The 71,547-nt window shown below is 47.9% G+C and overlaps 1 protein-coding gene and 1 long non-coding RNA gene across 2 annotated transcripts; one reads left to right on the top strand and one right to left on the bottom strand.

Moving 5' to 3' along the window:
- The first annotated feature begins 15,098 nt into the window (after positions 1–15,098).
- Positions 15,099–16,769, top strand: LOC142819947 (uncharacterized). Its single transcript, XR_012897632.1, has 3 exons — positions 15,099–15,290; positions 16,292–16,458; positions 16,577–16,769. It is a non-coding gene; the product is annotated as an uncharacterized LOC142819947 (long non-coding RNA).
- A 7,976-nt stretch (positions 16,770–24,745) lies between these two features.
- SPOCD1 (SPOC domain containing 1) lies at positions 24,746–58,520 on the bottom strand. Its single transcript, XM_075908518.1, has 17 exons — positions 58,139–58,520; positions 56,218–57,094; positions 52,429–54,121; positions 48,941–48,994; positions 46,297–46,428; positions 44,817–44,939; positions 42,746–42,851; positions 38,470–38,608; positions 36,577–36,736; positions 35,849–35,965; positions 33,309–33,434; positions 32,039–32,156; positions 30,993–31,134; positions 30,153–30,306; positions 29,163–29,252; positions 27,998–28,184; positions 24,746–25,794 (listed from the first exon to the last, which is right to left on the bottom strand). The coding sequence occupies exons 2-17, from the start codon at positions 56,883–56,885 to the stop codon at positions 24,746–24,748; spliced, it is 5,058 nt and encodes a 1,685-aa protein (XP_075764633.1). The 5' UTR covers positions 56,886–57,094; positions 58,139–58,520.
- Positions 58,521–71,547: the final 13,027 nt, after the last annotated feature.

Here is a 71,547-nt window from a genome sequence, read left to right as displayed (position 1 = left end):
CCTCACCAGCCTGACTCTGTGGCTCAGGGGCGAGCGCCTTGTAAACCAGAGTGGAGGGTTCAAATCTTGCTGGAGCCTTGCTCCAGAAGCAGGTTTCCAAAACTGTTCACCCCTCGCCTCTGAGGACAGGACAAGAAGCAAGGGGCTTAAATTGCAGCAGGGGAGGTTTGGGTGGCACATTAGGGAAAACTTCCTGTCTGAGTGGTGGAGCACAGGGATAAATTGCCCAGGGAGGTTGTGGAATCTCCATCTCTGGAGACATGTCAGAGCAGGCTGGACAGACACCTGTGAAGGATGCTCTAAAGCAGCACTACTCAACTTTGGAAGCTCCGGGGGCCACAATGATACAGCGCATGCCGAGGGCCGCAAATTAAGTGTGGTTGCATGTACATGCAAATATATGCAAATAGCTTCTTTCACACTGACGGGCATGAATACTAAGCACTTCCCACAATGCCCTGGCACTCCCGGCACCTCCTCCCTGGGGGCTAGAGATGCCAACACCCTGTACCCGCCTGTTCTAGCCAGCCTGTCTGACGCCTCCCCGTTGTGGAGCGTGTTCCCAGGGGCGGCCATGTTCAAAGGATTCCACCTACAGGCTGGATATGGAGCCCTGTGTAAACCCAAACTGCAGCGCAGGCTGCAAACAAACGGGCCATGGGCCCTGGTCTAAATGGTGCTTGGTCCTACTGTTAAGGTCAGGGGACTGGACTTGAGGACATTGCAAGGTCCCTTCTAGGTCTATGCTCTCACTAGGACCCTGGGGCTTATGGAATCAAGGGGCTGGAGGGTTGAGCTAATGGGAAAGGGAGGAAGTAGCATGGGGGGCCAGTATGCTAAGGTAGGGGCAGGGTCTCAGCAGAAGGGGCGGAGCCTCCCCCAGCCCTATCATCACAGCCCATGGGATGTCGGCTATCGGAAAGCTGAAGTGATTGCTCCATCCCAGACACCCATCAAGCCTGGAAAACCTTCTGCACTCCGGGCCGACACCACGTGCAGCCTGCACCCCAGGAGTGTGCCGAAATTTCATCTCCCCGACAGCTCAATTATCAGCATTCCATTCCTGTTTGCCCCGCAGATCCTGTAATCACCGTCTGCACGTGTATTCTGGCAAAATTAATCATAATTGCTGAAAGCAAGACGCGGCGCACTTGTAACTTTGGTCCTTTAATTAGGATTCTGTAATTGGATCCAGCACTCCCTTGTAAATCCAATTACTCGGGTTTAGAACAGCAGCAGGCCAGCAGCTGTCTGGGGAGGGGGAGGCAGAGGTAGGGGCGTGTGTGCAGGGAGCTCCTGAAGGCCAGCGGACAAGTTTGGGTGGCAATACGGACCCGTCCCACAAGCCTGACTCCCCCATTTACTCTCTTGGGCTACGTCTAGACTGGCATGATTTTCCGGAAATGCTTTTAACGGAAAAGTTTTCCGTTAAAAGCATTTTCGGAAAAGAACATCTAGATTGGCACGGATGCTTTTCCGCAAAAGCACTTTTTGTGGAAAAGCGTCTGTGGCCAATCTAGACGCGCTTTTCCACAAAAAAGCCCCGATCGCCATTTTCGCAATCGGGGCTTTTTTGCAGAAAACAAATCTCAGTTGTCTACACTGGCCCTTTTGTGCAAAAGGGACTTTTGCCTGAACGGGAGCAGCATAGTATTTCTGCAAAAAGCACTGATTTCTTACAGGAGGAAGTCAGTGCTTTTGTGGAAATTCAAGCGGCCAGTGTAGACAGCTGGCAAGTTTTTCCGGAAAAGCAGCCGATTTTCCAGAAAAACCGGCCAGTCTAGACACAGCCTTGGAGCATTCCAGGATTTGGAATGATTTGGACAGTGGGTCGGTGGAGGATGACAGCATGAGCAAACCGACTCCTTTTGCCCTTCCCCCATCTACTCAGAATCTAGCAGCTAGGGAGGCAGGGAGAGAGGGCGGACTGGATGGATGACCCTGGGGATCTGGAATGGGCTAGGCAGTAGTTCTGTAGTAGCTGGCAGTTGGGAACAAGGTTCCTTCTAATCGCTTCCAACAACGTGCAGAATAATTTTATGTGCACCAAAGCATGTGCAAAAGGGCACCACCAACCTAGTTGTGGGCGCTCTGCTAATCAGCTGGGTGGTCACACCAGCTGTTTGTGAATGTTCAGATGCCCGAGTCATCATGTAACTGACAAGCTACTCCCTTTAGCAGAGGGGTCAAAGCATTAACCCAGAAACCCACACCCCACTGCTCCCAGAGGGCAGAGAAGAGCAACAAGAATGATTAAAGGTCTGGAGAACATGACCTATGAAGGAAGGCTGAAAGAACTGGGTTTGTTTAGTTTAGAAAAGAGAAGATCGAGGGGGGACATGAGAGCTGTTTTCAGGTATCTAAAAGGGTGTCACAAGGAGGAGGGAGAAAACTTGTTCTCCTTGGCCTCTGAGGACAGGACAAGAAGCAATGGGCTTAAACTGCAGCAAGGGCGGTTTAGGTTGGACATTAGGAAAAAGTTCCTAACTGTCAGCAGGAGCGGTCTGAGGCCGGCTGCAGCAGCTGGCACCCCAGGCGGGTGGCACAATCAGTGTCCTCACCTGCACGGCCATCAATAGCTGTGACATCATCACGGGACGCCCCGGTGCCCCGTGACTTCATCATCAGGTGCCCGGGCCAGCGGTGCTCTAGGCAACTGCCAAGTTCGCCTAGGCTCATGGACCGCCCCGACTGTCAGGGCAGTCAAACACGGGAATAAAATGCCCAGGGAGGTTGTGGAATCCCCCTCTCTGGAGATATTTAAGAGCAGGGTGGATAAATGTCTATTTGGTCCTGCCATGAGGGCAGGGGACTGGACTCAATGACCTCTCCAGGTCCCTTCCAGTCCTAGTGTTCTATGATTACATCACAATCTACATTACATCTTCGTTAAAATAGAAATGTCCAGTATTTTCTCTCAACTTGTTTCCCGAACAGAAAGCTCAAATACTGGACTGTCCGGTTCAAAACCGGACATCTGGCCACCCTACCTAGCGTATTACCAGCCCTCCCGTCAGTCTATACAAACTAGATGACAAAAAAGCCTCACTCACTTTAAAAAAAAAAACAACCCACCAAGAACAATCTTTTTTTAATAACACAAGATACAAAGTGTAATTGTTTCAAATGAGCATTTGGTAATTTGGACTTCACTTTATGGTGTTTGGGACTATAAAGTCCTTTTGCCGAAAGCTCTTGGCAGCCTGGTATAAAAGGCTTCTGTGTGTGAATCTTTTTTTTTTTTTTTAGTTAAAGTTATGCTGGGAAATATGGAACAATTCCAGCCTTAATTTATAAGCTCCTGAGGGTTCATTTTTCTCTCTCTAAACGACGTCGGGCTCATCTGAAGAGCGGAGGGAGATCTAGGCCTGCTAATGCCACCGTCTAGAAAACTCAGCCTCTCTCTTCCTGAGGGATTTGATGCTGTGGACCAGGAACCCTGATCCTCCGACCAGGACCAGGGCAGAGGAGGGGAGAGGGGGCACAGATGGGAGCTTCCCAAGCATTTCATCCTGCCTGCCTCAGATTCCCTGGCACTAACACTCAGGGATTGGCAGCAGACAGCCGTTTGTGCCGGCTATATGCTTAGGGCTGCCACATGGTTTAACCAAAAACATCGAACACACACCCCCCCCCCACCCCAAAAAAAAACACCAGGAAAAAAATTCCGTTGAGAGAAAAAAAGGGGGAGACCAAAGTTATTGAGCAAAAAAAAAAAAAAAAAAAAGGACCCCAACAGCAGTTAAGCAAATTAATTTTTTTTTAATTAAAAAACCAGCACCGGCCCTTTAAGAAGAGGCTTTTTGCCTGCAACCATCTTGTTTTTCTGCTCCAGCCACAAGGCAGGTCCCCTGCACAACCAAGTAAGCGGGGTGGAGGGGTTAGGGGGGCGAGCCAGGGGCTGGGCCCGGTTGCTGAATGTGTGTACGGTTGCCAGTATTTTCGCCTCCTGGCAGGGGAAAAAAACCCCAGAAAATACCAGATTTTTCTTAATCCGCTGTGGAAAGGGATTCAGCGCATCCACACAGTTAATCAGGTGCAGCTGCTCTGTTTTAATTTCACACCCTCCTTTCATCGGCATTCGAGTCCCTGTATGGACAAGGCCCCCGGGATCTGTGCTCCAAATTCCAGCCCCGCAAACCTCCCCGTAGCTGCTGATGCAGCAAAGTACCTTCCCCGGAGGTGTCCGATATTCTCTGCATTTTTTTACTGGACAGGAGGCGAAAATACCAGACTGTCCGGGTCAATACCTGACACCTGGCAACCCTATGCTGTGCCTGTATTGGAGGGACAGCCTCAGCTCCCTTGAAGGCTGGGTAGAGCTCTAGGATGAAGACGACCCTCGTTCTATTTTGGATCTGAGCAATGCATTGCTAGCCCCGTGGCATCCACCACACTAGTCACATGTGGCCGATGGAGTGTGGCTCTAGAACTCGTTGGATAGCACGGAGCTAGCCCGTTGGTATCCGAGTTAGACAGATTGCTCTACTCTAGACTCTGAGCCGAAAGCAGTGTTGCTTGGCTAAAGCCACTGGAACTACGCCTCCGGAACCCAAACACAATAGAACCTCCCGCCCAAAAATCATCATTTGCAGAGAGCGCAGCCCCGAGATCTCCCTCTTGCCTGTACAGATATTTAATGCGAGGAATCTCTCCTTTCGTCCCACAGTCAGAGCGGAACCTGCCTCCCCTGCCACTGATCTGTGGCCACCTCTGGAGTGGAACACGGCTGCTTGTTGACCCACGCGGAGCAACCCCACCTGCCCAGTCCTGGACAGGAGGAGACGCCTATTCCACGGAAAGCACAGGAGGAATTGAGCTCAGCCGTGTGTAACTATTACTCGTGTTAAGATTTGGCCAAGTCACCGCTTCCCTTCCTGGCTGGAGAAGGGTTTCCCATCCAAGCACGGCTCGGACCTCTGCTTGAAATCTGAGGCCGAGGTCAGGAAACAAGGAGGCCACCGGGCTGCCGAGAGGCCGGTGGGAAGGCAGTGGATCTGCCACGGGGCAGGTGAGCGGTGGCTGGAGAGTTGGCACCCACATTGGGAAACTGGAGTGACATCCGCACCCTCCATCACGGAAGCCTTCGGCCCATTGCATGGGGGGGGGCTGCAATTCGAAACAAGGCTCCAGCTCTTCCCTGACCTTTCGCTGACAGTTCATCATTCTGACCTATTCCTCCCGCCCCCTCCAACAGCCCCACTCCTAGGTCCCTGGCTCCCTCTCGGCTGCCAATAATGACTCTGACATTTCCATTTTAAAGAGAGCGAGCGGAAAAGCACCTTCTGCTCAGTCACCGCTGACATTTGTGTTTTCAGGAGACAGGGATTCCATTTGCTGCGTCAGCCCCGCCTTCCCAGCGTTGATACCCCAGGGGGGAAACTGAGGCAACGAGCCAGGAGGTGGTGCCCAAGCTCACCCAAGAAACTAGTAGCGAAGATGAGGGGCAGACCAGATGGCACCTAAGGGGTCACACCCCCTGCTGGTAGAAAGCAGTGTTGCTTTGTTAAAGCCACTGGAACTACGCCAAATGACATCTCCTCTTTTTCTAGTGGTGCGGTGACTCAGAGGAGATCCCAGTGGTCCCTTCTGGCCTTGGAATCTATGACCCAAAGCGGGAAAAACCCCACCCTTCGCCTCCGTGCCGTGAAGTTTCCAAGTCAGTTCTCTGTGTGCAGCAGAAACTGCATCCCCGCCCCCCCAGCCAACTCCACGTTCAAGTATCTCCACAGGGGAGTTTTCGAAAGGGGGAAATGGCATTCTGGAAAGAGGCAGGCCTCCCATCCCGGACAAAGAAAGAGCTTTCCCCTCCCTGTCCTGAGCAAGGGGACTCGCAAATCACAGCTCCAGCATCTCACCCAGAATGCTCAGAACCAGGCAGACAGGCCTGGGCCAGCAAGCCACAATCCACGGCTCCTGTAAGCTGGGCATTTGGGCGGCTGCTCAGCTGATTAGCAGAGCGCCCACAGCGAGTCATATGTTTCTATTGGTGGTGCACATTTGCACAGGCCCCGGTGCACATACCAAAATTTATTCCACACACGGATGGCAAAAATCCTCCCAAGGATGACAAAGCTTAGAAGGAACACTGCCCACCATGAGGAGATCTCTCTTTCCAGCCTATCTGGATCAAAAGCCCTTTTAAGGAACTGTCTCCACTCCCTCTTATGCAAACCCCACCACGTGCAACACAGAGGAGGAGACGGGAAACGGGAAAGATGCTTTTAGTGAATCTATTGGCCATGGAGGCTACTTGTCATGTACCCCAATTCCAGCCATCTGCTTACAGGGTGCAGAGGGATAACACAGGAGTTATTAATTACATGTGTCTCAGAAACAGCCAGAAGCCTCAGCCACCCCCTGGTGCCAGGTGCTGGACAGACACACGGCAGGAGACCATGACGTGCTGACACGGGCAGATAGGGGGGGGCGGGAAGCAGGAGAAGTGATTTGCCCCAGGTCCCAGCGGGTCCGTGGCAGAGTCAGGAATGGAAGTTAGTCAGGGAAGTGCACTGGCCTCTAGGGCAGAGTTTCCAAACGATGGGTCACAACCCAGCGCTGGGGGGCGGGAGGTCGGGCGCTGGGGCTCGTGGCTGCAGGGGGATCAGGTGAGCAGTGGGGAGGGGCTAAGGCAGCGACCTGCCTGGCCTGGCACCGCAGACTGCGCTGCGCCCCAGAAGCAGCCGGCAGCAGGCCCGGCTCCTGGCAGGGGTGCGGGGGTTGCACAGGGCTCCCCACACTGCTCCCGCCCCAAGCACTAGCTCTGCACTCCCATGGGCTGGGAACCCGCTGCTGCTGCTTCTGGGGGGTAGCCTGGTCTGCAGGGCCAGGAGCAGCAGGAAGCTGCCTTAACCCCCCTGCTGCACCACTGCCCGGGAGCCAACCAGGTCAGCCCCTCCTGCCCCACCCCCAAAGCCAGAGGCCCCCCAAAACCCCCGCTCCAGTCACATTCTGTCGGGTCGCGGCAGCAACGATTTTCTTCCACAGATGCACCAGAAAAAAAGAGTTTGAGACCCGCTGCTCGTCTGGCTGCCCCTCCCCCCTGCCCCGGCCTGACCCCCGCGTTGCTTTCCACTCGCAGCCGGCTTGGCCCAACGTAACAGAACCAAACTCGGGGCTTTCCAACCCTGGCTGGGAACTTGGCGGCTTGAGAGCAGCTCTATTTCCTGCCCCTCGGCCTGGCAGCAAAACACCAACGCCGAGCCCGCCCCCGGCTTCCCTCCGATGGTTCCGGGGGCTTGCAGGCAGCCGCTCGAGGGCCTTTTCCGCCTGGCTCCGCACTCCGACGGGGAGGAAGAAGGGCCTGATTCTGAGAGACGAGCCCCATCCCATGGCCCAGAGAAAGGCAAACCCCACCAGACACCTGCACAGGGGCCTCCCGGAGGGAATTCCTCCCAGGCCCGAAATTCCCTATAGATCACCAGGGCCTGAGCATCTCAGCCCAGCCAGGCTGCCACGGGGCTTGCGGCAGGGGCGGTTTGCTAAGCTCATGCGGCGCCTGTGAGCGATCCCAGCAGGGCGGGACCGGAGCAGGAGGGGGCTAAGATGAGACCTGGGAGAACTAATGGGGCTCTCAGCAGCCTGGCCAGGGGCAGTCCCGGCCCAGCAGGCGTCAGGGCAGGATGACTGAACGCCTGTGTACACGCCTCCCCCGCACGCCCGCCAGACGCGCCACTAATAAGCCGCACGTGCGATTGATTTAATGGCACGTATTAGCTCCAGGAATTGATCTGCTGCTTCCATTAGGCTAAACGCATTTTTACACACGCGGGTTCCTTCCAGAGCAGCTCACGGGAGGCACAGGTAGCTCGCGATCGCGTCCTTTGCAGGAGGTGATTTATCGGCACTTGCCTGCGGACCTCGTTCCCAGACGGGGAAACACCGCGTAGACAGACAAGTCCGGCCACACACCCCGCAGTTCTGGCTGCCGGGCACAGAGAGGTGTAGGCTGCCCTGCCACGCAGCATGGCAGAGTTGGTGTCACCAACCTGCCCTGAGTGGCGGGAGTCCAGGACCGGGGCTGTCGCCTGCTCTAAGGTCCAGGCAACCGCGCAGCAGGGGGCCAGGTGACCTGCCCCACAAGGGCCAGAGTCGGGACAGCCCACCCGCTGGCCCCTCGAGCTTAGTGTGTCATACTCAGAGGCTTATGGAGCCTCTGAGTCCAAACCAAAACCTAGCATCTTAGAGACCCGATTCCAGGCCTTTGGCCGTCCAGCACTCTCGCCCCTTCGCACCAGCCCCTCCCCGGCTCCAGCCCAGGCCTTGGGATAAGCAGCCGGGGTCTGTGCCTTACAGACCCTCCCTGACTCCTACCTGGGCTTGAGTGCAGGTGTCTCATCTGGCCCCTCTCTCCTTGGAGCATCAGCTTTCCCCAGGATGTTGCTGCCTTCGTCCTTTCTCCTTCCAGGGCCTACGCCAGCCCAGCCTTGGTGCTGCTGCCACGCCAGCCCCATGCTGGCCTGCCTTGGGAGGAGCCCTCCAGCCTGCCTTCCTGCAGCTGGATCTAATCCTCAATCACCAGCTCCCCTCCAGGTGCCTGAGCATGGGCTGCCTCCCCGGCTCCCTTTAACCCTTTCCCTGCTGCGGTGAGATTTATACACCGCCCCCCTCCCGTGCTCCTGCGAGCGTGAAGGGAGAGGTTTTAAGGGACCCCAGCATCTCCGTCAGGACCCCTCCCCGGCCGGCCTGTCTTTCTCCCCAGAGAGACCGGCGCTGGGCTTTGCAACACGTCCAGCCTCGCTCTGCGCACGGGTGGGGAACTATGCCCCTGAGCCCGGGGTGGCATTAAGTGGCCCATGGGGCCAGAGGCAGGTTGCCGAGACTGGCGCCTGGCAGGCCACAGGGGCTGTATTTACCTGCGCATCTGCAGGCGTGCCTGCTTGCTGCTCCCATTGGCCACGAGCAGTGATCTCGTCGATCTCATTGGATCGCTGCTCCTGGCCAATGGGAGCTGTGGGAAGCGGTGTTCCGAGCCACACCACTTCCTGCAGCTCCCATTGGCTGGGGATCGCTGCTCCTGGCCAATGGGAGCTGTGGGAAGCGGTGTTCCGAGCCACACCACTTCCTGCAGCTCCCATTGGCTGGGGATCACTGCTCCTGGCCAATGGGAGCTGTGGGAAGCGGTGTTCCGGGCCACACCACTTCCTGCAACTCCCATTGGCTGGGGATCACTGCTGGTAGCCAATGGGAGCTGTGGGAAGCGGTGTTCCATTCTGCGCCACTTCCCACAGCTCCCATTGGCCGGGAACAGCGATCCACAGCCACTGGGAGCTGCAAACAGCTGTACCTGTGAACATGCAGGTAAATAAAGGGCTGACGACCCACCAAGGGCTGTCGCTGGCGAACCGCCCAGCCCATAGCCCGGTGCACAATGCCCGCCCATGTCTGATCGCGGTGCAGCAGGGCCTGCTGTCCCTATCCATGTCCACTGCTCACACAGCAGCACCCACTCTCCAGCAGGAGTTGGCTCCTCTGACGCATCAGGGCCAACTTAAGTTGACAGCCCAGAGCTGCTTAACTGCCCCTTGGCTAGTGGGATGCTGCGAACTCCTCGCCCGGAGCTCTCCTGCTGGGATTCCTCAGCCCGGGAACTCAGCCCATCCCTCAGGATGCCGCCCCCTGCTCTGGGAATGAAAGGAGCCCGGGAAGCCGGCTGTTTCCAAGGACGCTGGGTGGTGTTGGCAAGCGTGTGGCATCTCCTGGCGGGACCGAGGTGTCCCGGCGATTCTGCAGCAGAAGGGACGGGCTGTGGTTGGAAAGGCAGGCGGGGATCAAAGAAAACAAAGGGCATTGAAAAAAATCTCCCTTTCCCTGCGGACGTGCCAGGGTGGGACTCGGGCAAGCTGGGTTTGATCCCGCACTTGCTGCTGGCAAGTTGCTTCCCCTCCGTGTCCCCTTCTGCACAACGGGGAGAGAGATCCCGATTTCCTCTCTCAGCTTGGAGACCTCGGGAGGAGCTGTGCTTTCCAATAGGAGTTAAGTCCCCAAAGACTTTTCAGGATCTAGGCCTCACTCCTCGTGTACAATATGGGGAGAAGAGCCCGGCATTGTAGAGATAAATGTATTTCAGGTTGCGAGGCGCTCTGATCCAGCGGAGACAGGGACTATAAAAGTACCCAAGCTAGAGAGGCAATGAATGATCTCTCTTTGAACTCCTGCCTTGAAAAGTGCTAGAAATGCGAGATGCAATGGACCTGTGTGTCCTAAGCCCAATACTGCTAACAGTCAATGGAGAGTCTCCAGGGGCAGGGGCCCGCGTTCTGGGCAGAGCAGAATCTGAGTGCTATGCCACACAGCGCAAGTCACAAGAGGAGCTTTGTAGGCGGCCATGGTTTTGTTACAGAAAACTCATTCTGTTAAACTTCTTTAATATTATGCAGTTTCCTAACGATTGCCATCCTCTTCTCCCTCCCGAATCTAAATGTCGGGTCTAATCTAAGCTCGAAGCGTCCATTTAACAAGTGGATTCATGGCACTTGCGGAAACAACTCCATTCATCTGCCCTGTAATAGGCTCCATTTTTTCCACTTAGGCCCATGGCTCGTTAAAACTCCTCTGCGCAGTGGGGGTGTTGTTTTGTGAATTTCATTTCCATAAGAGTGCTTGTGATCTCTCTCAATGCAGCTGGCACCATTTGCCTGACCAACCTTCTCTCTCTCTCCCCCTCCCCCTTCTCTCTCTTCCCCAAAGGATCGTTAACAGTATTAATTTCACAGACACCTTATTGCAAGCCCTGCTTTCCCCTTCCTCCACCTTCCTGTAATTTACATGCTCAGGTTAAAAATATCTTAGCTATTGCAAGAGGGAAAAGCTAACGAGACTGATCCAGTGACAACAGCTGCTCCGACATCTGCTCTTGGTAGCATGGTCCTCTTGTGAGCCCACATGTGCAGTGAGTTCTTCATTCTCAGCTTTACTTCTATGTGGGAACTGAAACATTTTCATCCTGAGGTGTCTGATGGGCTGCCCCTGGTGTTTTCCCAGATTACCTCCAGTCACCCCAATCTTTGACATGTAGGCTGATCTGTGGAGGATCCAAGTCCCAGAAGGCACTGCATTTATGTGGGGCAGGAGGGGGGGCAAAGGGTTGGGGCAGGGAGGGGTTGGGGTGCCTGAAGCAGGTTACCTTGGTACCACAATTCTGGGGGGGCGGGGAGGGACTTGCACTACCTGTCCTGCAAACACAACCCAGGCAGCTCCCATTGGCCAGTTTCCAGCCAATGGGAGTTGTAAGATTATGCTTGGGGTGGGGGCAGCCCACAAAGCCTCTCCCCGCCCCAGGGCTCATGGCGCTTAGAGAACACATGGGCCCTGCAGTGGGGGGTGGCTTAGTGGGCCACATCTAGTCCACAGGCCATATTGTGCCCACTCCCATCTAGATAATCAGGACAAGGAGTAATGGGCTTAAAGTGCAGCAGGGGAGGTTTAGATTGGACATTAGGAAAAAATTCCTGTCAGGGTGGTCAAATATTGGAATAAATTGCCAAGGGAGGTGGTGGAATCTCCCTCTCTGGAGATATTTAAGAACAGGTTAGATAGACATCTGTCAGGGATGGTGTAGACGGAGCTTGGTCCTGCCTTGAGGGCGGGGGGCTGGACTCGATGCCCTCTCGAGGTCCCTTCCAGTCCTATGATTCTATGATTCTATGATACTTAGTCCTGCTTCAGTGCACGGGCTTGGACTTCCTGACTTTTCGAGGTCCCTTCCAGGCCTACATTTCTGCCATGCTAGGAAGCTCTCAGCTGGGTCTCCTACAATATAACAGAGTCAGACGGTTGTACCCGCAGAGGTGAAGTCAGGCGGTAACGTATCACCTGTCCTTGCAGCACCGAGCGCAGTTGGCTGGGTTTGGTTTGCTAACGTGACCCTGCTGATCATAAGTGGACATGGGCGGTGGGTGAACATAGGGCTGGAGGAGGCAAGCCCTCAGCCCCACCCCCTTCTGCCTGAAGCCCCGCCCCTCACAGGACCCAATCCCCACCACAGGGACAAGCCTCCATCCGCCAACGGGAGCCTCCCTGGCCCTAGAGCACGGCGAGGGCGCACTCTGGGGTTGGATTGTGGGCAGGGCCACGCCTGGCAATTTGGGAAGGCAACGCCTCCCCCTGCCTCTCATACCCGCTGCCCATGTGATCGGGGCCTTTGAACGGGCCACTGCTGTTTTGATCTTCCCAGTCCTGTGGAGCTCCCCCTCGCCCTGGACTCGGCCTCCAGTCGGCAGGAGAATTATCGACAACCAACTGGCTCCACTCTCTAATTATCCCGCGGGTCCCCAGCCAACCATTGATTGACGCTCAAGAGCCCTCCACTGCTCAGCAGCTGTTCAAGCCGGTAATTACACGTTCCACCTGCTCCTGCACTCGGCTGCCAGGAGCTAAGGGTCTTCCCAGGGCCCTGACCCCTTGGCAGCACAGGGCTGGAGCGTTGCGCTGAGGCAGGCCGGAGGGGGATGCGGCCCAAGGTGTCCTGTTGGCGTCACCTTCCCATGGCCCCATGTGCGGGTCTATCGGCCCCTTCCTCCCCCAACCCCATTCCAGCCAGGCGCGGGCAGGCGGATCTCAGCTGCGCTCGCTCCGTCGATCTCCACGGAAGCTACTCGAGTGTCGGAGAGTTCAAAACCGGCCCCCTTATCGCTCCCGGAGAGTCGCCATGGCAAAGAGCCAATAGATTCGCCCTTTGTTTTCTCACGTTTCCTGTGCGGGCGATCCGCAGCAGGCCCCACACCGAGCGGAAGCATCCAGCTAGGAAAGCTGCATGAAACGCGCTCCCCGGGGCCCGCCGCTACGAGCGTGCGCTGGCTTTCAATCACGGCGGGGGAGCTGGGCATGGAAGGGAGCAGGGTGAGCTCAGATGCAGGCCTGGAGGTAGATGTTTTCCAGGAGAGGTTGTGCTAATGGTTAGAGCCGGGGGTGGCACCTCATTTTCGGTCAGGGGCCCACTGAGCCAGAGAAATAGCAGTGGGGAGCCACACAGGAGTGAGAAGCAAAAATTTAAAAAAAAAATCACCAAAGACCTTCACTGATGCAGCCCCGGCTCACCCAGCTTGGGGCACCAGGGCTACCCTGTATGCTCCGGCCCTGGGAGAGGGACGCGGAGGCGCAGGGCTTCCTCCAGCAGTGGGGTGGGCCGGTACTCGCACTCCAGCCTCCTTGGGGCGGTTCTGAGGCTCAGAGACTTGTCGTGGGGCTGGAGCGCAAGCGCCGGCTCATCCCGCTGTGGGACGCGGGCGGAAGCCTTGAGCCTCGCTGGGGGCCGGATGCAGGGAAGCCAGGGGCTGGACGCAGCCCCCAGGCTGTAAGTTCTCCACCCCCGGCTTGGAGGAAAGGCCCAGGAGGAGCCCAGGACTGTCTCTCGCGCTGCCTCGCCGTGAGCAAGCGATTTCACCTCGCGCTTGGTGAAGAAGGGCACGATCCCCACCCCACCTTGGCGAGGCTGGAAGACTGAGTCTCTTGGAGAGCCTCTCCCGACAACAGCTGAGTCCGGTAGCGTGCCTGCACACCACTGCCCCCTGCTGGATGGAACCCCAGCGCCTCCGCTGTGTGTCAGAGGCCCTGTATGGAACCTGCTCCTTTACCCAAATGCTAGGGGCCCGCGCCCTTGGGAAAGGAGGCTCGGAGATCCATCACCATGGTCCCAGGGAAGCCCCGAGCGAGTCTGCCTCGTGGGAAGGTTTGGGTGGGACTAAGAGGCCTTGTTACATTATCCGTGGAGGGGCAGAGAGGCAGGACTCTAGGGGATCTTTCTTCACCATCTGCAGCAGAGGAAGCCGCCAGCAAAAGGGGCCTGGGGAGCAGGGCTCTGGGCTCCTGCTGGGAGCGCTTCCCGGGGCTCAGGCTTTAGCCTTAATTGAGCTCACGCAATCCCATTCCCAGCCTGAGCGCCCGTGTGTGCTGGTTGTTCCTAGGCGCTCTCCTCCTAGGACTTGCAGCCCCTTGCTCCGGCTCTCTCCTGCTTCTGGGAGCCGCGGTGCCTTTGGCCCTCCTCAGCTGGGCCTCCTGAGACTGGCCTGCTCCGGTTGGCGGGGAGGGTCAGCACGCTAGCTCTGCCCTGCCCCTCGCTAGCGCATCCTCCTCCAACCCGAACGCGCCGCATCCCGCCTCTGACAAGCGTCTTATGACACCCTGGCCACAGCAGGATCCACCTTCCCTTCCCCTGGCCGGCGGCTCCTGACGACCCTGGAGCTGCTGCGCCCATTGGAGCCGCCAGCCCCTCGCCAGCCGGGGGAGGCGCGCCGCGTCTGTGATGTATCCCGGGGGAGATTTCAAGCAGAAAGGAGTTTATTTTCCATTAGGGACATTGACCTCGCGGGGCCAGCGGCTTCTGAACGCAAAGACAGGCAGGGAATGAGCAATCAGCGGGGACAAAGAGAATCCCGACTCCGACCACCGCGCAGAGATGAGGGTCGCTCGGCGGCGGAGCGGAGGTTTCAATGAACAGCGCTGGGGAGAGGGACGTGCCTGGCCGCCCCCGCTCCGGCCTGGACTCCCTATTCCAGGCATGTCGGTGTGTGTGTGGGGAGGGGAATTTATTGACCTGCTGCTTCCCCATCACAGTCTGAGCAGTTTCCTTAAAGCTTCGTGCCGGGAGGGGAGGGGAGAGAAGAGCAGGAAAAAAACTGGCTGGTAATTAAGTGTCTTGAAGGGGCCTTTCCAGCCCGTCGGCGTGCGGGGAAGGGGCGGATGTTGGACCGTCGGCTTGCCTCTGCTGCACAGCAGCTCTGGAAGGCTGAGCGCTCTCCCCACACCAAGGCATCTCCCCCGCGCCCGGGAGCCCTTCGTCTTCCTCGCCTTCCTGCTCGGGGGTGCTGGGCCCGCTGGCGGCCTCGTCCTACCCCTCACAGCCCTTAAGCGTCCCTCGCTCTCATAGCAGGAACGCCATAGCTCCCCCACCCCACCTGAGGAGGGGGGTATCCCTGCGCCTCCCCCAACGCCCCTGGGAGGGGGCTGGCTCTCTAGCCATCGACACCTCTGCTCCCTTCTTCTTCTGCGTCCATGTGACGGGGCGGTCCAGCCCCGCACCGGCCAAGGGAGGAGCAAACTGGGCAGGCCCCGCCCCCGCAGCAGTGCTGGGCATGCTCCAACTGCAAGCCAGATATAAAGGCCAGGGAGACAGCTCAGTTCGGGCTGGCCTCCGGGGAGGGAGGAACTCCTGCCCAACCTCCAAAGCCCCAGCCCGCCCAGCCACTGTTGACGTCCCCATCGATGCCTCCCCAGACGTCGGGCCCGCCAATGTCACGGCCACTGCCAACCCAGTGCCTGCCGGTGGGATCTCCGTCGGCCAGGGGGCTGGGGTAGGAAGCAACCCAGGACAGGGGGCAGGAAAACCCCCGGCGGGCTCGGTGCGTTTCGGGGAGAACTCCCCGCCGAGCCAGTGGTGGGAACCACCCACCACTGATAGGGCCCTGGGTCAGGGCCCCCTACCCCATCCTCCCAGAGCCTGGACTAGGCCTCAGGGCCTGCGAGCGTAAAGGCTCGACCCCAGGGCCGAAGTGTGCGGGGCTGGGCACCCCGCCACAGTCCACCTCACGGAAAGAGCCCCACGACGGCTCCTCCAGGCACTGCCCCACAGCCTGAGGGGCCCTGCTTGGGCCTGGAAGCACCTCTCCCCTGCAGAGGCCACAGCGCTGAAAGGCACCCCCAGGGTTCTCCACGCTCCAGCCTGCCTCCGCTCGCCCCCATCCCGTCCCCTCGGGACCCGGCCTCCCAGCCAGCACGGTTCCCTGCTCAGCCCGTGGTTTGGGGCCTCGTTATCAGAGCCCACGGCCGGTGTCGGCCCAGGGGAGACATCGCTCTCCGCTCCCTGGGCCTGCTGAGGCGGGCGGGTCGTTTCCTTTGTCTCTGGTTCGGCGCATCACTTCAGCCCAGCTCCGTCTAGGGATGCAGGCCTCTGATTCCCACAGGTGTCCATGGGAGTTAGGCACCTGTCCGGATCTGGGCCTTCCTCCCCCTTTCCTGGCACCACGTGGAGACGGAGGGCAGGTGGCCTGTTCCGAAGACAGCCAAGGCGCTCTGAGGGGGCTCAGCCTCTCGCAGCTTTGGCACCTCCTGCTGTCCACACAGCAGCTTGGTCAGCGTCCAGCCCCGGCAGGACCAGAAATGCAACTCCGAGGCATCTCTTCCTTAAGGCTGCCGCCAGAGCCCATGGCAGGTGGGCCCGCAGCCCTCCCCTGCCCGAGCAGCCACGAACAGGAGTAAGACACGCCCAAGTCCCCGCACCAGCAGTGGATTTGCTACCACGGCGCAGAAACGCACCCGCAGGTAGGCCCACACGAGACAAACTATTTCTGTGCAGACACGCCCAGCTGCATGCGTGAGGGCGGGCGGGCTCAGAGACACCGAGGGCGGCAGCGTCGACAATCCGTTGAAGCACAACACCGGGATTCACGAAAACCGAGTTCCGTCCCTACCTCTGCCCCACGAGACTCCGGGAAATAATGGCGCCACTCTGCTTCCCAGCGGGTAAGAGGCTATAGTCATTCGTTAGTGTACAGTGTGTTGAGCTCCTCTGATGGAAGGTCCTAGAGTCAGGCAGAGTATTATATACCGAGGCTTTATTTTCCCATGTCTTTCCTTACAGTAGTCTCTCGATTTTCCGACCTAAATGGGACCGGAGGATGGACGGATAGCGGAAATGTTGGATAATACGGAATACTAATAAAAAACGTGGGTACAAATATGTATAAACTCAATTTATTATTAATTCTAACGTTCTTATTCATCAATTCGTCACGTTGGCGAGTGGCACGTCGGATAAAGCGGACTGTCAGATAAGCGAAGGTCAGAAAATTGAGACTCTTCTGTATTTGTGCGCCATCAGCACCAATAGGACCGGCCGCTGCTAGACGCACACAACTGCCATGGGGCACACGCAGCCACGAACGCACGCTCAGTACTTGCCGGCCCACCCATGCTGCACGCAGGCACAGTCCCGCATTCCCATATGGCCACCCTGGGACAGAGCCCTGCTCATGCGGGCGCCGCCGTGCACCAGCAATGCTCCTGGCAGCAGCTAGGGCTGGCTTCTCTCTGCCAAAGCTGAAACTAGATTGGAAGTGGGGCTCTTTTTCTTGGTGCTCTGGATGCTCTCCGACAGTGCTTTGCTCTCTCACCTGAATTATTCACTGACTGTTAATCCCTTCCACGTTGCTTTAAACATTGGGCTTTGAAATCAAGAAACCTGGCACCCCTGACAGTGTTTATTTTGTGCCCCTCCCCGCCCTCCCTTCTGGATATGAATACTGAAAGAGGCGCACTGTTGTCGAATGCTCTGCTACCCTCTGCTGTTGATTGTACAGAAAGGAGCCGCTCTGGAAAGATTTCCACTCTCCTGGTTTCCAGCATAAAGCAGCTTCTCCCAGCACGTTACAGCAGCCTGTCTGGTTTCTCTATATAGGCTACGTCTACACTGCAGCGCAATTTCGGGATACCGGAGTATCCCCAAATAGCTATCCCGCATCTTCCCTGCAAGCCCATTACTTTGAAATATCACGGGTGCCCTATTCCGACATCCCTGTAAACCTCATTCCGCAAGGAGTAAGGGAGGTTTCGGAAGAGTGATCTATTTCGAAATAAACACTGTGTAGACCACGCCAAATTTCAAAATAAGCTCTTTTGAAATAAGATCAAAATAAGATACGCAATTTGCAAAGCTCAAATTGTGTATCTAATTTCGCCCTACGATGCAGTGACCTAAGGCAGGAGGGGATTGTGCTCTGGGGTAGGGGATTGGGGTGTAGGGTCTGGGAGGTGTATGGGCTTAGAAGGGGGAGTTTGGCTTAAGGAGGGCTGAGGGCTGGAGGGAGAGAGGGGCTGGGGTGCCAGAGGCAGGCTCCGGGTAGGAGATTTACCTGTGGGATTCCTGACCAGCAGCCAAGAATATTTCTCAGGCTACAGAGCCTGAGGGGAGGTGGGATGGGTGCTTCGGTGTGTTGCCTGTTCTTGAAACAGGCAGCTCCCATTGGCCAGAAACCGGCCAATAGGATTGTGCTGTGGGCGGGAGCAGCCACGAAACACCACTGCCCCTCCCCTCCCCACTCTCAGTTTGAGACACACATATGGCTCTGCAGCCGCTTTTCTGAGTGGCATGCGAGGGAGGGCCAAGCAGGGGGGATGCCTGGGGGCTCCCTGCTGCGTCCACGGGCCGGATCCGGTGGCTTGGTGAGCCGGATCCAGCCCATGGGAGGTGTTTTGCCCAGGCCTGGCCTAGCCCTATTACACTGCATCTATTTAAAAATGGGTAAATCAAGGCCTTGAAGAACAAAGGTCGGGAACGACCTTACCTTGACTGAAAGAATAAACTAAACGGACACTTTTTTGCTCTCTGGCTTGTAGCTGCTGAGGGAAGTGAGCTTCGTGGGGCCTTCCACAGATGGCCGATCCAGGGGCAAGGCTGGGCGAGGGAGGTGCACTGCTGCACCTTTAACTCCGCACTCCTTCTCTTCCACAGCCCCGCCAGGAGCTGCGCTAAGGGGGTTTCCTGTCCCACGGGTTCACAAAAGCCTTTCTCTGGGGCTAGTCAGTGTAATAGATTTTGTTTTATGGTTGCAGCCAGCTACATTAACATAGTTAATTCTATTAGGGTCTTGTGGATTATGTAATTATGACTGTGCCTAGTTTTGATTTTCTTTTAATTAATTAGTTTTGTTTACAGGCAGGCACATCTGCCTGAGCTCCCTTGGATCCCATCAGAAAGGAGATGGGATGTCTCCAAAGGGATGGGGGTGTTCTTTGGGCAGCTGACGTTACAATAAATGAATGGGGGGGGGGGAGGTTACACTTAAATGATTATTTTGGGGGGGCTGAGGGGCTCAGGGGTAGAGACTCTTTCACCCAAGTGCTGGTTTGAAGCCAAAGGAGCCTGAGAGCTGCTACCATGCGGGGTAGGGATAACATGAGGTGAACTGGCAAGTCTCAGGCCATTTCTCTGTGGATAAGGGTCCACATCACCCAGATTACTGAAAATTGCAGGAATTGGCAGCATTGTCAGAGAGCCCAAGTGCTGAGTAGGACACAGTGTGTGAACTCTCTAGGGACGGTCTTTCCAGCCAGGGCTGAGGCCCTGTGGCAGGGGGTCTGATGCTCAGATGCTGCCCTTGTGCTGGGGATAGAGGCCGGCAGTCTCCGGGGCTCGTAATCTTGCACGTCACACATGGAGGCTCAAAGCAGCTGCTCTTTCCTGGTCTCAGGTGCCGGGGCCTGGTGATGAATTGCTTGTCATGGCAGGTGGCGAGAGGAGCATGGTGAGTGCACGTTGGCAAAGGGACCAGAGCTGCAGTGCAAATATTGACACCCCCTCCTTCAGACCACGGGGCCAGAGACAGGTGAGCCAGACTGCCGGATCCTGGGATGCGATCCAGGCACCCCTCTAGCGCTCAGCACCGAGAGGACACAGATCAGTCTGGCAGAGTTAAGCGGAACAAACTGCTCACTGAGTTGCACCAGAACCCTGCCAAGTGCAAGGCGGAACTAGAGAATGCGGCTAATTCCCAGTTCGGTTCCACGGCCCAGCCAATGCAAATGTCTTCCTGTTGCGGCCGGATTCTGCAATACCCTGGATTTTTTGCTGTGAAGAACCCCGAGAGGCTGGCTCTCTTCTTCCACAGGAGGGCAGCAAAGTGTTGCATGTTCAAAGGCTTGGGGACACCAGACACAGCTCACACCAGACATAACAGAGACCCTTGCAGTACACCTTGGAAGGGTGCCCTCTGCGATTGCCCTCCCTCCCTTCCCCCTTGGGCCTCACGTGCGTCACAGGGCCTCTCCTTTCAGCAGAGAAGGGCTAGATGTGACTCCAGCCTGCAGTCACAAAGCTGCTTCAGGCAGAGGACTAGATGAGGTTTAATTGGAGGCTGTTCCCCACCGCCACCACCACCCTAGATTCCCTGTAGGGCAGCCACCATCCACGTTTAACACTGCAGACATAGCAGTACTACTGCAATTGCATGTTCAGAGTGGACAACTCCCATCAAAGGGCCAGGTATGGGGTTAATTTGTGTGCACACGTTTAAAACCAGGCTCTGAGATTAAAATATAACAACCAACGGACCAGTCTGTGGTGTGACAGACAGAACAGGGGTCTGTGGCCCAAGGTTCTAATTAGGAATGCAGGAGTGTAGCCATTTAAATGCTTACATGAACGGCTATACAGCTACATGCATTTCGGCTCCCGGGGAACCATCTGCCGCCCTGTGCTGTTGACTCAGTATCAGAAGCAGCAGCATGGGACAGCAATCAGATTCCCGAGAGCAGGGTGGTGGGTAGGAGCCGGTGCACACCAGCATGCACCAGCTAGGAGGGAACTGGCCCCATGTGTAATCGTGTAACAGCAGTTACACTGTTAATCAATCACATGCATTTTAACATCCCTGGTTCTAATCCCTGCTCCGCCCCAGACTCATACTTGCAGCACAGGCCCATAACAGCACGACTCCAACTAAACTTGATGTTCAGCACTTCTGAAAACTGGGTGCACCATTGGCTAAAACTGGCCACATTCCCTCGAACCCCACACTTCCTTTCTCTGTTAACAGGCACAGCAATCACACCCACTCTATAAAATGCCTGGAGATTCTATAATAAACAGTGGGTCTGATCAGGCTCGCTGGGTCTGATCTCTCTCCTGAGAGGCCTATTAGCTCAGCCACAGTGCAATTTCCACCCTGTCTGCAACAGCAAGCTTGAGTCAGACAGTTTTGCCGCTCTCCCGCGCAGCCTTTGCTCTGGTGAGTAGGAGGTGGAGCAGGCAGGAATTGACACCAGACATTTGGGCTGAGAAACACTTACCGCTTAATCGGAGCATTTCCTGGTATCAGAGGGGCCGCCTGCTTTGTTTACTATCTCATGACACAGAGCTCGGTGCCATCTGGATACCGTACAAGGAAGTGAGATAAGTTTGTAGGCAGGGAGGGGAGAATTTCTCTAAGGCACTTGAAAGCAGCTGGGAGTTCTTACAAAGATTTAACGTTCTTGCTGGCTCATTGCAAGTGGGAGTTTGCTCTTAACATGTCTATACGCTACTTCTTTCTGTGAGCAAGGAGCCTCTGTGTATCTCTTGGGTACAGCCTGGTTCTAAACTCAGCAGCAAAATCCTTAAGTCAATTACAGGCAACCTCTTGTAAACACCCAAACTCAGTCTCTGTTGCAGAAAAAATAATGGCTCATCATGCCAGTTCTGCAAAGCTTCAAAATGACAAAGCAAGAGCAGGCAAATATTAGCGGCGTGGGAGCAGATGGGGTTTGAAGGAAGAGGGACAGAAGATCCGAAGCAGAAAAAAATGAAAAGGCGATGACAGTATGGGTAAGAGTTCCAATGCTTAAAGCAAAGACAAGCTGCATGTGCCTTCAGGTCTAAGGATGCAGGAGCATGGAGACCATGTTTGCGCTGGGAGGATAGTACAATACTGTGCATGAGTGTACAAGTAGTCCTGTCGCACCGCAGAGACTAACAAAAATATATATAGTATCACTAGCTTTCATGGGAAAGCTCATCTGAAGAAGTGGGTTTTGCCCATTAAAACTCATGATGCTGTATCTATTTTGTTAATCTCTAAGGGTACTTCTACACACAGGGCCAAAGCCGAAATAAGCGACACAACTTGAGTACATATTGAGTAGATTAAGTCAGAATAGTTTAGTTCGGCTTTTGGTGCTGTCTGCTCAGCAGGAAGTCTGAGAAATAACACTCTTCCTCCGACTTCCCTTACTCCTTGCAAAATGAGGGTTACAGGAAACAGAGTAAAAAGTCCTTCAGTTCAACATTATTTTGACATTATGTCGAAATAACTGCTTGTAGTGTAGATGTGTTACACTATGTTATTTCAGAATAACATCACACTGCTGTGTTGATGTACCCTAAGGTACCACAGGACTACTTGTTTTTAAAGTTACAGACTAACACGGCTCCCCCCCCCCCCCCCCCCGAGACTTTTTAACGTGTGCGCACAGACAGACATGGGAAAACGGGGCTTTATCGTGCCTCTCTGGCCCAGGTTGGAGAAAAGTGTTGTGTCACACCACACAAAGGAAGCTGTTGCTGACACGGAGTGTGTTGGTGTGGATTTCAATGAGACAAGAATTTTACTCACAGTCTTCAAGAGGGCTACGTAACAGAGAAAGAAGGCAAGAGAAGGTTCTTAAAAGCACAGGGTTAAATTCTGTTTTCAGTTACACCAGTAGATGTGGAGTAACACTAGCGATGACAATGGAATCACTTCAGACACACACCATTATTAAGGCAGAACTAGAGTTACACCTGTGAAATGAACTAGCTTAAAAGACCAAATCTTCCATTGGCATAAGCTATCGTAGGCCCTTGTTATGCCAATTTACACAACCGAGACTTTGGTCCCACATCACTAAAACAAAATGAAAACTCAATTTAAAAGCCGTAACGCCAAATAGCTTCATTTTAAAGAGTGAATGGCATATTAAATGGCATATTAAAGATGTTGTTCATTATCATATATATTAAACAACCAGTGATAGTTCAAGTTAAAGGCACGTGCGCCCACATTTTGGGACTGGACCTTGCCGGATTAGAAATCTGCCCATGCCCCCCTCCTTTTGTAACTAACAGGGAATGGGAAAAGTGAGGGGATTTTAAACGTGGGAATGTATTTTTCTTTTTCTCATTGAACTGGAAAAGTGAAAGCAGCCTGATAAGTTTCATGTCGATTTCTCACCCACTACCACCAGGCACTATGTTTTGATTTCCAACACTGTAGGGAAAGGTGGGCTCCCAGAGGACCCTTCAAATCCATGCATGTCCAGTGCTTCAGGGAACTGTAGGGGAAGTACACGGGGTCCAGGGTAGAAGAGGGCCTGATTCGTAGCCTACGGACATCAATGAGAGTCTTTCCATTCACCTCAGTGGGTTCTGGATCAGGTCCACGCAACCCAAGTGTGCATATGGGGCACTAATGTAGTAAAAACAGACAGGCTAACCTGGACACACTGCGCTGTAGGTGCTTATGCTATCCCATTGGGGCAATTACTAATAGGTGAATTCTCAGCGCAGGCCCAGCCTTGATATTTCTCAGCACAGCTTTCCAGTGGGACCTGCTGCCGGCAATTATCTCAACAGTAGTTGCAATGTTCTGTTTACAGAAGCTGCTTGTTCTTTTGTGTGTCTTAGTAGCCCACCTTATGGATGTCATGGGAGATGATTCAGAAGCAAACGCACACAGAGAGGAAACAGGAATGACAAAGGCCCAGAGGCGTTATCAGAGGGGCTTAGGACCCACTAAAAATGAACTGAGTAGCTTGGTTGCCCAACGACTGGGGGAAGGGAGACGTGATAACAGCCTATAAGTATTTGGGAGGTCTGAACACCACAGGACCATCAGTCAGTGAATATGGAATGGAGGAGGAAGACTGGGAAGAAATAAGATGATATTAAGAAAACCGAGGCTAAATATTAGGGAAAAAATTCCTTCATGTCAAACTGTAACAATGTGCCATGTATGGGGGATACAAGGTAGATGCACCATGCACTGCGATGCAAAACTATTTATTCTTTTGTCTAGCCCTGTGTTTGATCTCTTTCTGTTAACACAGTTGTCTAAACAAAAATCTTTGTCTATATGGGACACTAAAACCAAGTTAAAACAATGCCATCTACAAATTCTGCCGGGCAACAGCCAGCTGTCAGAAATCCACCCTGACAAATGTTTTCAAATCTAGCTGTAACCAGTTCTGCTCCAAATTTGCCCAGAACCTCTCAATGACCGTTCTCTGCATCTCTTTTTAAAATAACTACTAAAGGATCTTAATTACTCAAACATTTTTAAACAATGCAAGAATCATACCATAAAAACGGAGTAATCCACCTTGCTTGCTATGATTCTAATTGCAAGTCACATCTGAATCCAATCTAGATTTGAATTCAGTCTCCAGTGTTACTGTGCAGTGATGGTTACTGGTCAAAAAACAAGTACAATACATTAAAAAAATCTGTCACGGTATAATGTAAAATAACCGCCTGTATCACAGGTGCGTCTAACAACCAGCACCCATCTTCTGTGGAAAATCTGGATTCTTGCACCCTGCATCAATATTTTTTAAGATACCGTAAGTACTCTAATAGACTAAACAGTTTTTTGCAACCGCTGGTGAAGATAAAGCCAGTAACACCTCAACAGCAAGTCCCTTCCCACCAGTGGAAGAAACTACTTATGCTCAATATAATTGAAAAACAGTCATATAAAAGCCGTTAGTACACGGCCAACCTCCAGCCAGAGCTGGGTGTAATTAAAAAAAAAATCTCTCTTCTTTCAGTAGCACATTATTTCTCAGTATGCCTCAAATCTGCCTCCTTCCCCACTTTTCTTAGTGCACAGTACTTCCTTGTCAAGCTTCCCCTCCTCCAAATGTGCAGGGAAATGACCAAAAAATTTTTTTCAACAGCCACAGAAGGCAGAGTGGCCAGAAAACAGCTTACACCGAGTAATCATAACACTTGCCCTACATCTCCCATTCCAATCAATATTTGGCCTTGGCATGTGGTTGCTGATATATTTAGAGAGCTGCTCATTATTCCAAATATACATGAACTAATGTTGTAAGGCTTCTTTCCTCAATCTATCCACAACTCTCACAAATTTGTGGGAGACTGCTGTAAATGCCAGAGGTTGAAGCTTTTAAGATGAGTTGCAATCGCGTTACGATTATGCTGCTTTCGTGTTGGAAATACACTCTCATCAATTTGACAGATGATTCTCTGTGGTGCTCCATAGGGGGCGTGGAGTAATTAACAACCAGGAGGAGGATACGCAGGTCCACAAAAGGGAGGAAGAGTCAACTGAGACTGGGGATACACACCACTTTCCTGCTGGACGGGTGGAAACGTGGCTCCTCCAACAATCTGAGATTCCCTGAGTGCGGCTGCCTGCAGGGATGCAGTAAGATCTAACGAAGGATACGAAAGAAGAGTCTGATTCTGAATCTGTGAATTCAGCTGCACCAGTGCCTCCAGATGCTGGATCAGAGACAAGGCCTCCTCCACGGGAACCTCTGGATTGGAGTCACCAGTTGCAGCATGACTTTGAAGGTCAGAGGTAGCAGAAGGTTCATGGGAAACAAGCTGGGGCACAGATGGTACCTGGGATGGTCCTCCAGAAGATGTAACTCCAGGACACAACATACTTGATAACTGCTGAATATCTAACACACTGGCACTAAAGGCAACATTGCCACTACAGTCGTGTGAGCATAAGGAGCATGAAGACAATGGGCCAAGGTTCCAGTACTGTGATGGGGCTGGCCCTGCATCAGCATGAAACGTCGTATGTCCCCCCATCATATTCTGCTGCCATCCCAACGATTCCTGAGCCGTGGCGTAGGATTGCTCTCCCATCCAGGGGAAGCTGCTAAATGAATGGAAAGCGCAATCCTGCATGGATTGATTAGGTTCCTCCTTGCTGTTTTGACAGCATGAAGATGATGCTCCATGGCATGGCCCTCCATTTAAGACTTCACCCATTGCCATATTGAGAGCAAAGACATTATTGGTTGTCAGAGGTTCCTGGCTGTGAGAAACTGCTGGAGGATACTTGTCCCTAGACAGACAATTACCTGTGAATGCCCTGGAAGGTACCTGTTGAAATGTTTCAGCCAGCTGGGCGCTTCCAGAACTGTCCAAAGGAGGTGAAATACATTTGGTAACAAGGGTATCTTTAAAAGTCACTGTCTTTCTTTTTGTTTTCCTTAAGAGCCCTGTACCATTTGCAGAGTGGTCATCTGAGGCTTTCTTTGGAAGAATCAGTCCCAGTAATAAGCAAGAGTGATTTGCATCAAGACCTATTAAACGAACAAAAAATTGCGTTAATGGAAGATTTTTCCACATTGTATGCTGGAATCTTTCTAACCATGCAAATCCTTAGGTACTGTCACACTCTTTACTGAATACTTACAGAAACAAAATTCTCACTCAGCCAAATCCTAATTTTTTTTAGCTCTGTGAACATTTTCTGCATTACACTGAGATTTAATTTTTTTTTCTTCATCCACAGTTGAGCAACTGCATTCAATGATTAGGGCCAATATTAAAAGGGACATTAACCTTGCCTCTGAAAGCATGCTGGTTTTGGCAGGCTTGTTTTCACACATTAAGTCTTGGGCATGCAAAAGGGTGGATTTGTGCACGTGGTGTTACAAACTATATGTGCAAATCAAATAATTCATTACCTGCAGTTGATGAATGCGAATCCAAGTTTTTGCATGGATATAATAATATGTATGTGCAAATATTTTTATGCACAAAATTGCAGGTGCAACTTTAGAGACAACTTTAGAAAAATTTGCCCTTTTTTGCCCCCATCTAGGTCAAAAGGAGAATTAAAAGAATTCAATAAATATACTGCTCTCAAAGGTGAATTAGAGTATGTCTACACTACAACCCTAGTTCGAACTAGGGTGGTTAATGTAGTCATTCAAAGTTGCAAATGAAGCCCGGGATTTAAATATCCCGGGCTTCATTTGCATCTTGCCGGGCGCCGCCATTTTTAAATCCCTGTTAGTTCGAATTAGGCTTTCTAATTCGAACTACCGGTAAACCTCGTTCCACCTCGTTCCTCGCACTATCTACTCCGTGCCGCATGTAGCTGCGGGCACGGAGTCCGCACTAACGGGGATTTAAAAATGGTGGTGCCCGGCAAGGTGCAAATGAAGCCCAGGATATTTAAATCCTGGGCTTCATTTGCAACTTTGAATGACTACATTAACCACCCTAGTTTGAACTAGGGTGGTAGTGTAGACATACCCTTATGTATTTCTTTCTCAAATGAAACACTGACACAAATCACATAAATTCACTTTACATCAGAAAGTATAACTTCTGTTCTGTTTGAAAATAGGTCATTCCTATTATTTTATGATGTGTGGCTGACCACTGTTAAAAACAAGGCAATTCTGCTAAAGATGAACTGCAATTTTCAAGACCGTGGTTTGTAGCTGGGTAGCCAATTCTCCTGCATTGTACAATGGCTGAAAAAAAATACAGCCTGTTTCATATAGCCCAGGAGACACATAGCCTCTTGGTCTTGTCCTAGCTTGATGGCAGAGCTCTGGACTGATCCAGATTAGAGTCACAAAAGTAACACCATTTATAATTAAAACTATCTGCTTCTCCATGACAACTGAGTTCCCACTTGTCTGAGCAGTGACACAGATGCCAGGTCAATCACCAACGGATTCTGCTGCCGCTCAGAGATTGTTCTGCCAATGATTACTGGAAAATGTAACCAGTTTCCAGCCTGGCTTCAAGTTTGCACTGAGTGCGATTACCTGATACGGAGATTATGTGATGTTACATCATGTGATGGAGGTAGGACAGGGATTAGCTGCAGCTGACAAATGACATTTCACAGGATGAGTAGCGGTGTGGGAACAAACAGTTATGTGACAAGGGGTTACGTGAGTTTACATCCTAATGTGTTGCAGGAAAGTGCCAGGCATTTCATCAGTTATATGTGGCCATTACCTCAGGCCACGTGACACGAAGCTGGGCAGGGAAAGAAAATGTCACAGGAATTAGGGCAATGTGGAATTACTGGGCTTGATTTGCCGTCTATTCACTCCCATTTTATATTGCTGTCCATCCATTAATTTCAAAGGAGTTACTCCAAATTTACACCGGCACAAGGTGAATCAGCGCCACTGGCTCTCTGTTGTTTCATATGTGGTAACACAGGGTTATAGATTTCCAAGCATCCCAACATACAACTACCTATATTTCAAGTGCTTTTTCCTATCACAAAGGACATGTCAGTGCACCACCCTACTTTTCAAATCTGCCTTTCATTGAGAAATACAGCCCCTTGCTTTCTGACACCCTGAAAAGCTATGGATTATATTAAACTGAATTATTTATAGCCCTGGAACTAGTGATCTTCAATTTAAAGGCAGCAAGTTATTTCACTGAGCAAGTTATTTCACTGAGCTGAGGTACACACCGGAAAGGTGTGTACCTGTTTCAAATCCATAGCCTGTTTCAAATCCATACCTGGGCCACCAAGTGGGTGGAATTTGGCAGGTACTGGCTGGAAGGCTGGCAGTGGTACCATGAACATTTCCATCTGGTTGCTGTCCACAATGCCATATCTCTGTTTGTTGTTCAAATAGGAGTACAGCATGTTGTAAGCGCTGAAGTCTTTAGTTATGGTAGGGCAGAACTGTATCACGCTCATCTCCTAAACAAATACAAGAAGGAGACTGTGTGACTGCCTGAAAACACTGTTCATCGAGTAGTAAATAAGTAAAAAAGACTGAAAAACACAAGGCATCTAGGAACTTGCTTGTAGGAGGGACTCAAGCTTAATCTTATTTGAGAGGCGCTCCAGTTCCTTTATATGCTTCACTCGCTGCGTTTTGGCAAGTTGAACAGCATTCATCTCTCACGCAACCTACAAATCAGATTTTGGGGCATGGAAACAATCTGGTGGATTCTACATTCTGCCTGGATAACACAAGAGTATGAACACACTCAGGAGAGAGAGACTGGCATAGACAGAGATCTTACCTACCATATGGTAAAGGCAATTTTTACCTACAGATGGTACGTCGCTGAATTGTATCCGATCAGTTCACACCATTGGGACTGATGCGAAACTCCCTGAAGTCAGTGCAAAGACTTCCAGACATTTCAATGGGCTTTGGAGTATGCCTTTAGGCATCTTCCATCCATGTTACACGGAGATATACATAGTCCAGTTTATCAACCTCGTTTCAGAACAAGAGCGGTAAATAGCTACAATTCTTGAACCCAGTGATTGTTGCCAGCTTTCCGAACCGCTCAAGACCAGGGCCTAAATACTATTAACTTTAACACTTAAAAGGACAGAATGTCTTTTGTTTCAGTCCATCCCAAATATCATTCCACCCAACTCATTCAAACTGTCCCTGCTGATAGGAAAGTGCAACTTTCCAAAGGCACATTTTCAAACATGTAAAGGTGACCGCCATTTGAGCTGCATGAAGGCAAGGCTGCTTCTCGTGAAGAGCAGTGGGATTCTCCTGTGATGAAAGGTTTAAGGGTTATTATTGCACTAACTCAGCTCTTCTGACATCTTGGTGCACAGGCTGAAGGTATCAGGATATGCTTACAAGTCAGTTTAGTGCTTGACAAATCATCCTCAATCCCTGAACACAAGAACCTTTTGAAAGGATACCTTGGCTTCAGCTGGCCATATGCTCTCTAAATAATCCCAGACGTCCTCCGGGAGAATACAGCCCCTCGACTGAATCAGCTCTGGTAAAGCCTGTACAAACCAGGAAGCAAATATGATTATAATTTATTACTTGATATTCTGCAGACTTTACAACCCTGGAACCAGTGATCCTCAATTGAAAGGCACCAAGTTATTTCGCTGAGCCTCTCTGGGGTGCACATCAGAAAGGGAAGCCATCTTGTTTCAAATCCATACCTGGGCCATCAAGTGGATGGAATTTGGCAGGCATCTACTCGGGCAATCCCTTATTAAGATCATTATTTGTTATTAATAATTATTTTTTCACATTTATAAAGGCCTCATTCCAAGGTTCTAGGGATGAAAATCCCATTTAAAATGTTAACCGGTTAAACTACATGTTTAACTAGTTAATCAGCCCGCTGCATCACACCGCAGGCGAGGGTCCACCACACCGTACCATGAGCAATAGACTAGATGCTACAACTAGTCTTTTCCACATTTAATTCCTATGATCCTGCCATTCCACAGCAGTAAACACATGAAAAGTCAATTCAAAATCCATAGTCCCAAATCTATGGGGGTTCAACTGGAGTTGAGCATAAAATCCTTCAGATCACTGCAAATTATCCAGGCACCTAGCTAATCCTATGACATCTCATAAATGTTTTCCCCTTTCTTGTTGTCCTATCCATAAGTCAAATGTTGAAGTCCTTAATCAGCTCTTATTTAGGCAAATTCCTACTGGTTTCAGTCAGAGTTTGCATGAGGAACAGATGAGTAATAACTGCATAAGGACCACAGGATTTGGGTCTACAGTATGAAAATGTGTGACATAACATGATGGAAGAACTTGAGCTTTGATGCCTGGTCTGTGGAATACCACATGAAATGTGTGGTATTTTATTAAATACACAGTTTTGTTGGCATAGACAATCCCTCCTGTTATATAAAACAAAACAAGGGTCATACTTGAATGAGGGAAGTGCTGTAGCCTGAAACAGGATATGCTTTTGCCGCAAACTGTTTAATGCTGAACATCTGAATGAATCCTTCCCACAGCACAGTGTCCTTGGCCTGTCTCTGTAGCCCTGGATTCTTCTTGAGGTTGTCAGTTGAGGCAGGCCTAAAACAGAATATGTTTGTGTGTATTACTGTTTTCCTGGGAAGAGATTTTGCATGCAGAAAAAGGCTAGAAGAGAAACACTGCATCCTGGGACTTCAAGGGAATTCTAAGAAGTTTAAAGTGGGGATTGTAGGCTCCTGTGTAGGGATGTTACATTTCCATTAATCAGCTAACCGAGTAGTCAATGGAAGAGATGCAGCTCTTACTACATTTAAAAGGCAGAGGTGCAACTGGGAACCCAAGATGAGTGCTTGGGTCCCTACTCATCCTGGGTTCCTGATGTGCCGCCTCTGCCTTTGAAATGTAGCAGATGAGTTCAGGGCCTATTCCTCCAAACTGAGCTGACATCCTCCCTTTTAAGAAACCACCCATCCATAAGCTTGACAAGTAGTCTGGTTGGGTCTGATTATGCCCAGAGGAGCTCTTTAACCTTTTCTTCACCATGGTGGGGGGGGGGGCTGGGTCTGTCCACCATATCAACCTACATCTCCCACTCCTGTAATGTAACTTGCCAGTTTATTTCAAGAAGCTTTGGTTTCAACTCTTCCTGAATTGCATAACTACAGAAGTTCTTAGCCCTTTTTAAAATCCATCTATGGACAGTAGAGAATATCCAGGCCAGATGTTACAACAAAAAGCACAGCACAGTAAGATAAAACACTTTCCCTCCACATTCCCACACAGACCTGCCCTTCTCCAAATGTCTTCTCCCTTTCTCTGAACAGACAGTGGTTGAATGCAACCTGGAGCTGCCTTCTGCTTTCTTCTTTGAGGATGACTTGCTCCGTGGTGGGTTGAAACCTCTCTCGCCATCCGGAGCCATCCTTCCTGGGAAGTCAGAGAAAACAATGATGGTTTTGTACTTTCTGATGCCAAGAGAAAGAACACTGTTATTACATGGTGTGTTGCCATTTCAATGAGAAGAGGTGAAACAAATACAGAAGTAGTTTTGGATTGACACCTTTTACTGTGTACAGGACCAGCCCAAGCCCTTTTGGCGCCCTGGGCCTGGGCGCGCGGTGCCACCCCCGGGCACCCCCTGGGGCGCATGGCGCATGTTCTGCCCAGCCCAGCCCAGCCAGCACGTGTGCCAGGCCCCGCAGCTCTGGGGGAAGGGCGCTGCTGTCTGGCACCGCGGGGCCAGTGCTGCGGGAGCCGGGCGCGGGGCGCCTGATGGCTGCTGTAAGGGACACCGCGCGCCCCCCCATCGGTTGGCGCCCCAGACAGCTGCCCAGCTCGCCCATGCCTGAGTCTGGCCCTGACTGTGAGCCAGCGAGCATAAGATCCTAGCTATACTGCCCTTGTTGTTTACAGGCCACAAACTCATCCCTGCTGCCTACATCTGGCTTGAAAAGGGCTGGCACTAGCGGTGAGGAATAAAACTCTTTCCTCGGTCTCTAGCCTGATTGTGAGTCCTGCTGACTTCTCTCCAGATCTCCCCACTTTTTTTGCCTGTATGTCATCATTTTTACAGTTCAATTTTGTGACCATGAGAGTGACAGACTAATAACATTAGTGTGAACCAGGCACCATCTGATGCTAGTAATGTACAAACTACCAACACGCCACATTCCTCAGGAAGGAATTCACTACTAATTCAGTCCCAGGCCACTTGAACAATTCTACCAAGTTGCAGGATGGAGTTGTGATATGGAGAAAGTTTACACGGAACAGAATTTGAACTGAAATCTCCAAGGCTAACCAACCAAATCCCTTCTCCCAGCTTACTTACCTGTACAGATAAGGCAGTCTGGGTCCAGTAAGTGACTCCTGTGCTGGTCTGTGGTGTCTCTTTTGGATTCTGTAGTGGGCTTGGAAATAGGTCTCTTGTCTATACATAGCACTGAACCCTAAGTGGAATGTATGACAGTCATTAGCATGTTAGAATTCATTCATATGGAGCCTATGCCTCCTAACAGCCTTATAGGAAATGATGGAGGAGTATCTAGTCACGCTCTTCTCATTCATCTGCTGGTGTCATCTATGACCTCTAGAAGAAAGACGGGAGGAGGTTCCACTCCCACCGTGAAAAATGCTGATTTCCAGATCTTTCAAAGAAGCCCATGGCCAATCAACACCAACTGGGGCTGGCTTCCTCTTCTTTCAGGAGCTATAAGTTAGCCATAGCCTCTTGCTGAAGTAATGGAGACACGACACATATCCCTTTATGATAAACCAGAACAGTACAATACAATTGTACAAAAAGCTGCTGACCGAATATAGCTCACAGCTCTACTGAAGCCCTTTAAAAAAGTCAAACTGGATGAATTTTTACTCTTATACTGATGAAAGACTGGTTATCAGGGACCCTTCTTTTGTTCTACATTTGCACAGTACCTAGCACAATGGGTCCTGGCATGCAATTAGGGCTCCCAGGCACTACAATAATACAAATAACAATAATAGACAGGCAGGGGTGGATGAGAGTACCGCGGGGCCCAGGGCAGCACCGCGGGGCCCCGGGCAGCAAAATTTCATGGGGCCCCCCCTTTGACACAGCACATGCGCCATGGCGCCACGGTGCATGCGCGGGGCTTCGGGAAGCACGGGGCCCGGGGCAGCCGCCCCGCTTGCCCTGCCCTAAATCCGCCGCTGTAGACAGGAATCCTCCATCGCACAGAAAAGCAGTGTGCAAGCTTCCTTATCTCAACGAAGATCTGAAGTCCCCCTCCCCCATATTCTACTCCAGAGTTTCTACTGACCCGTCACTACAGACTGTAAATATCCACCATGGCCTTGAACAATAACATCAATTTGTTTCTTTGTGACTTTAATCAAGTCACATTTGTTTTCCTTGTGACTTTGAACTGACAGCAGAGATGGAATCTTTTGCATTAATCCATTATACCAGCTAGCCCACCACTCCCATCAACCTACTGCTTTGAAACCCAGCTACACTAAGATTCAGACACCGGCTGGTTTTACCCACCTATATATTTCCCTTCAATTTTCCCTCATGCCTTCACATACAAGACCCCTGTTGAATCTGGCCACCTACTCACATATAGGTCTTCCAAAGTAAAGTCCTCATCCACCTCATTGTGTATCTCTATTTCCCCTTTGTGGGTCAGTTTTGTGGGGCAACATCTTGGTGGTTCTCGCTGCTGTTTCTCTATCACCTCCAGCACCTGGAAGAACCGCATTGAACAGAGAGAGCTAAGCAGACATGTTTTGGACAAGGACTCTCTCAAGAAAATACACGTCATAAGGAATTAACTAGGCAAAAGCCAAAATGGAAATGCAAACAGTGGATTTAAAGAGAAGGGGTTTCAAAGGTAAAGTCCTTCTCTTAGTGAAACAACAGAAGGGAATTCTAGCTAACCCCAAGGTAAATACAACAGCAGTACATCCCTCCCCTGGTGACATGCCTCAAACTTGACTTGGAGACCATCACAAGGCTAAAAAGGAAATTCAATATCCATGAATAGTTCAGTGCTTGGCTTCCTTGCAGAGTCTAGTCAACAAGGCTGCTATTTAGTATCAATAATTATGCCAGTATTTGTGATGTGGTCCTTGCCCATTAGGTACAGGACAGAGACCATAACATTCATCTCCTGCAGGCAATCAAATAGCTGCCTGATTTACCAACTTTCAGTCAACAACAGCCTCAGCTACATTTGAACTGGTGATTAGCGGCAAAAAGTCTGTCCCCACTGCCTGTCCCCTGACCCATCCTTTTCTCAATATGGTCATTCATCTAATCTGCATCAGGAAATGCAAAAGTATGACACTGTTCACTAGTCCTCTATTTGGAGGGTGAAATCACTGCTTTGTAAATGTAAGCCTCACAGTGTCATAGAAAGAGGGAAGCCGGGAAACAAATTACTTCTATGACGGGTACACTCACCCATGCTGGGCAAGGGAGGATTAACCCTGCATCGAACCTGAGAAAGCCACGCCCTTTACGCCTTCCTGGGCACTCTCCGGACGCACTGGTAAAAAGCGAGCAGCTCAGCTCAACTGGGGCTGATTAGTGGAGGGAGAGGATGAACTCTGCCTGCTCCTGGCAAACCACTGCTGAAACCCTGGCTGAAGGCACGGTGCTCCTGGAGTTTGGAGGCATCAAGGAGTGGGCAGCCCATGGACCTGGAAGGCGAGACGGAGGCCTGCACTGCACCTATGTGCATGGTGGCAGGAAGCAGCCCACGGGAAGGTCATGGCTAATTAATGAGTGAGCTGGTGCTAGGGAGTCAATGTGTTTTCCCTACTGACTCAGTGATGGAAGCTAATAGGGCCCTGGTCTGGGGTCCAGTGGAGAGAGAGGGCCTGGACACCTGGCTGGGGGATGTAATCCCCTCCCCTTTCTCCTGCCTCTAACCAAGGAGATGCACTGCCCTGCACGCTGGGGTGAGCTTACTGATGTGGGCTAGTAAGCTGTACTGTCTCATGGCTGACAGCGAACGTACACCCTAGTTGGGGAGGGAGGGAACAAAACTGGAATTGATGTTCCCTTATTCCCTAAAGGAGACAGATGCATTTCCCCCGCACTAGGTGTGGTCTTCTTCAACAGTGCCACAACTCTCCTTCCTATTGCATTGGTAAGGAAAGAGTGTTGAACTTTTTTCTAATTTTCCTCTTGTAAAAGTTTTAGGAAGTTACAGTAAATGTGCAATTAAAGCATCAAGGATGTGTCTACACAGCAGCGTTATTTCAGAATAATGGCCATTATTCCAAAATAGCAATGTGAGCATCTACACATCAATTCTGTTATTTCAAACTAAATTTGAAATAACGGATGGCTTATTCCAACTTCTGTAAACCTCATTCCATGAGGAAAACCCCTATTCTGAAATAGCATGTCTACATTAGGGAAGCCTGTCTCAGACTAATTTTGAAGCTTCCCTGTAGTGTAGACGCACTATTTCATAATAAGGTATTTTGGAGTATTTCTCCCGGAACAGCTAATTTTGAAATAAGCATGCAGTGTAGACATACCCGAAGTCTATTAGCCAAACTTTCTTCTTATTTTTTAATAGTCTAAATCAGTGGCCCCCAACGTGGTGCCGGCAGGCGCCATGACGACTGTCGGGGCATTTATGTGTGCCTGGCAAGTGCTCGGGGCAAGCTCTGCCACGGGCACACAGCGCATGCACGGTGCTGGCCCCGGGTGCATAGGTGGCCCCGCCCGCGGGCAGACAGCGAATGGGTGGCCCCATACCCAGGCACATGGTGCATGGGAAGCACCAGACCTATGTGTGCGGCGAATGGGCGGCCCCGACCCCGGCGCGAATTGGCAGCCCCGCCCCCAGACGCACAGCACATGGGGTAGCTGGCCCCGGGCCACGGTGCATGCGGGGGGGAACGGGAGCGGTCCCGCCCCTGGGCACCTGGCAGCTCCAAAAGGTTGGGGACCACTGGTCTAAATCATACTTGGGCCCAGTCAGCAATAAAGGGTGCCGTTTTCATACTGTAATTTCTTTGGTTTAGATCACCTCTGTATCTTTCACAGAACAAGGCCCAGCAAAAGCATCACAAAGAGCCCTTTGGGAAAAGGGGGTGATACGACACTTATCCCTCTCTCAGCTGCACTGGGATGACTTACATGTTTGCTCTCCTTAGCTCTCCACTCTGCCAGCTCCTTTGGTGCCATCTCCAGTGAATTCATTTGAACAAGACACTGGGGGGAAACCTCTCCAAGGACGACTTGGTGGAAGAGGAGCTGAAAGAAAAAAAGAAGGGCATGCCGCTCTTGAGAGAACAATGGCCACAAATACACATCCACTCTTCTCCTAAAGATCCCTCTTTCTCTCACTAAAGTTTATTTCAGAGTAACAGTACACAGGAAATGAAGGCCAATACTCAGAAGGACTGAACTTGGATTGCTTGTGTCATGCCTGGACAGCCTAGGTTTTGAAGCAACATTTATGCATGCATTTGAACTTCTCTCTCCTTCCATACATCAGGCTTACCTGCCAGAGATGCACATCAATGCAGGCCTTATGCGACGTGCTACACAGAAGATAAAGATACTCAGATGTTTCACACTGACCAAATGTCTATACACTTACAAAGGATGATGGCTAGGGGAAGGTAGGCATGGCAAGTGCCATCAGTGATGAAAGATTAAGCGAAATCTCAAAATCCTGGACAAGACCTAAATAAAGGAATTCCTGGATGTGCAATGGCATAGCCTTCCACCATCAGTGAATACAACAAGACTAATGTTGGACTGTCTTTCTATGCTGGTGCTCTCCAGAGACATGTGTTTGAAGATATGCCCCCTTACCAAAGTAATGGAGAAAATTAGGCATGTTTTTCTCAGTCTCTTACTTTATTTTTCGGAGCTTTCAGGTTAAAAAGGAGACTGCGGTACTTGTTTCTGTATCGTTGGTCAACACAAAGGAAGAGGTTGAATATTTCCTTCTCCACGTTGTTTGCTAATCTCAATATTGTATCTTCATGGACATCCAGATCAGGGGACTCCTCCAATCTGGAATACAGCAAGCAAAAATCATAGATGGATGTGACAGATCGGCCTGCAACATGGGAGCCAATTTATAAATGTACAAGCCCTTTTCAATTAAAATCCCAAATAAAAGAGCCGGAAAATTCTCCACCACACAGGAAGCCATCAGAAACCTGGGTCTTCGAGATCCTAGGGAAGGTTAAGTTTCTAAAAGAAGCCCCTTGCCTTGTGAAATAGCTTGTTCAAACTGTTCTGCTATGTCAGAAAGCTGGTGGCCTTTGTCATTTTGTCAGACTGCTTGCCAGTGAGAGGGGGACAGATTCAGTAAATTGCATTTAAACTTGGGGGCTTCCCTAACTTTTGTACACTTATCTGAGCTTCTCTTGTCTTAAAATGCATCATTATAATCTTAATTGCAGCACGAGGGCATATAATCAAGTTTAATCAAAGAATAAGGCTGGTAAAAAGTCAGGTATTTACTAGATCAAACTAATATTCTGGTTTTAAACTTCATGGATCCATGCAGTGCTCATAAAAGAGGATAACAAGCAGTGCCTAGAATGGGAACACACCCTGCAAGCTTCCCGTCACAGCTCTGCCAATGCCCTTCAGCTTTCATGGGCAGCATGCCTGCTAATCTCCTCTGGCTGGCATATACCTGTCAGTCTGCCAGTGCCCGGCCTTATGCCCAGCAACACTACTAGCTATTCCTAGGATTCTTGAGCCTCACACCAAGTCTGCTGAACTTGAGGGAAGATGTTCCATTGACTTCAATGAGCTTTGGACCAGACTGTTTAACACAGGCTGAGAATCATGTGGTAGTTTTGTGACTTGGAGGAACACGCACTAAAAGCCCGAGTCTCCACTGCCCTCACCTCACACAGGCCTTTACATCAAGGCAAAAGGAGCCCGAGTGCCCATGCAAGACAGTGAAGAATCAGCACTTAGAATGAAACCCACCAAATGCATTTCCTCTTCTGACCCAATATGGATTGGAAGCTGGCTCATCAGTTGATGAAATGTACAGAATTAACCTCACTGTCCTGATCCAATTATCTGTGTACCAGCATGACCTTCGCACATGATTACCAGATAAAGGGCTAAGCCTGGCAAATGAATTCAACATGAGCCAAAGTAAAGAGTGAGATAAGAAATGAAGCAATCTGTTGCAATAAATAATTCTGGCAGGCAGATGACCGTCAGTATCGTGCATGACATGGAATGTTCCAGGTAAACAATAAAAACTGAAACCTTAAAGAGCTACCTTTAAAAAAACACACAAAACAAGAGGCTCCTTTGTACCCAAAATCAGCAAGGGATGGTTGTGCTATAGAAGCAGCACATTCACCCCACATGATAGGAGGACTTTCACATTACCCAACAGCTGCACTCTGATTAAGCAATTTCACAGATGGATTCTGAAGGGAGTTCCACCCAATTTGCCACAGAAAAGAATGGTGGCTGTGATGCAGGGCTTCACAGGAGTTTAAGATGAGAAAAACAAGGCTCTCTTCTTAAAATGGACCCATTCCCTATGGGAAGCCAGACTAGATTGATTATATCTCCGAGCTGTATGTATGAGAGATGCTCTGCTAGTGCAAAGCAATAATCCAATCTACAAGGAAGTTTCACTGCCCTGGCATTGATAAGAAACAGCGTCAGACACAAGACTTCACACAATAATCGCATGTGACTTTCATACAAGATATCCCCAGCCTCTTCCCTGCCACTATCATGTCATGCATAAGACACTTTACCTTTTCAGTAGCATCCCACGCAATGAGTCAATGACCTTAATTCGACTTTGTTCTTCGGACATCTGCAAACTAGGAACTGAAGCTGAAGCTTCTTTCGGGGCTGATCTCCTATCCTTCCTCTTCTTTTTATTACTGCAATCTTAAAACAAGAGAAGCCCTAAAATCTCACTCTTCCCCGCAGTACTGGCAGAGGGAATCCAAAAAGATGAATGTGGAATCCCTTTGGAGTGGGATACAAGAGTTAAGCTTTTGTTTTAACAGATTTATGAAGCAATTTTTTAAGTTTCAGCAGCCAATCATTAGTGCACTTCTTTTTTTAAAAATGTATAATCAGAATACTATGGGAGAATTTCAACTTTTTGTCTGAAACCACTTCCACGAATGCTATGGCTCTGAATTTCAAATAGCTAAATACTGTAATGCCAATGCAAATAATACTGCCTTCTAGCTAGCAGCACATAATCTAATGTAAGATATTTTGGCACTGAATAAGAAGGCTATTTAGTATATGCATCTGCCATAAACATAAAAGGATTCAGTATCCTCACTTGTAATTATTATTCTAATTGCTTTTTTATATTAGATTATTGTTTTAACTGCTGCACTTCTTGAATCTTGGCTTCCATAGCCTATTGAGATATTAAAATGAGGGATGTATAAGGTTAACAGGTAAGAATTAGTCTTACCAGCATGCTTACCTGGTAAAAGGTTAACCAGAGGGCCAGGCCTGGCAGGAGCAGTCCCCCCCCCCCACAGGTCCAGCTGTCTGAAGCAGCCCTACCTATGGAGAGGTAGAGTGGACCAGCCGGGCTGGAGCAGCCCTCTGCTCACACAGGAGGCCCTTCATGGTTAACTACTTAAACTATTAATTATATGGTTTAACTAGTTAATTTTTGAAATGGGTATTCACATCTCTAATTAAAATCAAACCAGAATGGTGTTACCATGAATGGAGATAACTTTCTTGTGACATATCTGGCAAGCAAAGGCACAGGCACCAGAGGTGAAGTGGTTAATTTTACTTTCAAAGGAAAAGAGGGCTGGGTGAGAGGCAGAAAATATTCACATTCCTAAATTTAGATGATGCTAAACTAAAATTTCACACAATTGAATTCTCACATTACACCCATCTAGTTCAAAAACGATTGTGCCAAAACATAGTATGGAATTATAGCTGAATATGGACCCTTTAATATTTCTCCAGCCTTTTAAGAAAAGCCCATTCACTTATCATACAAATCACTACAACAAGCAGCAGATGCTAGTAAACTCAGCATCAAGCAAATCTTGTCATAGGGTATATACTGCACTGCCAGAATACCTTGTCATAATTACACTAACAAATCAAAATGCAAAGGGTGAAGGCCATGTGTCTGGTGTGAAGACTTTATTACCCTATTTGCATGACAACTGAAATTGCAGTTTACTGCAAAGCTTTGGCCACTAGAAGTAAGTTATTGCTTCCCAGCTTTGTTTCTTCCAGTGTAGAAACTGAAAAATTCTTCCTGACATCATTTAATCTGTCCAAGTAGCTGCACTGCTTTATCTTTTTAGGATTAAGGGCAAATCTATTTATAGCAAGCCAAGACTGTGTGCGCAAGGACAACACTGCTGCTCATCTGCTACCTGGGTTGCAGTTATAAATAAAACAAAGATCACTACACAGCAGTCAATGTAAAAGAAAGGTCTTTCCGGCTCATGGCAGAAATGCTACCAACAAAGGTGGGACATTACAGGGACATAACACCCCCCTCTGGTGACTGCTTTCCTACTGGAGATCCAATAAAGGGAACAACTTCACTTTTGTGCTGCATGCTGATAAGACAGCAAGCATCTCAGTCAAATCTGCTGCTTTTATTCCCAAAGGTCCTGGTTCTGCAAATCCCACTCACTTTGCATAGACCTTATAAGCCAGTGGGACTCCTCACCTGAGTGCCTCTCATAGGGTATGTCTACACTACCCTCCTAGTTCGAACTAGGAGGGTAATGTAGGCATACCGCACTTGCAAATGAAGCCCGGGATTTGAATTTCCCGGGCTTCATTTGCATAAACTGGGCGCCGCCATTTTTAAATCCCTGCTCGTTCGAACCCCGTGCCGCGCGGCTACACGCGGCACGAACTAGGTAGTTTGGACTAGGTTTCCTAGTCCGAACTACCGTTACTCCTCATGGAATAAAGAGGAGTGGGCACGGGGCACGGGGTTCGAACGAGCAGGGATTTAAAAATGGCGGCGCCCAGTTTATGCAAATGAAGCCTGGGAAATTCAAATCCCGGGCTTCATTTGCAAGTGCGGTATGCCTACATTACCCCGCTAGTTCGAACTAGCAGGGTAGTGTAGACATACCCATAGTGAGCAAAGGTTGAACAACTGACCTCAAACCAATTTTTATTCACAGTTCCTCTGCAGTGCCCATACAGCTGGAGAGCAACCCGGGTTCTCTGCCACAGGGGATATCATGAACAGGATCCATTCCAATTGCAGAATCTTTAATATGGAGAGAAACTGAGAGCTAGAAGGAACCCAGCTTGTTTTTCAAATTCTAGGTGGTGATTCCATCCATTAGAAAAATCATCTCATCAGTTGTAAACTGAGCAAACTTGCTTTGGAACTCTGAGTGAGACTGAGAAGCTCTCGGTGTGACCTGACAGTCACTTCTCATGTATAATGCCACTTGAACAGTTTCATAGCAGTTGATGTATATTCTCAGCATACTGCTAGTAGAGTCATCAGTTCACTCTATAAAGATCCTGCCTTTCTGCAGGGGGGGGATTGTTACTTCCTCTTGAATTTCCTTCTCTAGGACACTGCTAGCAAAATTCCCCTTAATTTAGAGGAGCTGCAGGACTGAGAAGGGGCAGAAGGCTGCCTGAACAACATACCATTGTTTTAGCTGCAGTAGTTACATAACAACTCTAGACAAAAGTCTCAGTTTGGGAGTCGCTGAACCAGCAAAGCCAGTCACATTGTGAACATGGGCTGTGAAAGTTTCTCCGTGTAACTCTGGTTAATGCACTTTAGTCATGAATAAGATCTGCTGTTCAAGCAATAGCCATCTTTTCAGCATAGAACTGTACCATGTCAATCCGTGTAGAAGCTAAGGCAGGGCTGGGCAAGACGTGGGGGCTGGCCTAACACTTTGACCAGGCCCCCGGACTGCATCTGACCACTTTTTATTTATAGCCTGCTGCCCATGCCACCGAATTCCCAGATGATGGCTCAGGCAATACAATCCTATTTAAATGGTCTTGGTCGCGGTGCAATCCCAGCAGAGCCCAGAGCCATGAGCCATTTAGCCTCAGCAACTCCCGAGCAGCTTCCAGGCCACACGGTATCAGTGGAGCCAGAAGCTGCGAGTTCTTTGTTGTGTTTTTAATTCAAAGCCTCCAGCCCCAGAGAACTCTGGGGGAAGGCTAATCCCCAGTCCCATCCCTTCCAGGGGTGGAGCTGGCCCATGACCACATACCAAAATGTACTAAGTGTTCCCCCTACAAAAATTATTGCCCACCAGACTCATTTTCAGTTGGCCTGCACCAGGATTTAAACCCAGATCCCTAGAAAGGAAAAGACAAGGGCTGAATTGGAACAAAATAAAGTGTGGTACTCTTCCAAACTCAATCCAGTTCTGTTCCAGTATAATGTCTATATACAGATTGTGCAGATCTTAATAATCTGATCCACCCTCTTATTTCCTGGATGTGTTGATCAAAGTGAACTAGTTAAGCATCCTGATATTTAGAATATCATTATTGTCCTTCAGGTTCAGTACCTCATTAAGAAGACTTGGGGCAGTTCCCACCTTTCAGACCTATAGATTTACGGTGTCTCTACATCAGAATGATAACACCAAACTGATTTGCATTCAGTTCATGTTCTGAAGATTCACTTTTCAACCATAAGGGCTAGAGACTTAATTATTTTATTAATTACTTGATTTTCGTGAAGGCCAGCTTCCAAGAAAAGGAATGGCTAGTCAAGCTGTCATAAACTGGCCCAATTCAACCCCTGGGAAATGCTAATGCTTCACCATCTGTGTTACTTTGCCTTCATATGAAAGGTTACACAGCTAGATCCTTTTGTATAAGTTGTCCTTGCGAAGAGGGAACTGTCATATTATAGGAAATTCTCTAGGCAAATTTCTACTACCTAAAGCTTAGAGTGATCTGAAACGGACACAATTTAATGAAGAACATTAAACATACAGGGCTAACAATAGTGAGAATAAGATGACTAGGTTTCTAGAATACCTGTTCAGGGATCAGTATTTAACAACTTACGTGAGTTCAAAGGCTTTTGCCAAAGCACATGTGCTGCATATGGTTTCAGGAGTTGCTTCACTTCTTTTTTACATAGTGTTGGATGGTAATCCCTGTCTTTAATTTCCTGGTGTTGCATTAATCACAATAGAGATTAAAGGAAGAGAAAGAAAAAATTGAATGAAAAGAAAATGGAATATGGAGGAACATGTGACTCATGCAGACAACTAGTACCAAATTCAGTGACAACATACACCAAACACCCAACTGCAGATACCTTTGGGATTGGAATTAGTCGTTGCTTTTATGACTTGCACTGCTCAAACCTTTACTTGTAATATTTTAAGAGTTTGTTTTGTTTCAGACTCAAAGGGTACGTCTAGACTACATGCCTCTGTCGCCAGAGGCATGTAGATTAGGCTACCAGACATAGGAAAATGAAGCGGTGATTTAAATAATCGCCGCTTCATTTAAATTTACATGGCTGCCGCGCTGAACCGACAAACAGCTGATCAGCTGTTTGCTGGCTCAGCGCGATAGTCTGGACGCGCGGGTGGCGACATCAAAGGTATTTGTCGACCACCCAGGTAAACCTCATCCCAGGAGGCATACCTGGGTGGTCGACAAATACCTTTGATGTTGCCACCCGCGCGTCCACACTATCGCACTGAGCCGACAAACAGCTGATCAGCTGTTTGTCGGCTCAGCACGGCAGCCATGTAAATTTAAATGAAGCGGCGATTATTTAAATCGCCGCTTCATTTTCCTATGTCTGGTAACCTAATCTACATGCCTCTGGCGACAGAGGCATGTAGTCTAGACGTACCCTTAGTATTTGTTTTACTGCTTCTCTGCTACTGAAAATAATTTCTACTTCCCACTAATACATCTAATATCTGAACAGTAGAATAAGATGCTCTTTTTATAGACACCTGTCTACTCTCAAGATTGGTTCAAGCACACCTTCAATTGTACATGTAGCAATCTGTTTGGGTTCCCAGGCAGCAAGACTGAACTTCAATGTAAAATCATCTCCCACTCTCCTCCACCTGCTCCAGGGGCTGCAATTAGGGAAGTATTGTTCTGAAATTCCAGTCCACCAGGAACTGGACAAAAATCACCATCTCATTTCACACAGATCACTGAACAGATGGTAACAGTTCTGGTTGACTAGGGAGCCTGGCAGATTCAGACTACTGATCTTGCAGTAAAAGGACTAGAGCCTATTACTAGTCCTCTGAGTCTTCTATCCATGCTTTATCTTAAACTAGAAGATTGACCTGGTGTTGCTTGGGTCCTTAATTCAAATAAGTTTTGTTTTTCAAATCAATTTAAATCATTGTTCTGGGGTGGGGCTGAGGATAAGGGGTTCAGAATGCAGGCTGCCCCAGAGAGAGGACAACCCCATCCCGCTCTTACCGCATTAGCTTGGGGCCAGGTGATAAGCACCTGTCCATGCAGCGGGCACAGCCGAGAAAGGGGTGCACGTCCCTCTGCTAGGGGACAGACAGAGACAAATTCTCTGAAATATATAGTAGATAGCTGTCCCTTTCTCCACCCCACCCCCTGCTGGCCCAATGGGGTTATACATAAGAATGGCCATACTGGGTCAGACCAAAGGTCCATCTAGCCCAGTATCCTGTCTGCCAACAGTGGCCAATACCAGATGCCCCAGAGGGAGGGATCACAACAGGTAATCCTTATGTGATCCCTCCCCTGTCTCCCCCTTCCTGGTCCCCATTGCTGGCCCTTGCTACCCTCTATGGTCATTCTATAGTATAACTCCCTCTTCTCCCTTTCCATTTTATGAGAAACAATTGAATTCCAGGCACATCCCATTGTCTTGGCACAACCAAGACCTGACCTTGCTTTAAGTTATTGTAAGAGGAAGCTGCCTGCCCAATTTGATCCTAGCTCTTACCAATTAGGAGGAGTTCTTGAACAGACAGACTCACAAATGGACAGATGCACATTTCTAATATATATAAGACGACATCCCTCTTGAAAATCAAAATAATCCCACCCTTCTTGCTGTTCCACAGTTTCTTTCCCACTGGATTATGTCAGGATGGCACATTAAGAGGTAAGATACCTGAGTAACCTGGAAATCATCATATACATCATCTGATAAATCTTCCAAATCCTCTACTCTCCGCATCTTATGTGGCACACCAGCCTTGCTGCTGGTGACTCCTAGGACTGACCTAGACATTTTCTGAAGGAGGAAAACATTGCTAGTGACAAAGACATTTCCAAAACAAAATATGAACTTTAAATTCAAGTAACAGAAACTTCCTTCATCTCCTAGTCCTCCTTGTCCCTGTTGCAATCACAAGGATCTATCCAATCTTCCTACTGCATTTTACTTTGCTGAATTGCGATCCCTGTTTTTTAGGCTAGAGGAGCAACTGCTAAACAATACAAGGCTTTTCTCCCTTTAGAACCTAGGCACATTGCTGGCACAGCACTGAGGGCAACAAGGGGTAGGAACTGTCTTGGTGTTTCACATATAAATTCAGGGTACAAATCGCTAGCCACTAGGAACACTTTTTCATATAATTAGAGTTTAGAATGTGTCCTCATTGCCACAGGATACTGCTGAGATCAAGAAATTAGTAAAATTGAAATATCCGGGGATATAATACTTGATGCAAAAAAAAGAATCTGGCTTGGGATAAAAACCTCACTGTGCCATAATTTAAACCAATCTTTATTGGAGATTAGGATGAGACCTTTGGAGAGAAGGGCACAGAGAGACAAAGTCACCCCACATCTGCTTAGTCTGGGGGTTTTGCTTCTTCTGAAGCATGTAGTGCTGGCTACTGTCAGAAATGGGACACTGAACTAGCTGGATTAATGGCTAACGGAATGGATCAAGGATATTTAATCTACATTCTGCGTCCTCTCATATTCTACTTACATAAGCATGCCCTCTTCAGAAAGTAGTTTAAACATGGAAAAAGACATATTTCTTATCACTGTGATCAGATAAGATGAGATAATATTTATCTAGCTGCTTCTTAACTGCCAATCATCTTCTTTCCTTTATCCCTACTTCAGCAGTTGCTTCCCAACATCATTCTCTCATTGGGAAAAAAAGAAGACCCACCTGCTCTTTCCCACTGACTCCCTGGCTAACTAGCAAGCGGCTGCTTCTGCAAGAGAAGATTAACTACTTCTATTCCTCCCTGGAAAGGCTTTTCCCTACTACATATTTGAGATCACAAATAGACTCCTAAATTCTCTCTCTCTCCTTGAGATTACCTGGCAGAGTCCCAATATGGTGTTAATTTTTGTCATGTGGACTTCTGTCTGCTAGGGAAATGGATAATGATGAACAACAACTTTTGACAGACAAATGAACAAACACTCAGGAGATTAATAACTTCTCATCATTTACAGCTTGGTCTGAATTCAAGCCATTGCTAGAGGCAAAAGTGTCTATATCCCATAACCTATCCCATTTGCCATCCATTCTTCAAAGTTTGCTTCTAAAAAAAAAATCACAATCTTTCCTAATTGCCTCTCCCCACTTCACTTACTTTATCATGGTGTAGTGTATGATAAAATACCTTAGGGGGCTGGCAACAAACACATGGCTCATCATCTGAAGAATCTTCCAATTCTACCAGTCTCTGTAGTCTCCTTGGCTTACAGCCTTTGCTGGGGACTCCAAGGAGTCCGACTACTGGCCCAGCCATTTTCTGAAGGATAAAGCAAACCATTTTAAAATAGAACAATAGCTGTAAAATAAGCCCTAAAGCGAGCCTTCCTTCTGCCCCCAATAGGACCTCTACATTCCTTCTGGAACCTCAACGAATCCATCCAGTTTTTCAGCGCTGACATATTGTTGGATTGTCACTATCCTTTTAGCCAACAAGTGTTGGACAGGATTCCCTGAGAAAGCAGCTCTTGAACTGACCAGAGTGAAGGCTGTTGACCTGCAAGAACACCTTGATCTTTTCAGGATCTGAGCATGATGTATCCACAACACTCCCAGGTCCTGACAGCGCAGGGGTGTAAGCCACAAGTCTCCCAAACATCAGCAAAGTTCACACACAACTACGCAGCAAGCCAGATGAAAGGTATCTTTTTAACCCACTAGTAAGAGCAGAATGGACAAAATAAATGATTGATAACTAGTCTACATTGTTTTCCCTTCCCTACAGTCATAACCTCTCCTGATACTTGCTACACAGTTAAATCAATGGATGGAGAATTGCAGGGCGGGAAGAAAAAATGCCCTATGCTTTGCCCGGACGAAGTTGCATCCTTCTGTTTCCCCAAAGACACATTTGTGGTCAGGTCTCCTGCAGAAGCAAAAAATGACTATTGAATAATCTGGAAGCAGCATAAAAAGTCCTGGTAGCAGCATAGACAAGAGCAGTCAGAACAGGTGAGTTGCTGCTGTATCTATTTATTCCTTGACTGATTAGCAAAGGTTTCTGAAGACTAAGAAAATCTATTCCATCATTCCGCTATTCCCCTTTTCTTCAAAGGGCACATCTACACCGCAAGGCAAAACTCAAATTAAGCTACACAATTTCAGCTACATCAACTGCATAGCTGAAGTTGAAATAGCTTAATTCGGCTTTGGTGCTGTCTACAGAGCAGGAAGTCGAAGGAAGCAATGTCTTCCTTTGACTTTCCTTACTCCTTGTGAAATGAGTCTTACAAGAGTCAGAGTAAGAAGTCCTCCAGTTCACCATTATTTCAAAATAATGCCTGCTGCATGGACACACACTATGTTATTTTGGAATAACATCAGTTATTCCGAAATAATGCTTCTGTGTAGACATACCCAAAAGAAGAATGTAGAGGGATTCATTTCCCACAGATTGCCTTCAATTCCCAATTGCGTCCACCAAGCTAATGGCTATAGAACTGCAACCTGAGGATTTAAATCAAGTTATCAAAAAAGCTTAGACAGACAGTGCTTAGAGTGCCTTTAAATTTGGAGTAAGTCCCACTGAACTCACTGGAATTTTTTTTTTTTTTTTTTTTTTGAGATAAGTATAGGATAGGGTTAACTTGGAAAAGCTGAGTTACACTGAACTAAAATGTGGAGTAGCACTTATGGTATCACCATTATGGTCTGTGGCCACAATGTTCCAAAATAAGGGGCATGTATTATGCAATATAAAATAAGAAAATGACACAGTGGCAACTGAAACTTTAGATTTCTCTTACTTGCAGCTTTCTGTATTGTATACTTGAATGATAAATTCTAAACCTAGTTGACTAATTAAACAAGCCATAAGGATTAGCTAAGCTAAACTTTTTTTCTAGAAAAATCCAGCAAAGCAAATAGTCTGGGAATTTACGTGTCAAATCACACTTGCACTAAAAGAGAGTCTTGAAGAATGATGCATTGCAAAATAAATTAAATTTTGAAATAGCTGATCCATTCAGCCATATTCACATCTTCATCTACTAGACCCTGTATCTTCTTGCCCTGCTTACACTTGACACGTTTTCCTTTTTTCGCCTAAGGAACGAATTTCTTCGAAATATTCCCAAACAGGGTCCCTCTTACACCCAGAAGCCATGACAGCTTTTCTGTGGCAAAAGCATAGAGGCTATAGAAAGCTGTGTGTGTGCTGAATAATGTCTTTCCCTTTTCTTTCCAGTCTACTCGACTGATCCTTTCTATGCTGCCTCCGTCCTTTCCTATGTATTGTCTCTCTATCTTTAAAACAATGTCTTAACTCCTCTTCTGTGCTTGGCCAAGGTCCACCACACAGAAGCACAGAACAAAAACAATCCTATCCAACTTGTGTCCTTTGCATGTTACTTTTTAGTCAGCTGAGAAACAGAAATTGAAAGCCCAGAACTTTCCAGAAGCAAGAGCTAGTAGTTAGGCTGGAGAGACTAGAACCATTAATTCATTTTTATGAGACTGTAAATGTAGGTGTACCATGTTTCTGATGAGATTTAATTATAACTTATTTTTAAATGAGAAAGTTAGTATTTTACTGATTATTTAAAAAAATTTAAAAAATCCAATTTAAATAAAAATAATCTGATTTTTTAATTTTTTAAATAAACATTGATTTTTATCCATCTTGATTCAGGGACATAGAAGAACCTGAAGGTCCAAATGCTCATTTGAAACTAGGCCTAAAGAATCACTCTTCAGCATCATCTTCTGTGCCTAATGGAGGAATATAAAGCAAAAACAGAAAAAAACAGAAGAAAGGAAAACATAAAACATACGTAATACACAATTTGCACACCATGTGACTGATGAACCAAGGGGCCCTCTTCCTCCTTGGACAGAAAGAGAACAGAGAGATTATAATCCAGTATTTTAATCTGTTGTTAGTTGTCTCATCCTATAAACCAGTCTCTTGCTGAATACTTAAAATGATATTTCAGCCATAAAACTTTAGACAAAAAAAACCCACACTGTTCTGATCAGATGAGGTGTGCTGTGGGTAGTAAAGAATATTTTAGCACAGCAAAAGCAATCCAGTAAAAGGTCAACTAAGATTTATCTTTCAGTAAAGAGATTGAGGGGGTTATTTTCAGCAAAGACTGAGGGGTTTATTTTCTACATGTGCCATTACAGTATAAAACATTTAATCAAGGCTGTTATAGTTTTTCCTCAACAACATGGAATCCACTGTATTATTGACACCTATTAACGAAGGAAGAACTAATTTACTGTAGATACTTCTGCTGTATTGTTGTCTCAGTCACATTTGTCTTCTTTCAGATGAACATTTCCGCATTTATTCTAAATTGTTATTCCCTGGACCTCTTTTCTTAAAAATGACTGAGAGCGCCAATACTATGGCTCTTGCCTATAACTTTTCAACCTTGCCAGGTCCACCATGCATACTGAAATAGCCCCATTAATGTAGGCGCTTGCACATTTATCCCTGTACACTGGCATGTCACATTGGTCACTATAGGAATGGGTTGCTTTGGGAATGCAAGGCTTATTATCAGATTTCATATTGATATAAAGCCTGAATTAAGTTTATTTTTCTCCAAACTGAAACAAGTGCCATGAATCTGTCTCTGATTCTGCTGAAGCTAACATAACATTTGAAGACTGGCCACACAAGGAGTCTCAAAGCAGCATTTTCTGTTTCTCCTGCAGAAGCATGATGTATTCCACTATACTCACTTCTACACTATGGGAGCTACAACAGCACAGCTACAGCAATATGGCTCTGCCACTGTAACCCTGCAGTGTAGACACAGATTACAGCGACGAAAGGGATTTTTCCATTACAATAGAAACTCCACCTCCATGACCATCAGTAGCCAGACTGACAGAAGCATTCTCCATCAGCCTAATTTCATCAACATCAGCGTCAGGTTGGTAGAGCTACGGTGCTGAGGAATATGGATTTTTCACATCCCTGAGCAGTGCAGCTAGGTTTACTAAAGTTTTAAGTGTGGAACAGGCCTAAATGAGGGGTGTGTTGGAATTTCCATTTACCACCTAGAGCAATGATTCTCAAATTTTTTTATACCAGAGAATGGCTGCCTTTATAAACTGTGTCTGGGAGATCTCAGGGACCAGTGTCAGCCCACGGATGAGTTATTGAGAAATATTGCCATAGGGCACAGCCTCTGGTATACCACAAACATTTGTATCCTGGAACAAACATTTGGGAAATTCCAGATTACCTTTTACGAACACGTTAACCAACAATCAAAGAAGTCAGGGTAACAAATTCTACTGCTGACAAGATTTCTGAGGGACTGACACTGTGGCATGCGGAGGACCTTTCTGTGAGCTACTGAGCCCTGTCAACTCTTGAGTGTTGAGGGGACTCAGCACCTCTCAAGACGTTCAGCACATTTTACGATTAGGCCCTAAGGCTGACTATCAGAAATGCAGAGCAGCAGGTTTTATGAGCTACTTCAAAGGATGTGAAAAACTGGGTAAAAATGGTTTAACATTGCAAGAGAGTTTAAATTTTGAGGAATATTGTCAGGAGCACTACGTATAAAGGGCCAAATTTTCCCTTCACCAAATAAACATATAATTCACCAGACTAACTTTTCATCACATTTTACACCACGAAAAACTTTTCACCTTATTCCGCAACTTAAAAATGATGGCATAACATGTGAAACACTGAAGACCTATCACTGTAATTATAATTTATTATTGTATTAACAGATGATTTCAAAGGAAATATGGTGCAGGTAAAGCTATGCTGATCAGCTCAGTAACAGCAATCAAACAAGAGAGCCAGGTTTCCATAGATTAGAGTTAAAGGAATCATGCTGTAATTGCTACAAAGGAGAATCACTTGGAAAATTAACAGGAAGAATTACAATAATTAAATTCCCACCTTATTCCATCTAAGAAAGTGCTGCATTACAGAATACTCAGGCAGAATCCATCCCAGAAAAACAAGCATGGAGAACATAATAAAAATACTTTACACATCATGCTAAAGATGTGCTAAAGATAAGCTATCTAGAGAGGATTCAAATCAACTACCACTGAAATGCCATCATTTCCAGGGGTAGACCACTGCAGTTGTCTAGCTAGCTAGCCACAGCACAACAGTCTAACATAAGAAAAGAAGACTAAAGACAATCAATCAATGGAGTAACCTAATGGGTGAATTTGGACCCACATTTTCAAAATATCTTGACTCTAGCTGAGTGACTAGTTTTAAAATGACATTTCAAAAATATTAACATTGTAAAGTGCCTATATTTAGACTCTGACATTACCATCAACAACCGATGCTGATCACTTCTTTCTTTTGGGTTGGTATTGCTTCCTGGAGAATATTTTCTACTGAGGCCTGTAGGCCAGTTGTGACCTTTGGAGTCAGTGTGGCTGCCTTCATGGTTAATATAACTGATACAACTACACAAACTACAGGTCCCAGCATGCATTCTTCAACTACAGCTGAGCAAAAAGCTGCTCTAATTAGAGATGTGAAGGATTAGTCGACAGGCTAGTCGATTAGTCGCTTATCCTCTCCCCCGCTGCTTCTATCAGAAAGAGGTAGCAGGGGGAGGCAGAAAGTGGAGGGGATATTTCCCCCACTGAACCCCGGCTCCATGCAGTGCTGCCACTTTGAAATGCCACGTGAAGCCTGACACCGGGCTCTCCACAGCATTTCAAAACAGCAGCGCCACATGGAGCCCAGGGTCCCAGCTGACCCCGGGCTCTATGTGGCGTTTTTGCCTTTGAAGTGTAGCAATAGCCCTAGGACTGTTGCTACACTTCAAAGGTGGAGACACCCTATCGACTAATTGAATAGTCGATGCAAAATGCATTGACTATTCGAGTAGTCGATTAGTCACAATTTAACATCCATAGCTACACTGGAGATGCAGAATTATAAAAAGTAGGATGCGTGGCCTTTGCAGGATGGCTCAAGATAGATATGTTTTCATGGCAGTTAGACCACCTAGGCTCCCTCCCCGTTCACATAAATTGGCTCATCTTATTGCAGCACAAAGAAACATGGGATGACCCCAAAAGACTAGCAACACACACAGGTGACTGCAACATCAGTGAGGACATAGTAAGCTGTGTCTTCTTTCCAGTGTGAATATTCAGATCCAGGCTAAGCCAACCTATGGGCCAGTTGTTTAGGCTTATTCTGCAGAGACGGCGTACCCTGAATTAAAACCAGCAGAGTATAAGCCTATATGCTCTATTTTATGTATATATTCATGACCATTATCCATAAAAACAGTATTTGTTAACATACCTCTGCATGATAGGTTTCCTTGGCTGGCTCAGGAGTCACTTTTTCTATGCATCTAATATGTCCCTCTCCGGGTGGCTCAAGACAATGAAGAGCTGTGGTTTTTTTAATGTCATTGTGCTTGATTTTTTTGATGTTATCAGAGCGAGAATGCCATTCTGCCTCAGGTCTCCAGAACTCTGGTACCTCCATGCTTTGTGACTGCAAGGTGATCTTACTAGGATTCAAATGCTCTCCTCCTGCCTTCTGTTGCACAGCCTTTTTTTGCCCTTCAGTGATATTCACATCATCTACATTATCTAAGTCCTCTGCAACTTCCATCAGAAAACAAGAACTATTGTCACTTTCATTGGTGGATTTGAAGTTTCTTTGGTTTAAAGATTTCTGTTCTTCCACATTCAACTGTCCCTCGGAAACTTCTTGAGAAGATTCCGCTAAGAAGCACTGAACCACACTTTCCAGTCTGGGCAGCTGATTCTTCATTGTGCAAAGCAGCTCACCCTTCAGATTGGTTTCAAGCTTTTCCACAACAGGTGTTGAAATACAGCTGGGTTTACAGTCTGTGACACGTATGTCTTCACTATGACTCTGGGCAGGCAGCAGAGGAGATCTATTATGGGACTTTCCTTCATCAAACACATTCTCTGCCTTGATAACTGACAAATATGTGGAGGTACCTTCTACTGGAATTCCTTGAAGATCCTCGGTCTGCAAAGTTCCCCCACTTGGATTCATCACTAAAGAGCTAGAAGATATTTCTTCTCTCCCTAATTGCTTAATTAGTTTGTTCCAGTTTTTCCTAAACATTGTGACAGATGTTACCGCTCTACTTTTTCCTTTCCGTATCTGAGGAGTCATGCTGGATAGAGAACAAAAATCTGTTTGTAACTTCTTTGCCCCTGGATCTTCCTCTTCCTCGTGAAAGAGGTTTATGGCAGAACTCTTATACTCTTTTTCCATAAGAGACAGCCGAGAGAAAATGCCCTCTTCAATCATATCTGAAAGATCTGTAGAGTCCATCTGAGTAAGTGACCCTTCTGCTTGGGGTTCTTCAGAGTTATGGTGAATCTTTGTATCCATATTCTTTGATCCTCTCGAAGTGATTACTTTTTCAGGATTTTTTATCTCTTTCTTTTCTATGATGTTCAATTTCTCATTTTTCAATAGCATCTTAATGTTTTGGATTTTTATTATTTTATTTTGTTTTTTAACATAGTTTTTCTCTGGAATACCATGTGAAAGAACTTGCAATGGGTCAGCATTCCTCTCATTTTGCATTTTTAGTGATTGTGTTTCAATATCTAAGTTTATTAAAGAATCTTCACATTTTTCTTCTAACTCTTTACCCAGTTCTTTCAGGACTACCTGGCAGGGTTTAACTAGAATTGTTCTGCTTCCCTTCTTGTCATTGTCACAGTTTTGGTTAGGACCTTCAGAAGGCTCACCAGTCACAATCACTTTTTCCCTAAAATCTGTTCCCTCTGTTTTTATTTCTCTGTCATATGAGCTTCCGCTGTAGGATGAACCCTCTCCACATACTCCAACTTCATTTTCTGCTTCCACCTTGTTCTGGTTAACCACATTCAAAGTAAATGCTGACTGTTCACTCTGCTCTTCATTTGAAACACAGTTGCTGGCATGTGTTCCTCCCACTTTCTTGCCTGCAATCTGCTCATTGCAAGCTGTGATGTGAAAGCTGTGACGTAAAACAAGAAAACAATGCTTTCATTTTATGAAGGCAACTCAGGAATGGTAGTGCTACAAACAAAATTAACAGTTAAAGAAAGACTGTCCAGCTCTTATCACCACTGTATGTGAGGGGGAGGCAGAAATTCCGCAGTCATTATAGTGTCTATTCACATTAGTGGAACTGAAAATGCTTGACACTTTGCAGGACCACACATTAAGATTCTTCCCACGCCAGTTTTAAAAGCCTGGGCACATTTACACAGCAGGGCTAAAGCCGAAATAAGCTACACAATTTGAACTACGTCAATTGTGAAGCTCATGGCGAAATAGCTTATTTCGGCTTTTGGCGGTGTCCACGTAGCAGGAAGTCTGAGAAAGAGCACTCTTCCTCCGACTTCTCTTGCTCCTCATAAAATGAGAGTTACAGGAGTCAGAGGGTACGTCTAGACTACATGCCTCTGTCACCAGAGGCATGTAGATTAGGCTACCAGGCATAGGAAAATGAAGCGGCGATTTAAATAATCGCCGCTTCATTTAAATTTACATGGCTGCCGCGCTGAGCCGATCAGCTGTTTGTCAGCTCAGCGCGGTAGTCTGGACGCGCGGGTGTCGACATCAAAGGCATTTGTCGACCACCCAGGTATGCCTCCTGGGATGAGGTTTACCTGGATGGTCGACAAATGCCTTTGATGTCGACACCCGCGCATCCAGACTACCGCGCTGAGCGGACAAACAGCTGATCGGCTCAGCGCGGCAGCCATGTAAATTTAAATGAAGCGGCGATTATTTAAATCGACGCTTCATTTTCTTATGCCTGGTAGCCTAATCTACATGCCTCTGGCAACAGAGGCATGTAGTCTAGACGTACCCAGAGTAAGAAGTTCTCCAGCTCAACATTATTTTGACATTATGTCGAAATAGCTGCTTGCAGTGTAGACGTGGACTATGTTATTTCAGAATGTCAGTTATTCCAAAATATTGCTGCTGTGTAGATGTACCCTGAGTGATTACCATGTCTCCACTATGCCTCATCAGAAGAGACATTCCTTATGTAAACCCATATTTACCTCCATCCCACAAAGATCTTGTCATATCACATTCAATACTTTAAATTACTGATATCAGAAATGCCACATAATAAAATGAAGGTTAGTGTGCTAAAGAAATTAAGACACGTGGTTTCATGGTTCTTATACTATTAGTACTATCCCCCATTTGGGGGTCATTATCTTGTGACCCAGGCAAGTGACAAAGTATACTCGTTGTACTGCTGCCATGAAAATGTATATTGGAAGTCCTGTGACACTGCAACACATTTGACATGAGTTTTACAGGGTCAGCAGAATCACGTTAAAGGATGTAAATTACATTTCTAATATTAGATCTTCACTGGAAAAGCTGTAGTGATGCAACACAGATATTCACTATAGGAATGGGAGAGATTCCCTCATCACTGCAGTTCACCTCTTAAAAGTTGTTAAAGGTTACCCGGTTACTGAGTAACCAATTGGATAGCCAACAGCGGCAGGCTGGAGCAGCCCTGGCTCACTCCAGCTAGCTGTGTAGCGGTGATAGGCAGGGTTGTACCTGCATCAGGATGCCAAGCAGGGCCCCAGCCTCTCCAACTCATCCCCAGAGGGTTGGAAGGACCCCGACCCTGCAGAGTATATACCATAAATTACCCTGCACCCCCAGTTTACAAAGGAGTCTGGTTTGATAGTTGTAGATCTGGTACAGTGGGACACAGAAATCAGATCTGACAAGTATTGATAGAAGCTTTTTGGTGACTTGTCACCAGATGGAATTTTGACAACTGGGGAATCTGGCTGGTCATTATCTCAGATGGATTCAATAGGGTTTGGCAGATGAAAGGAGAGTCTAGTTAGGGAGGGTATGAAAGGAATACAGAGTTTTCACAAATGGTGGGGCTGATTGGGACTTTGTCTGCAGGGCTGTATAAGAGTTTAGGGGAGATCAGTTTGGGATGGATAAGGAAAATTTTCCAGTAGGGGAATCCTAAACTTTTTTATTAATGAACTTCCTTCTTTTTTCTTCTCGTATGCAAGCGCCATCAAGGGTAAAAAGCAAAAATCTGACTGTAACCTGAACTGCTCTTTCTCCTCGTTCAGATCAGGAATGATGAGCAACCTGGAGTGCGTTCCCTGGTCCCAGAAGTTTGAAAGATTTCCTGAAAAGTCCATTTCAGTTAACAGTTCTTTCATTTTGGTTCCTTCACTGTTAAGATGAAACTCTGTTTTGAAAGCATCCAAAGTCAGTCTTGCTCCCTGCAATGTTACTGATTCTTCTGGACATTGGACTTCCAAGCAGCTTTGCATGCTATGTGATGTCTCATTTTTCCCAAATGCATCAGGGTCTGGGATTTTTAGAGTGCTTCTTAGTTCTTTAGTACAGTTTTCAGCTAAATTATCAATATCAAAGCATGTTTCACTTCGGACAGTTTTGCTTCTTTTATTGTTTTCATCATCAACACCATTTATTTCAGGAATTTCGAAAGCCTCAACAGACATGACAGCCCCTTCTTTAAACATTTCTTCTGGATTTATGTCTCTGTTGTGGCCCCCAGTGCCAAATGAATCCTCTTCTGTGTTTGATGTTTCCATGTTTTCACTATCCACATTCAGAAAAAATGTTGACTGTTCACCATGTATCCTTTCATCTGAAACATAGGCAATAATGTTGTCCTCCATCCTTTCTGGTGCTCCCACAGTTTGATCTTTCCAAGCTGCAGCATGAAACCTCTGATTCTCCATTAGGATTAACAGACTGCTTGAGGTCTTCTCTCTTTTTTCCCCCTCCTGTCAAGTGATGAATTACTTGATGGACAAACAGCTCGCTTCAGTTTAACTCTTCAGGCTGGAAATACTTCTGATTTTACCTCACTCCTCATGTAGCTGGCACTGAAATGCTTTTCAAAACTCCTGCAGAACAGACTTGTTGCCCTCAGAACATGCAGAGACAACTGTTGAAAAACAAAACCAAATTATGGTAACCAGTAGCCACCTCATTATTCTCTGTGGACAACACAGGCACAGTGGCCACATTCAAAGTTAACCGCTGCCCCTACTTAACTTTTTCTGTTGAGTTCTCCTGTTCCTTAGCTTATCCTCTAATATCTGTGAGTTTAATGTCTCCTATCACTCTGGCTAATTACTCTCACATTGTTCCCTGTGCTTGAACTCTTGGCTTGTCTATATGGTGAGTTAGCAATGCACTAATTTGGCATATGAACCCTGCCACTGTGCACTAAAAGTTCTGTAGTACTTTTGACGCACTGAGGGTACGTCTACACAGCGGCACTATTTCGGGGTACTTCTGGTATCCTGAAATAGCTATTCCTTGTTTTTGAAACAAGGCTGTTATTTTGAAATATAATGGGCTCGCTATTCTGACATCCCTGTAAACTTCATTCCACAAGGATTAAGAGACGTTTTGGAATAGCAATTTATTTTGAAAATTTTGAAATTAACTCGAAATAAGCTACTCAATTTGCATAGCTCAAATTGCTTAGCTTATTTTGAGTAAAGGGTGCAGTGTAAATGCACCCAAATAGCTCCTTAATGCTCCCTTCCTTCAAAACAGATGTTATTTTCTAACTTGGGTTCCCTACTGGAGCTGTGGGATCCCCAAACCTCTGGTGGATACATTAAGCACACAACTTTGAAAATTTGGATTTAGCCTCCCACTACAAATGTTCTCTCGTGCCCTCTTTTCCCACATAAGTCTTGGAAGTTATTATTAGGGTTGCCAGGTGTCCGGTTTTGAACCGGACAGCCCAGTATTTGAGCTTTCTGTTTGGGAAACAAATTGAGAAAATAGAAATGTCCGGTATTTTCTAACTAAGATGCAATGTAGATTGTGATGTAATGTCAAGTGTGTCTGGTATTTTTGTTGAAACCATCTGGCCACCCTAGTTATTACATAAAATACAAGATGTCTAATTTTTGCCCAAGTGCTCTACACATCCATGCAATCTTGCACAATCTTAAAACACACCAATACTCACTGATGCTGCCCATAATGCTTCTGGTAGTGTGTGACTGTTCGTGTTGTACATTTGCACACGCTGGCTCAAATTTCCCAACCTATTGCACCTCCACACACCTCCAGGTAACACTGCACACTTGCATGCGTGTGCCACGTAACTCCATGCATGCTCTGCACACATCGTCGTGCATGTGCACCGATGCACCCCCATGCACCCACTGCATGCCCCAGCACCACCGGGGTGTTATGCAAATACATGCAATAATCACAACGCAAGAGTCCCTCCTTTGGGCAGAACCAAGGCCTCAACCCCACAGCCTGCAACCAAGCAACAGGGACCCCCACCCCACCCCTCGGGGGGAGGGCACGTGGATTCCCCCACCCCAAAGGGAAGGACCCGGGCCCCACCTTACCCCACGGGGAGGGGCACAGAGACACCCCCCCCCCACTGGGGGGGGCCACAGGGACTCTCCCTGCCCAGCCGGGTCGGATCCCGGCGACCCCGCCCATTTCTCCCATCCCCCCCACGCACCAGCGGGGCCTCGCGCCCAGGCGCCAACGGCTCCCTCCAGCTCGGGCCCGCGCGGCCCACGTGACACGCGCGCCCCGCGACGGCCGTTGGCGGAAGAGGGTCACGTGGCTGAGGCGGGGCCCGCGCGGCCTCTGAGTTCACACTCGGCGGCGGCAATGACCGTGCACGTGCGGCGGGGCGGGGCGGGCGGCGGTTGGGGGGGGGGGGTAGTTGAGGGTTCCAGGGGGTTATAGCTGGGGGGGGTTAGAGGGGCTGGGGGGGTAGTTGAAGGTTCCAGGGGGTTATAGCTGGGGGGGGGGGGTTAGAGGGGCTGGGGGGGTAGTTGAGGGTTCCAGGGGGTTAGAGGGGCTGGGGGGGTAGTTGAAGGTTCCAGGGGGTTATAGCTGGGGGGGGGGTTAGAGGGGCTGGGGGGGTAGTTGAGGGTTCCAGGGGGTTATAGCTGGGGGGGGCTAGAGGGGTTGGGGGGGTAGTTGAAGGTTCTAGGGGGTTATAGCTGGGGGGGCTAGAGGGGTTGGGGGGGTAGTTGAAGGTTCTAGGGGGTTATAGCTGGGGGGGCTGGGGGGGTAGTTGAGGGTTCCAGGGGGTTATAGCTGGGGGTGTTAGAGGGGCTGGGGGGTAGTTGAGGGTTCCAGGGGGTTATAGCTGGGGGGGGGTTAGAGGGGTTGGGGGGTAGTTGAGGGTTCCAGGGGGTTATAGCTGGGGGGGGCTAGAGGGGTTGGGGGGGTAGTTGAGGGTTCCAGGGGGTTATAGCTGGGGGGGGGCTAGAGGGGTTGGGGGGGTAGTTGAAGGTTCTAGGGGGTTATAGCTGGGGAAGATTAGAAGGGCTGGGGGTGTAGTTGAAGGTTCCAGGGGGTTATAGCTGGGGGTGTTAGAGGGGCTGGGGGGTAGTTGAGGGTTCCAGGGGGTTATAGCTGGGGGGGGGTTAGAGGGGTTGGGGGGTAGTTGAAGGTTCTAGGGGGTTATAGCTGGGGGGGCTGGGGGGGTAGTTGAGGGTTCCAGGGAGTTATAGCTGGGGGGGGGGTTAGAGGGGTTGGGGGGTAGTTGAGGGTTCCAGGGGGTTATAGCTGGGGGGGGGTTAGAGGAGTTGGGGGGTAGTTGAGGGTTCCAGGGGCTTATAGCTGGGGGGGGGTTAGAGGGGTTGGGGGGTAGTTGAGGGTTCCAGGGGCTTATAGCTGGGGGGGTTAGAGGGGCTGGGGGCTAGTTGGAGGGGTATTGGGGGGGCTGTTGCTGAGGGTGTGGGGCTAACTTGGCATTAGTAGCTGCAATGGGTGTGACTAGAAGAGGCGGCCTGATAGGGAGCCCTTAAGGGTTTGTAGCTGGGAATCGAAATGAATTGGGGGTGGGGGGCAGTGGGTTATAGTGCAGGGGGCTCCAACTTCAGGAAAAGGGGTCAAAGCCCTGAGCCCCACCACCCCATGTGGGGCGGGGAGGGCAAAGCTGAAGCCCAAAGACTTCAGCTTTAGGCAGGGAGAGGGCCAAAGGGCTCTGCTACTCATTGGCTTCAGACCCCAATAGTAAGGCTGGAGCTTCAGTTTTGGCCCCCTCCCCCAGCAAGTCTAACACCAAGCCCAGATGACCCATTAAAACTGGGTCAAACCACAGTCTGAGAATTGCTATTATAGTAACATCTGCACACCCCAGCTGAGATGAGTGTCCTGTTGTGCTAAGAGTTGTACAGATTCATAGCAAAAGACAGTCAGTCCCTGCTCCACAAAGCTTACAGTCATTCTACACAAGACATAGACGAAGGGTTGAGGGGAAACAGGCATAGAGAAGAAAAGTGACTTGTCCAAAGGGACACAGTATGTCAGTGCAGAGCTGGGAGTAGACCCTCCCACATACACACTTTATCATCATAAATAACTAGCACATAGCCCCGAACTTCAATCGTGGTATGGCTGTCAAACTGACGGGGGGATAAAATAATATTGAGTTCTGTTTTGTGGCCCAGGGCTATGAAATAAGCCAAGTTAAACTATCCTTGATCCACAGCACATATCCCATTGATGGCAGTGGGAATTATGCAGAAAACCCAGCACTGTAAGAGTCAGTCCCCTAGATGAAAGGGGCAGCTCATATTATTCCTCACCAAGAGTTTGTTTCAGGCTCTGTAAGATGAGGCAACTTTTGGATGATTTCTTCACCATGGTAAGAGTTCACCACGTTTTGTGAAAGTTTGCATACTGTAGGCTTTTTCAAAAGTCAGCCCACATCTGTGGAACTTGTTACTGCAAGATCTAAAAACCATCTCTCCTCTTCTGATTTTCTAGTCCAAATGTAAAGCACACCTCTCCCATCTTGCCTTCCCAAACAATGATCCAGAGAGCATCAGCTTTTAAGGGCTTATCTACATAGGGAGGAGCTGAAGAACACATCTCCCATTTTAAATTCTCACTCTACCTTTTTCTGGAATAAATTTCATGTCTAGACACCCTAAAAAATGTAGTTTCAGTCCTGGAGAACAAAGCAAGAAACCCAACTGGACAGGAGCTAGTCACTGAGTTCCTTTTAAACCCTGGAAGGCTCTTGGATACCATGGCGATAAAAGCAGGATAAGATCCTAGAAACAGAATAGAAGAGAAAACATTCTACATTTGTCATATGTCAACTAAGCACAGCAAACAGGATCTTTTTGACATACCTGACATGGAATAGGAGCCAAGGGCTAATATACTGAGAACCAGCTCTATTAGCAAATTATCTTACATTTTGTTAGTAATGGATGTCTTTACCTGCCTCTATATATTTGTAAAATAAAATCAGCTCAGAGCTATTTTATACTGTCTAGATTATAGGAGAAAGGTCTGCTGATGAAGGCATAAAACTAGGAGTTAGGTTCTGTTCTGAGCTTTTATTGTATGTATCATGGCACTGTTTGTGGGCCCCAGTTAGGGATTGACACCAGTGCTCCCTGTAAACTGGGCTCTTGGGTGGCCACTCAGGAGAAAGTCAAATGCTGCCCAGCAGATTAGCAGAATGCCTGCAGCTCGGTTTTTGTTTCTACTAGCAGCGTGCCTTCGCACAAGCCTCAGTGCACATTAAAACTTACTCCACACATGGATGGAAAAAATCTGTACATGGTTGGAAAAGGTTAGAGGGGACCTCATTGTTCATTGCTGAACACACATCTAACACAGTCAAAGTCTGGGTCCTGCCACAGACACCCTGATGTGGGCAAGTTATTTCATTCACAGCATCACAATTCCCTCTGTAAAATGGGAGTATTAATCCTTGCTTGCCTCCTGGGGTGATGTGAGGATTAAATAACTAATCCTCACCAAATTCTGTGAATTGAAGATGTTCTATAATTGCAAAGTACTATCACTGTAAGGAAATAACGTACTGTATAACTAGGGGCACAAAAATCTTGCTATGCTGTACTTGCAGCATACCTGGAGCCCAAGGGCTGCTTGTAATTTATCATGTTAGTTAAAAAAAAACAGTGTTCCTGTGTAATAATGTTTGCCTTGAATCTTCCTTGGCTGAGGAATAGAAATTACTTCTTGTCTGAACTCTGTCAGGGCAGATCATCCCAAATCCATCTAAAATTCCCTCTTTGTATCACAGTAAATGCAAACTCAGCATTAAATAAATCCCACCAGTGCGTTAGTATAATTTTCATTTTCTTGTTGCAGAGGGATCATGAATTCCACGTATGCCAGGAAAAAACCCTTTCCTATTTGCATTGCTGTGCCATTCTCCTTTGTTTTCCACTTGAACCACACTGCAAACATGAGAGACTTAAGTTTATAATGCAGATGTTATGAAGTGTGACGATACTATGGTGATAACAATGAGATAGATAGATAGATCTATATCTAAGTTCCAGAGAATTCTAAGCAAATAAGGGCACTTGTTCATCCATGCTTTAGGAGATCAATTCATTTTATAAGTCTGCAAATATATTTCTGCCAGTCTGCGTGGGAGAGCTTATCATAGCTGCTCCAGTTCTTCCTGACTATCGATTTGATATTGGTTTTCTGGGAGCTCAGAAATTGCTGATAGCCATTAGGAAGCCATTGCTTGCTCCATTAGGCTCTACAGACTCTGCAGTCAGAAAGCCTTGGCTGACTCGAAAAGCAATTACTCTGTGTTATTGCACTTTCAGTACTGGACTTATACATTGAGAGGTTACATTTGGACTTGTCCTTCAAAACTGTTACCGGGAAGAATATCAGGATGGCCCTGGATGTCAGAAAGCAGGCCCTCCAGAGACCTTGAGCAAAGCACTCAAGCCAGATGCAGTGAAGTTGAGTTGTGGAGGAGGAGGGTAGCAGGGAGGGGACACATGCAGTTGGTTTGTTTTCTCTTTTTTAAATTAAATCTGTGTCATTCAGGAACATGTTCTGACACGAGATCATAAGCATGGCTGTACTAGGTCAGACAGAAAGTCCATATAGCCCAATATTCTGTCTTGTGATAGCAGCCAATGCAGCTGCCCCAGAGGGAAAGAACAGAACAGGGAATCCCTGAGGGTGCATCTGCACAGCAGTGCTTAACTCAAAATAAGCTACGCAAATTGAGCTACATCAATTGCATAGCTTATTTCGAAATCTCTTATTTCGAAATTGGGGGTGTCTACACAGCACTTATTTCGAAATAGAGCCCTCTTCCTCCAACTTCCCTTACTCCTTATACAATGAGGAGTACAGGAGTCGGAGTAAGAAGTCCTCCATCTTGACAGTATTTCGACATTATTTCAAAATAACGCTAGTTATTTCGAAATAAAGTTGCTATGTAGACGTACCCCAAGTGAGCCATTCCCTTTCACCCATTCCCAGGCTCTGACAAACAGAGGCTAAGGACACCATTCCTGCCCATCCTGGCTGATAAGCATTGATGGACCTATCCTCCATGACTTTATCTAGCTCTTTTTTGAACCCTATTAAAATCCTGATCTTTACAACATCCTCTGGCAAGGAGTTCCACAGGTTGCGTGTGTGCTGCATGAAGCAATACTTCCTTTGGGTTTTTTTAACCTGCTTTCTATTAAATTAATTTGGTGCCTCCTCATTTTTATTTTATGGAAACAAGTAAATAACTTTTCCTTATTCACGTTCTCCACACCAGTCATGATTTTATATGACATGCCATTGTTTACACAGCACCACAATATACACTGCTTCCTATAGAATGAATAGAAAGATAAAGTACCTGCTCCAGGCTAATAGAGACAATTACAATATATAGGAAAATAGTCTGTGTAGATGGAAGATGTAGGGGTATTGTTGCAGACACAGAGATCAATGCAAGAATGCTTTGTAATGTCCCCAGAGTCATCTCTCCATTCCTGACCAGGACTTTGGAACGACTATTGAAGAGACCATTCCAGAGAGGACTAACAGGTAGCAGGTTTAAAACAAACAAACAAAAAATATTTGTTTTCACATAACACACAGTCAACCTGTGGAACTCCTTGCTAGAGGATGTTGTGAAGGCCAGGGCTGTAACAGGGTTCAATAAAGAGCTAGATAAATTCATGGAGGACAGGTCCATTAATGGCTGTTCACGTGGATGGGCAGGGATGGTGTCCCTACCCTCTGTTTGTCAGAGGCTGGGAATGGGTGAGAGGATGGATCGCCTGTTCTGTTCATCCTCTCTGGGCCACCTAGAATTGGCCACTGTCGGCCGACAGGACATTGGGATAGATGGACCATTGGTCTGATCTGTGTGGTGGTTCTTAGGTTAACTCAGAGTTTTACACTGAGCACATTTCATGCTTAGGACAGGATTCTGTGAGGTCGGTTCGTGCTGTGTGGATATTCATGTAGTGCAACAGTGAACAGCAAAGCTCAAGATCCAGGTACCTTGATTGTCCAGTACCTAGACAGATTAGAGGATTGGGCCAAAAGAAATCTGATGAGGTTCAACAAGCACAAGTGTAGGGTCTTGCATTTGGGATGGAAGAATCCCCAGCAGTGTTACAGGCTGGGGTCTGACTGGCTAAGTAGCAGTTTGGCAGAAAAGGACCTGGGGATTCCAGTGGATGAGAAGCTGGATATGATTCAGCAGTGTGCCCTTGTAGCCAAGAAGGTGAATGGAATATTAGGTTGCATTAGAAGTATTACCAGCAGATCTAGAGAAGTGATTCTTCCCCTTTATTCAGCTCTGGTGAGGCCACATCTGGAGTATTGCGTCCAGTTCTGGGGTCCCCACTACAGAAAGGATGTGGACGCATTAGAGGGTCCAGTGGAGGCTCATCCAAAATGATTAGGGGGCTGGAGCGCATGACCTCTGAGGAGAGGCTGAGGGATTTGGGCTTGTTTAGTCTGCAGAAGAGAAGAGTGAGGGGGGATTTGATAGCAGCCTTCAGCTTCCTGAAGTGGGGTTACAAAGAGGATGGAGAGAGGCTGTTCTCAGTGGGGACAGGTGGCAGAACGAGGAGCAATGGGCTCAAGTTGCAGAGGGGGAGGGGTCTAGGTTGGATATTTTGAAAAACTATTTCCCTAGGAGGGTGGTGAAGCACTAGAATCGTTTCCCTAGGGAGGTGGGGGAATCTCCATCCCTAGAGGTTTTAAGTCCTGGCTTGACAAAGCCCTGGCTGGGATGATTGAGTTGGGGTTGGTCCTGCTTTGGGCAGGGGGCTGGACTCAATGACTCCTGAGGTCTCCTCCAGTTCTGGGATTCTAGGATTCAATAGACTTGGATTTAACAGGCTCCACAGGAGAGGTAGAATTAGAGGAGGAAAACAGACAGGTGGCCTGAATAAAACTGCAGTGCCAAGAGCGGAAGGTGAGCCGCCCGTATGCAGGAATTTCAGGGTGTGCACTTTTTTTGTAAATGTGTACTGCAAGGGGGTGAATGCACTCCCCATGGTTCCCCAAGTAAGCGGGGAAATCAGCCCCAGCCTTCTCCCGGCCGGCCAGACCATGCGGGAGGGAGGCTCCGGCAACTCCTGCCTTCCCCTGGCCAGCTGGAGCATGCTTACTTGGGGGATTATAGGAAGGTGCTTTCACACCCACACCGTGTACAGGCCTGGCGAGTGATTTAGGTGAGAGCATGGGATGAGTGAGTGCAGAGACGTAGTTTGGCACCAAAATGTGTGGGGTCTTAAAGCTTAGGAGTGCCTATAATTTCCTTTCAGTTATCTCCAGCTTGCTCGGTGTGACAGCAGCAGAAGCAAGGTTGGGGACACCAGAAAATAGGGCATATCTCAAACACCAGTCTAGTCCTGCTGGAATCCAGCCAAGTCCCCAAGCTTTGGTACCCAAATGGAGTTAACTTGTACAAGAACAACTCCTCCCCTGCGCACTCAGGCCGCGTTGATTGATCTGTGAATCAATGCGTGTCTGCGGCTGAGAGAGCCAAGACAACAAGGTGAGGGCAGGCGGGGGATGAGGTGGTAGATGGAGTTGGAGCTGCAATCAGTTTGAGCAGTTCCGGGTGCATTGATCCACTGAGGCAAGTGGTAGACATCCCAGGCGAAAAAGGAAGAAAAGAAACCAAGCCTGCTGTTCGCTGTCTGTTTGCAGTATAGCTCAGGGGCATCTCCTCCACACAGCACTAGCCACTTTCCATCACTGATTCACTGCTGGGTCTAGTGGGGAAATGCTCCTTGTGTATTTTTTATGCTGAGAACAAGCAGCTGATTCTAATTGATCTGGAAGCTGAGCTGTATAGTTACTCCCTCTACAGGTCCAATGATGTTATTCCACAGCGAGTGGGACCCTGGAGACTGCCACACTGCCCTCCAGGGATATTTACACACAAGAGATGGTTTTATTCAGGATCTGAGCGTCCGGGGAGAGGAGGAATCGGGTAGCAAATGCTGCTGCTAGAGCAGGAAATTGGGCTCTCTCCATGCTTTGCTGCATCAGCACAGGACTGCTAGATGGTAGAAGGCCCTATCAGCATCTTGGGAGGCCTGTGAAGAAGCCCAGATCCATTTATATTGATGAAGTTGCCTCTTCTCTCTACTGACACATTAGATGCTAATTTGGTCCTTGGCTTGGAAGCTGGGATGAATCTCGCTCAGAAGAGCAGCTGCTGTAGCAAGGTTCTGGGGTCTGTCCCGGTGTGATCCTGAATTAAATTGGAGTTTTTGTGACAACGCTCATTCACTTGAGTACACTTCCCAGAGAATTTGGCGTGGCAGGGTGCTCTCGCCCTAGCCCTGCACTCCTGAAAGCAACTGGCATGTTCAGCAGTGGCCTCATGGCTTCATGTGCTGCCCCTCATCTACAGGCACCAACCCCACAGCCTCCGCTGGCCACAGTTCTCCATTATTGATCAATGGGAGCTGCAGGAGTGGTGTCTGCAGGCAAGGACAGCATGTGGAGACCCCCTGCTCTGACTTTCTCAGGGGCTGCAGGGACATGGGGGTAGAGCAGGCCCCTTTGGATCAAGACCTCAGCCCCAGACTGGTACAAACCCACTGCTCTCAAAATTGGATGAGCAGCATGGACTGCCTACTTTTCAGAATGAGAGCGGTGAACAAGCACAAATGCTGCGCCATCAAACTGTAAGGCTGTGTCTAGACTGGCCAGTTTTTCCAGAATATCAGCCGCTTTTCCGGAAAAACTAGCCAGCTGCCTACACTGGCCGCTTGAATTTCCGCAAAAGCACTGACTTCCTACTGTAAGAAAACAGTGCTTCTTGCGGAAATACTGTGCTGCTCCCGTTCAGGCAAAAGTCCCTTTTGTGCAAAACTTTTGCGCAAAAGGGCCAGTGTAGACAGCTGAGATTTGTTTTCCGCAAAAAAGCCCCAATTGCAAAAATGGCGATCGGGGCTTTTTTGCGTAAAAGCACGTCTAGATTGGCACGGACGCTTTTCCACAAAAAGTGCTTTTGCGGAAAAGCGTCTGTGCCAATCTAGACGCTGTTCCGAAAATGCTTTTAACGGAAAACTTTTCCGTTAAAAGCATTTCCGGAAAATCATGCCAGTCTAGACGTAGCCTTGGCGTTTCCAGCCATTGCTGCAACCCCATGCACCCGTCCCACCCCCAGTAAACCCAGGAGCACGTTACAGGGTGCTAGTCAGGGGTGATTCAGACTTTGCATGGATCATTGTGATAGGTTCTGGCATGTTTCCAGAAGGCGGCCAGGCAAAGTGCTTCAGGACAGAATCCACCAAAGCAAGGCAGAGGAGGGGCTCTCTTCCTGCCAAAGAGCAGCAGCGTTAATGGTGTCCCCGTCCTCACTGTGATCCTGTAGGGCTCTGCAGCCCCACAGTAGCCAGAGTCCATAAAGACATTCTCTGATCCAACAAGTTAACTGCTTGGCAGCTGCAGGAGGGCCGTGGGGCATGCCAGAAAGCAAGATAGCGATGGCCATGAACTGCTAATCCTGGCTCAATGTTTTGCATAGCATATGGTGGATAGCAGAAAGAGGTGGCCAGTTGCAGCAAATTACACGCAGCTGGCTCCACAACCCCAAACTAAACTCCCTCCTCCTCCCCCGGCCATCATCAGTTTTGAATCCAGATCCAAAGGCAGCCGCTTGATATGCTGGGATCAAAAATTCATTCAATCCATTGTTTATTACTCATTTCTCAAGGCATTCCATTCCTCCCTTCCCCCCAGCGGCCTCTCTACTCTTTCCCAGTGTTGTCCGCTCTCACAATATGTGGTCTTTTTCTTAAAGCCACAGCAGGCACAGTTAAGAGTTTTGCATGAAAATCTCCTCTGGTATCTCCTAGCCCTCGTGGCTGCAGCGTAATGCTTGAACATGTGACCCGATGAGCCCAAAATGCAAATAAAAAGAACACCAATAGTCCTTTTTAATCACAAGATTTTATGCAAATCTCATGATTTCCAAATGCCTGGATTAGACAATGCTGCTTTCTATCTATGGTGCTTTGGCGCTGTCCCTCGTTCCTATACAATCAAATGCTGTGAGATTCAGAATTAATTCACCCTTGCTAGGATTTTTCCTTCCACAGACGATAGGGTCTGTTGCGCTTCCCAATGGTACTTATAGGGAGCCATGCAGACATTTTGAACCACTGTCCAGCAAGGAACTGGCAGAATAAATGCAAAGATCTGTTCCTTTTCTGGCTATTGATAAATGTTGTATGAGACGATACAAACCAAAACATTCCTTCTTTCCGAGGCCTGTTCTCCTCTTGAACCTTGCAGCAGCATGGCTTTGATTTGGGCTGCTGTGTCCATGCTGCCTCATCGCAGCTAGATAGGGATATCACATGCAGTCACCCTCCGCTGGTCTGCTCTTTTACAAGACAGCTTTGTCCTCTCGTAAATGAAAGAGCGGCTGGTTTTTTGCAGCCCCAGCTTGAGCTTAAAGATCATCACAGTGGAAAAAATGTCATCTAATGTGATCCAGCCAGCGTGGCATTTTTCAGCAGCTGCCCTTTTGCAATCACCTGTCGTTATCAAATAAGTGGAATAAAGGGAGTGGACGCAAATAATAAATACAGAAGGATTGGTGAGGAAAATCATCTTTCGGCGGCACAGGACTGGCTTACGGTGCTGCTGGATTTATGAGTGGAAATGGTTTTAATGGATTCACCCTAGTACCTACTTGATGTTTGCCCATGTCAGGAGAAAACTCGCGCTATCTGGCAAAATAAAACATAGTTGGAAATCCCCATTCAGAAGAGAACCAGGAGTAGGACAAAGAAAGGACGACGCAGGTCAGGTGGGAGGTGCATCGGCAGAGCTGTGTAGGTATCGAGCACAGGACTCCCGTACTCTGGTGATGGCCAGAGGATGAGGGCTCAGGATTGGATGTTCCCCAGCAGTTCCGGAACCGCTAGGCATGGGGGACTGGATAAGAGTGAGGTGTGCTCACAGAGCGGTCTGCGGGACTACGCTGCTCCTGATCTGAACTAGGGATGAGAGCGTGTAACCAGTTCCCCAGGGAGCAGCCTGCTGCAGGGACAGGGCTGTTCTAGCCCTGAACAGCTGGCAGTGGTGGCTGGGAGTAGCCCCAATGTGGGTGCTGGGAGCTGGCTGCCCCATGGGCCAAGGGGCCTGAACAGTGAAAGTCCCCTAGTTTGTTAAGTTAAACATTAGATTAACCGGTTAACTGATTAACTGGGATTTTACATCCTTAATTTGAACCAGTACACTCATCCTTTAGCTTTTGTCAGCACTAATGTTCATTTAAATCCATTTCCAAAGGCAGGCAGTTGGATAATTCTGCTGGGCCTTTGGGAACCCAATTTTAATTCCAGTCTGAGGGCCTCAAATGAATAAGCGGGTTTGTCTCCATTTAAACAAGCAGACAGGAAATCCATACTAAAATTGTGTTTGCAGAAATCAAGGCTTCTCCTGGAATACCGGTATTACTTAGTGACCCGGAAGCAACCTCCGGCTATCAGTGACAGGAGTCTGGATTCTGAAAGCATGCACATGCGAGAGAGATCAATGTGCTTATTGCTCTTGGTCCCAGTTAGTGCAACTGGGGAAAGCTGTGGTCTTCCCCACAGGGGTGATCCTAAAGGATTCCTATCTAAATACAGTGGCATGTATAAACCTGGCAGCAATCCACAGCTTCCCTGCCGTGTTTAAATTTACTGTCATCATTAAGGGCAGTCTCACATGTCAAATGCAAGGCAGCTGGTAATGGATTTCGCACAAGCTGGAGAGGAGTTAACTGAAATGCGGGGTATTCATCTTGCTTAAGTAATTATGTTTGCAGGAAGAATACCAGTACCAAGAGCCAGTCTGTTCTAACATATGTCACCTTCCTGCTCACCCCTCTCCCATTTAACATATCTGGCCAGCAGCATACAAGAAAAGCCAGTCTGGCTTGTTACTCAAGATGCAAAAGAAAGCTACAGCAGGTTGGGAGGGAGTCCACAGGGTAATCAATACCCGTCTTTGTAGGCAGCGCTGAGTTCCTGCTGTCCCAGTTCCATTTGCAGAGCCTACAGCATGCTGTCCTGAGCTGTGCAGTGGAGAGAATTTTCTTTTGAGTGTTATTGGCTGCCTAGAGTGAGAACAGTTTCCTTGACAACATTTTTCTTAATGGGATCTTTTTCTTTCCCCCCATGGCTGGAGGTTTGGACTTGACTTTGAATCCCAGGCTATGTTCATAAAGGATGCCAGGATTAGTATGCCAAAAGCGGGGTTTAAAGGCATGTGAGAAGGGGTAATAGTAGACAAGGAAGATGGTGCAGCTAAAAGTAAAAGTCTCAAAAGGGCTGCCATGTTAGTCTGTAACTTTAAAAACAATGAGTAGTCCTGTGGCACCTTAGAGACTATATATATATTTGTTAGTCTCTAAGGTGCCACAGGACTACTCGTTTTTACAGCTAAATGCAACAACATGGCAAATGAAATTTAATGTTGATAAATGTAAAGTAATGCACATTGGAAAACGTAATCCCAACTGTATATACAATATGATGGGGACTAATTTGGCTACAACTACTCAAGAGAGAGATCTTGGAGTCATTGTGGATAGTTCTCTGAAAACATCCACTCTGTGAAGCAGCAGTGAAAAAAGCAAATAGAACATTAGGAATCATTAAAAAAGGGATAGAGAATAAGACAGAAAATATCTTATTGCCGCTATATAAAACCATGGTTCACCCACATCTTGAATACTGCGTACAGTTGTGGTTGCCTCATCTCAAAAAAGATATATTGGCATTGGAAAAGGTTCAGAAAAGGGCAACAAAAAGGATGAGGGGTTTGGACCACATCCCATATGAAGAGAGATTAAAAATATTTGAACTTTTCAGCTTGGAAAAAGAAGAGACTGGGGGGGGGGGGATATGATAGAGGTCTATAAAATCATGACTGGTATGGAAAAAACGAATAAGGACAAGGTATTTACTTATTCCCACAAAATAAGAACTAGGGGTCACCCAATGAAATTAATGATCAGCAGGTTTAAAACAAACCAAAGGAAATTTTTCTTCACTCAGTGCACAGTCAACCTGTGGAACTTCTTGCTAGAGGATGCGGTGAAGGCTAGAACTTTAAAAG

This window comes from Pelodiscus sinensis, chromosome 25, assembly GCF_049634645.1.
Source record: "Pelodiscus sinensis isolate JC-2024 chromosome 25, ASM4963464v1, whole genome shotgun sequence".
NCBI classification, from domain to species: Eukaryota; Metazoa; Chordata; order Testudines; family Trionychidae; genus Pelodiscus; species Pelodiscus sinensis.
Note: the sequence above shows the minus strand (reverse complement) of the source record. Positions and strands in the feature narration are given on the sequence as shown.

Excerpts from the sequence above, each read along its gene's own strand:
- SPOCD1 (XM_075908518.1), bottom strand. The coding sequence starts at position 56,885 with ATGGAGAATCAGAGGTTTCATGCTGCAGCTTGGAAAGATCAAACTGTG. Across the intron at positions 35,966-36,576 it reads TGAAAGCTCCGAAAAATAAA|CTCCTCTTCCACCAAGTCGT; the intron begins GTAAGAGACTGA and ends TTTTTCTTTCAG. Across the intron at positions 29,253-30,152 it reads ACAGCACTTCCCTCATTCAA|GCTTTACCAGAGCTGATTCA; the intron begins GTATGACCCTTG and ends TGGTTTGTACAG.